Source organism: Procambarus clarkii, chromosome 94, assembly GCF_040958095.1.
Source record: "Procambarus clarkii isolate CNS0578487 chromosome 94, FALCON_Pclarkii_2.0, whole genome shotgun sequence".
NCBI classification, from domain to species: Eukaryota; Metazoa; Arthropoda; class Malacostraca; order Decapoda; family Cambaridae; genus Procambarus; species Procambarus clarkii.
This window is the reverse complement of record NC_091243.1, coordinates 1418-73506: the sequence shown is the minus strand read 5'-3', so window position 1 is coordinate 73506 and position 72089 is coordinate 1418. Positions and strand designations below refer to the sequence as shown.

The 72089-nt window shown below is 41.6% G+C and overlaps 1 protein-coding gene and 1 long non-coding RNA gene across 7 annotated transcripts in view; one reads left to right on the top strand and one right to left on the bottom strand.

The window, feature by feature from the left end:
- LOC138359925 (uncharacterized) overlaps positions 1 to 5142 on the top strand; it is a 386355-nt gene extending 381213 nt beyond the window's left edge. The window contains exon 3 of the long non-coding RNA XR_011226157.1: positions 5098 to 5142. This is a non-coding gene — a long non-coding RNA (uncharacterized lncRNA). The remainder of the gene's footprint in view (positions 1 to 5097) is intronic.
- An 11482-nt stretch (positions 5143 to 16624) lies between these two features.
- On the bottom strand, positions 16625 to 69256 carry LOC138360035 (uncharacterized). 6 transcript variants are annotated; one of them, XR_011226178.1, is made up of 7 exons: positions 69219 to 69256; positions 23697 to 23953; positions 23150 to 23234; positions 22029 to 22129; positions 18317 to 18431; positions 17419 to 17525; positions 16625 to 16774 (listed from the first exon to the last, which is right to left on the bottom strand). XR_011226178.1 is itself a non-coding variant. In XM_069319960.1 (5 exons), exons 2-5 carry the CDS (start codon positions 23798 to 23800, stop codon positions 17446 to 17448), a joined length of 384 nt encoding a protein of 127 aa, XP_069176061.1. In that variant the 5' UTR covers positions 23801 to 23953; positions 69219 to 69245; the 3' UTR covers positions 17426 to 17445. The 6 variants fall into 6 exon arrangements, 3 of the variants coding, with proteins under 3 accessions (XP_069176061.1, XP_069176062.1, XP_069176060.1); XM_069319960.1 differs by lacking the exons at positions 16625 to 16774; positions 22029 to 22129 and having other exon boundaries at positions 17426 to 17525; positions 69219 to 69245; XM_069319961.1 differs by lacking the exons at positions 16625 to 16774; positions 22029 to 22129 and having other exon boundaries at positions 17426 to 17525; positions 18291 to 18431; positions 69219 to 69243.
- Between the last annotated feature and the right edge of the window lie 2833 nt (positions 69257 to 72089).

Genomic DNA, 72089 nt, shown 5'->3' with positions numbered 1-72089 from the left:
CTGAACTTCGTTCTGCCCTGGCCCTCTGCGGTTCTACGGCGGCGGGCTCCGATGGTATTCATTATGAGATGCTTCGCCATCTCCCTCCGAGCACGTCTCAGTATTTACTGAGTCTGTATAATCGGATCTGGGAGTCGTCGTCAGTCCCTGAGGACTGGCTCGATGCCGTTGTCCTCCCTGTTCGCAAACCAGGGTCTCTGGGTACTTCCCCTAAGGACTTTCGCCCTATTGCTCTCACAAGTTGTGTCTGCAAACTCTTTGAACGTATGGTTAACGTTCGTCTGATGTGGTTCCTGGAACACCATCACCTCCTCTACCCTTCTCAATTTGGTTTCCGCAAGTGCCGCAGCATGACAGATGTCCTGGTGAACTTGGAGGTCTATATACGTACTGCTTTTGCTGCGAAGACCTCCGTTGTTGCCGTCCTTTTTGACCTAGAAAAGGCTTACGACACCACTTGGCGTTATCATATCCTATCTCAACTTCATTCTTTTGGCCTTCGTGGTCATCTCCCTCTCTTTCTCCGCAGCTTCCTCTCTCGTCGTTCCTTTCGGGTGCGCCTTGGTACCGCTCTCTCTCCCCCTTTTCAGCAATACGAAGGTGTGCCCCAGGGTAGTGTTCTGAGCACTACTCTTTTTCTGGTTGCCCTCAATGGTCTTCTTTCCTCTCTTCCTTCTGGTGTCTTCTCCGCTCTCTATGTCGATGATCTTACCCTTTGTTGTCAGGGTGATGATTCGCCTCTCCTTCAACGCCGGCTTCAACTTGCGATTGATGCCGTGTCGTCTTGGGCCACAGGTCATGGCTTCAAGTTCTCTACTTCTAAGACTTGTGCCATGACTTTTACGCGGAAACGGGTTGTTCTTCGTCCCTCTTTGTCACTTTATGGTCATCCCCTTGAATACAAAGATTCCGCGAAGCTTTTGGGGTTATTCCTTGACACTCGTTTGTCTTGGTCTCCCCATATCTCTTACCTCCGTGTTGAGTGCTCTAAGTCCCTTACCCTCCTTCGGGTCTTGTCCCATACTTCTTGGGGGGCAGATAGGCGCACTCTCCTTGCTTTACATTCCTCTCTCGTCCTGTCTAAGCTCGATTATGGTTGCCCTGCTTACTCGTCTGCTTCTCCTTCTACTCTTCGCCGTCTTGATGCTTTGCACCATACTGGATTGCGCCTCAGTTCTGGTGCCTTTCGTTCGACTCCCGTCCTTAGCTTGTATGTTGACACTGGCTTCCTGTCTCTCCAGGACCGCCGTGATCGCTACTGTCTTCGGTATCTTGCGCGGTCCTTGCAACATCCTTCCTCTCGTCTCTGTCGTGCTTTAACTTTTACCCCTCCTGCGGTTCCTGTTCCTCTTCACCACCTCCCTCTTTCTGTCCGGTTATCTCGCCTGCAGGATTCTCTTTCCGTTCGTATTTCTGATGTTTCTCCTCGTGTTGTTCCTTCTTTGCCCCCGTGGAGGGTCCCTCTTCCGCGGTTTTGTACATCCTTGACTCGCATCACTAAAGCTTTTACCCCTCCTACAGTTCTAAAACGCCTTTTCCTCGAGCACTTTTCTTCTCACTCCCGCTCCGTTTCTGTCTTCACCGATGGGTCTAAGTCAGCGGACGGTGTTGGCTACTCTGTTGTTTTTCCTGATCGCACTTATATGTGTCGCTTGCCTCCGGAGACTAGCATCTTTACAGCGGAACTTTATGCTATTCTCTATGCTCTTCGTCTCCTGCTTTCTCGTTGTCAGTCTTCCTTTGTGGTTGTTGTTGACTCTCGTAGTGCCCTCATGGCTCTCGGGTGCTTTAATCCAGTTCATCCGGTAGTTGTCGAGATCCAGCATTGGCTGTTTCTCGTTCACAGTAAATTTAAGTCGGTTGAGTTTTGTTGGGTTCCCAGCCATATTGGCGTGTCTTTAAATGAGCGTGCGGATGCTGCCGCTAAGGAAGCTGTCCGCTCTTGTCCCATCTCTCGTAAAGGCATTCCGTATTCCGACTTTTACCCGGTTATCCATTCCTCAGTCCTTACCCGTTGGCAGGCTTCTTGGTTGTCTGTTACTGGTAACAAGCTACGTACTCTTAAATGTTGTGTTTCCTCGTGGCCGTCCTCCTTCCACCGTAACCGGCGGTGGGAAACAGCTTTAGCGAGGTTGCGTATTGGCCATACTCGCTTAACCCATGGTCACTTGATGGAGCGCCGCCCTGCTCCTTATTGTCCTAGTTGCATTGTCCCTCTTACGGTCGTGCATGTCCTTCTTGAATGTCCTGACTTCCAGGACGAGCGTGTGTCTTGCTTTCCGACCGCCCCTCGCGGTCACCTGTCCCTCGATAGAATTCTTGGTGACTCGGATACTTTTGATATCGTTCGCCTTATGCGTTTTTGTTCTCGTATTGGCATCCTTGGTGATATTTAGCGCCCTCTGATTATTTTGCATATTTGATGGTGCTACATAGCCTTCCCGGTTTGGTGCCTTCTTTTGATAATTACTTACTTCCTTATGTTGTTATTCCTTATTATTTTGTATATTTTATGTATTTAGACAAAATATAGAGGAGATTGTCAGGTGGCAGCAGCCATAGGTGTACCCGCGAGTTAAGTCATTAGGGCGCTTGTGGTGGCCTTAATAGCAATGCCAGTAGCTAGCCATCAATCTTGAGGTTATCTTTAGATGATTTCGGGGCTTAGCGTCCCCGCTGCCCGGTCCTCGACCAGGCCTTCTTCTTGTAATACATCCCCAGGAAGCAGCCCGTAGCAGCTGCCTAACTCCCAGGTACTTATTTACTGATAGGTGAACAGGTTCATCAGGGTGAAAGAAAGTGGCCATTTATTTCAGCCTCCACCGGGGATCGAACCCGGAACCTCAGGATTACGAATCCGAAGCACTGTCCACTCGGCTGTCAGGCACCTTAAAACAACCCAAAGAGAGACCTTCGACATATTTTGATGAAAATCTGAATGAAACTAGACATTTTGGCCACAGATTGTGTGAAGGTGGTGGTGGTGGTGCTGGTGGGGGGGGGGGTGGATTAGGGGAGTGCAGGTTAGTACGATAAGCATGATTCAGAATGATGGAAGGAGAAGGGCTCGTATGATCAATTGACTTAAGGGCCACCATCTACAGTGGCCTCGACGGGGACAGGACGGCGGCGCCTTGTCAAAGGTCAGCCTTCCTACTCCCCCCCCCCCCTTATTTTTATTGAGGATTTGTCTTGTGTATATTGTGAACAAGAGGAATGACTCGGCATTTACGACTTGAGTGGTTGAGCGGGTTCATGGGTTAATCCCCAATATGAGAGGAACAGCACACCTATTTTCTGTGTTACATTGTGGCTTGTTGAGCTTGAAGCTGTTGTCCAGCCTGTCTATGTCAAATATTGCATTTTAGAGAAGTGGTCTGTATTAATAGCCTCCAATTTGGTCAGTATTATCATTTTTTTTTTTTTTTTAATTTGTAATACTGACCAAGTTGGAGGTTATAAATACAAAGCACTTCTCTAAAAGACTTTACAAAGTATAAAGCAATGCATTAAAATAGTATTACAAAGGCCTCGGCTGTTAATTATTTATTTATATATCTACAAGAAGTTACATTGGGTTTCTGAGAGTACATAGCATGAAGTGTTTACATTCTTGTAAAGCCACTAGTACGCATAGCGCTTCGGGCAAGGCCTTAATCTAACAGATAATATTAAGGAGGTAATTTCTAGGAAAATTTATAGGCTAATCTATCAAACTCTATAACAATTTAAACATTTATAGTGTTAGTCCTTCAAAGATTCGTGGTAGTGACAGTTGAACAAGTTCTGGCATGATTGTTGTTGCTGTCTTGAACTTTCTCCAAAGCGGAAAATCATTGATGTGTTTTTGAAGTGAAGTTTCCATATTAGGACACAGTAGGCCAGATGGGACCACAACAGAGACTCGTACAGTTGAATATTCAATGTTGTTCGTTTAAGTCAAAGATTCGTTTAACTATTCTTAAGGATTGTTTTCATATTAACTGAGTCCCAGATGTTCAATGGCTGGTACATCATAACTCCTAGGTAATATTGACTTAAATTTACCAGAGGGCCACCATTTCTCCATAGTGCCCTCTACGGCAACAGGAAGCCGGCGGCTTGTCAAAGGTTCCAATACGGTTCCTGAGGAAATTGTCTATCTGTATTTTGAGTGCGCAAACTGCTGCATTATGACATTAAAGGTAGTTTGATAATATGCACAACGTGTCTTGTAGCTAAGCTAAAGGTGACTTGTAATGTTTAGCAACAAGTCACCCTAGATTGTTTAGTGTGGTGACGACGACGTTTCGGTCCTGGACCACTCTCAAGTCCACTTGAGAATGGTCCAGGACGGACCGAAGCGTCGTCATCCCTTCACCTGCTAGTGTGTGGTCTGGTCAAACTACTTCAGCCACGATATTGTGACTCATCGCCTGCACTTAGTGTGTTAACGACTAGGGCGATGGAGTGGTCATATCAGGATGGCAATTGTGCAAATAAATGTGGAAGATAATTGTTTCCATCTTGTTTACTCTGCGATATAAAATAGTTTCACCTGTAAATGTTTATTTTTGACAATGTAACCACTAGACTTCTAACGTTGGTTTGATGCTCATAGACCATATACTGTACTTGAGAGGTTTTAAGCATGTTGTTTATATAATTTAGGCCAATACACAGCTAAATAAATTAATAATACACAGTACGTTTATCTAAGATTAGCTAAAGGTTTGTTTTTAGTGGAAGACCCTATTAAGATAATGTGACTTTAACTTTAAACTTGTAACTTTAATGTAACTTTAAAAGAACATTGATGCTTAACAATAGCCTCATGAGTCCAAGACAAAAATGTATTCCGTTAGGCTATTGCAGTCTTATCAGTCTTGCCTACTCGCTATTGTTGTTACAATCTGTAATTAATCTCCATTGCAGTTTCACCTTTTCCAGTGATTGGTTCCAGTGTTCTTGAAATTCATAATTATATTTTCCTACTCGATTGTATTTGAAATAAACTGTTTATACTTACCCTGGTGCTACATAGCCTTCCCTGTTTGGTGCATTCTTTTGATAATTACTTATACTTGCCCTAAATATATGTAAAAAATATTTTTTCAGAAGTGTGACACGTGTGGACAAGTGTTGGATCAGAGGAGTCAAGGTAAAGTGCTTATTTAACAACTAGTTCTGGGGAGGGGGAGTCTGGCCCTAGCTTCGGTGCGGGGCAGACGTGTTGAATCGGCGCTCCAGCAGTTTGGTGTTGTTTGCCCGTTTCGGCCGGTTGGGGGCGGGTGTGTGTCTGCTCGCCTGTGCTGACGTGGCGTTACGATGGGGGTCCCTCTACCCCCAGTCGTCCGGGCTCAGTCTGTGGGACTAGAGTTCTCTGTGGGGGCTGGTTACCCGGAGATTGCCCTGGCTTGTGAACTGCTCTCTGTCCCTGTGTTTGCGATTTATGGGGTAGAGTTGGTAACGGCCCGTAGGGCCATTGTGAAGTTTGCAGAGGAGGCGGCGTATCGCGATTTTCTCCGGCGATACGAGGGGCGGACACTGCCCCTGCCGGATGGTGCGGGCACTGTCACCCTCTCGGATAGAAGTGGTGCACTTACTTACATCAGTGTGCATGGGGCTCCCTTGGAGTTTCCAGAGGCTCTGCTACGGCGGTATTTCGGGCGGTTTGGCGCAGTTGTTAGTGTGAGAGTGAACGTGGTGTCTTCTAGTCCTCTTAAGGGTGTGAGGTCTAACATTCGCACCCTGGGCATGAGACTCCGGGCGGATATTCCGTCCTCTGTGCGCCTTATGGGGTACAACGTTCGGGTGTTTTACGCCCGTCAGCCGCGGACGTGTTATCGTTGTGGTCTTTTGGGCCATCAGGCTGCTGACTGTTCTGCGCCTTCTGTTGCACCAGTGAACCTCTTCAGTGAGGAGGATTTTCCGCCCCTTCCTGTGGGGGATGATTCGGTGGGTATGGACGTCTCTTCGGCTGAGGAGGTGCCCTCTGTAGCAGCTGTTGCTCCCCCTGTTGTTGCCGCATCTCCTCCGGAGGTTGTGTCCTCGCCTAGTGCTCCAGCTGGTGTCCCTGAGCCTCTTCCGCCTGCCGTTTGCTCGGTCCCCTCGTCTTCCAGTTCTTCCTCTGCTGTGTCTGTCCCGGTCCCTGCACCCTCGCCGTCTGTCCCGGCTGTGCTGGGAGCTGAGGTGGATCCGGAATTCCCTCCTGTGCCTGGCCTGGTGCCCCGTGTGGTTGAGGAGGCTGCCGTGCTGCGGCGTGCGTCGGTTCGCTCGGTTGGTGCTGCGCGGGTCGCTGAGTCTGCCTCCGGGTCTGATGATGCTTAGGCCCGAGCCTAAGCGTTCCCGGCGTTCTTCTGTGTGGGCTGATGTTGGCGAATTCGACGAGTGTCGTCCTTCCGTTGACGGTGGCGTGGCTCCGGATGTGGTGCACACTACGGTGGTGGCGGAGGTACACTTGCCTGAGGATGCCGGTGCCGGCGTTTCGGCCTCAACCTCTGGTCCGGTGTCTGAGGGTCCTGCGTCGGATGGCTCCGGTTCTTCGTGGGCGGTGGTTCCCCCTGCTGTAGTTGGTGGTGAGCGGGGTGGCCTGGTGGTGATGTTGAGAAAGGATGCTCGCTCTGGATGTTCTGTGGCCCCTTCCTCGTTACCCGTTTCCTCGGCAGCGGTCTTGCCGCCTCTTCCGTTTCCTGCAGTCCCTTCCGTGTCTCCTGCGGTATCCGTGGAAGTGCTATCGTCTCAGCGTCCGACACCTGCTCCGATGGCGAAGGCGTGGCAGGCTCGGCGTCCCTCGTCCGCTTCTCCGGTGTCATCTGCTTCCTCGAAGGGCGTGGTTGGCGCTCCCCAGCCTCGTTATGCGACTTGCGTCAGTGACCTTAGGCTTTGGCCGATGCCGCCAGATATAGATGTTCCCGAGTTTATGATACCCGCTCGAGCGCGGGGGATCAAAAACCCTACCGACCTTGAAGATCTCGTCTGGGAAGCTTACAAGTCGAAATATCCTCGTGAGCTGTTCCCGGAGAAGTACATTTCTCACGATGTTCCTCGCAAGTGATTTCTATGTATTTTGTGTTGCCTGGTTGTGGGGTGTGTATGTGAGTGGGTGGGGTGGGTATTGTTTCCCGGTTCCTGCGTGCTCCGGTTTGTTTTGTGGGTTTTTTTGTATGGCTCGTGGGGGGGTGTGCGGTTCCTATGCGTTTGTGTGTTCGGTTATGGATGTCGTGTGCACTTGTCATATTGTGTGCCCTTCAGGCTGTTGGCGTGTGCTCTTTGTTATGTTTTGCCTTCCGTTTGTTATGGCGGATCTGTTTTCTTTATTGTTATTGTCCTTATTCTTGTATGTTTCTCGCCTCTCTGTATGTATTTGAGGTGTTAGCAGGCTTGTTTTGTGTGCATTTTGTCCTGGGGTTTTCCCTTATGTTTGTATTACACTGTTACTAATTGTGTATTGTTTGTATGTGCATTTTTTTGTGGTCAGCCCTTCTGGCTGGTCTTCTATTGATTTGTTCCTTTGTCCTTGTACATATGTGTGCTTTGTACTTTTGTTCTGTGTTATATTTGTTCTGTTTTTCTTGTACGTTATACGCATGCTTGCATGTAAAAATAAAAATAAAAAAAAAATAAAATAAAATGTTCTGGGGAGGAGCGGGTGGAACTAGATGGACGTAGAAAACTTTACATTCTTGTTACACTAACACTGGTTTGTGCCTCGGAGAGGCTGCAGGATCCAGTAAGTTCAGTAGAACTTCGGTTTCAACTCCTTTTGACCATGTCGTAGCTCAGTCGATTACGGCAGCGTCTGGGATGCTCTCGGATGCAGGTTTGAATCCTCGTCCCCGCCCTTGTGGATTTGTACACTCTTGTTAGCAGGCTGAGAGCTTTTCTTTCCCATAGATTTATTTATAGAAGAGTTAGCAATAAGTCGGCTGGGTTTATTAACGTATTGTTTTTAGGTCCCATTTAGATTATGCAGTTCAGTTTTGATCGCCATACTAAAGAATGGACATAATTCACTATAACACGTCAGTTAGGATGACAAAGTTAATCCCGTAAATTAGAAAGCTTCCGTATAAAGAGATGTTGGAAAAACCTTAACTTGACATGATTGAAGTGTACAAGTGGATGAATGGGCATAACAAGGAAGTTATTGATAAAGCTTTAAATGAAGATAAGTTCAGATTTAGGAAATACCTGGGTAAATACTGGTTTGGTAACTGGGTTGTGGATTTGTGGAACAAATTACTGAATTATGTGCAGACGACGAGTCACAATAACGTGGCTGAAGTATGTTGACCAGACCACACACTAGAAGGTGAAGGGACGACGACGTTTCGGTCCGTCCTGGACCATTCTCAAATCGATTGTGGATCATACTACTGGATCACTGGATCCATATTACTGGATCATAATAGGCATAGGAATCTTCGATAGGTTGAAGCTTAGGTTAGACGTATATGAATGAGTGTAGGTGGATATAAATAGGAAGTGCCACGTGCTGGACAATAGGCCATCTGCAGTTTCTTGACTTACGTTCTACTAGTTTACACTCAGAACGCGACTCTCCAATCAGCTTACATCTGTATCCTCAATTGCTGCTAGGTGATCAAGGGCGAACATTTAACCTTGAATGTTTAATACAAACCAAATGATGGGTAGCAAAGATGTATGGTAAGGAAAAAGCTGGGTAGCGAGGCAAGTTTTGGGGTAGTGAAGAATTAGAATATTGTTCAATGTGGGTGATAAAGACTTGCTGTGAAGAGTAGGTAAAGAATAAATTGAGAGATAGGAGAATTATCTCAAGAACCTTAAGAAGAATTATCTTAAGACTTGGACTGGCTGGCATATGCATTATATCTCATTAATGCATATGCCAGGGGGGGGGGGATCTCCCCAAAGGCATAAACTGCTAGGTCAGGTCATCCACAAACCCATATCCAATGACTCCAAGGTCATGGGAAGCTTTACCTTCCCATGAAGTTGGAGGATTGTTGTTGGGTTTGTGGATTTGGAATGAGGGAAGAAGCGGGCTGGATGAGGCAGTTTATGTCTTGGGAAATATTTGAAATCATTTCATTTAGAGATGACTGTGAGCAGAAATGACACGCTATAGTAGTCATTTATAGTGAAGATGATAATGTATTTTCCAAATGAGAAAAAATTATGCGTGGCGAAAACTTAAGTTGAGATAAAAGTATGTTGTCAACAGCTCTACAATAAAAGATTTCATTGTGGAAGAGATTCCCGCCCGAAAGGTCGGCCATCTTGGCGCGCAGTTTGAACGCTCCTGGCTGGACTTACTTTCCACACCTCGCCTGGAGCTCATCTTTGAATTCAGCTGGCTTTTTTGGGCCAGTGTGTGCTCACTGCAGCTACCCAGGGGCTCACAGCATCGGGGGAGGCCGGAGCCTCCCTAATGGACGCCATATTTTGGAGCCAAATTCTGGCTCTGTGCACGTATTCGCAGTTTGATATAACGACTTTTTATTCCCAAAATATGCCAAGTGCTGAAAGCGGCGTTTGGTCACATTTGTCCCAATCCCCCATGCAGTTTTCAAAATATCCCAAACATCCCAGTTTCGAGTCCTAAGCCATATTTTGGAGCCAAATTCAGGCTCTCTGCACGTATTCGCAGTTCGAAATTCCGACTTTTTATACGCAACATATGCCAAGTACTGAAAGCGGCAGAGAGACATTTTGCACAAACTCCCCTGCAGTTTTCAAAATATCCCAAACATACCAATTTCGAGGCCTGAGCCATATTTTGGAGCCAAATTCAGGCTCTCTGTACGTATTTGCAGTTTGAAATTACGACTTTTTATACCCAACATATGCCAAGTACTGAAAGCGGCGTTTGGTCACATTTGTCCCAAACCTCCCTGCCGTTTTCAAAATATCCCAAATATCCCAATTTCGAGGCCTGAGCCATATTTTGGAAACAAATTCTGGCTCTCTGCACGTATTCGCAGTTTAAAATTACAACTTTTTATACCCAACATATGCCAAGTACTGAAAGCGGCGTTTGGTCACATTTTTTCCCAAACCTCCTCCCAGTTTTCAAAATATCCCAAACATCCCAATTTCGAGGCCTGAGCCATATTTTGGAGCCAAATTCTGGCTCTATGCACGTATTCGCAGTTTGATATTACTACCTTTTATACCCAACATATGCCAAGTACTGGACACGGCAGTGAGTCACATTTTGCACAAACTCCCCTGCAGTTTTCAAAATATCCCAAACATCCCAATTTCGAGGCCTGAGCAATATTTTGGAGGCAAATTCTGGCTCTATGCACGTATTCGCAGTTTGAAATTACGACTTTTCATACCCAACATATGCCAAGTAATGAAAGCGGCATTTGGTCACATTTGTCCTAAACTTCCCTGCAGTTTTCAAAATATCCCAAACATACCAATTTCGAGGCCTGAGCCATATTTTGGAGGCAAATTCTGGCTCTATGCACGTATTCACAGTTTGAAATTACGAATTTTTATACCCAACATGTGGTATATTATAATAATAAAAGGTAAACAATTGGTAGTTTAAGAAGGAGCCATAACAAAGTGGTTTAGGCTACCAATTGTCCCTCCCATTAGTGTGTAAGAAGATTTCAGGCAGTTTACAAATATATACAGTCCACTCAATTAATTCTTACTTAGAAAAATAAATAAGACATAACTTTATCTTATTAAAGTCAATTTAAATAAAGAGATTAGCTGCCTGGTGTTTGCCCACACAGCTCTGGTGCCTTTCGTTCGACTCCTGCCCTCAGTTTGTATGTTGACACTGGCTTTCTCTCTCTCCAGGACCGCCGTGATCGCTACTATCTTCGCTATCTTGCGTGGTCCTTACAACATCCTTCCTCTCACCTCTGTCGTGCTTTAACTTTGACTCCTCCTGTGGTTCCTGTTCATCTTCATCGCCTCCCTCTTTCTGTCTGGTTACCACGCTTTCTGTTCGTATTTCTAATGTTTCTCCTCGTATTGTTCCTTGCCTCCGTGGAGAGTACCCCTTCCAAAGTTTTGTACGTCCTTGACCCGCATCACTAAAACTTTTACCCCTCCTAGGGTTCTGAAACGCCTTTTCCTTGAGCACTTTTCTTCGCACTCCCACTCTGTTTCCATCTTCACCGAGGGGTCTAAATCTGCGGACAGTGTGGGCTACTGTTTTTTTCCTGACCGCACTTATATGTGTCGCCTCCTTTCGGAGGCTAGCGTCTTCACAGCAGAACTTTAAGCTGTTCTCTATGCTCTCCGTCTCTTGCTTTCTCATTGTCAATCCTCCTTTGTGATTGTAGTTGACTTTCGTAGTGCTCTCATGGCTGTAGGGTCCTTTAATCCTGTCCATCCGGTGGTCATTTATATTCAACATTGGCTGTTTCTTATTTCTAGTACATTTAAATCGGTAGAGTTTTGCTTGGTTCCCAGCCATATTGGTGTTTGTTTAAATGAGCGTGTGGATGCTGCCTCTAAGGAAGCTATCCGTTCTTGTCCCATCTCCCATAAAGGTATTCCTTACTCCGACTTTTATCCTGTTATTCATTCCTCCATCCTTGCCCATTGGCAGGGTTGTTGGTCGTCTGTAGTTGGTAACAAGTTGCGTACTCTCAAACGTAGTGTGTCCCTGTGTCCTTCCTCCTGCCTCCGTAACCGTCGGTGGGAAACTGCTCTAGCAAGTTGCTGATTGGCCATACTCGCTGAACTCATGGTCACTTAATGGAGCGCCACCCTGCTCCTTATTGTCCAAATTGCGTTGTCTCTCGTACAGTTGTGCATATCCTTGTTGAATGTCCTGACTTCCAGGATGTGCGTGTGTCTTGCTTTCCGACTGCCCCTCGCGGTCACTTGTCCCTCGATAGAATTGTTGGTGAATCGGATACTTTTGATATCGTTCGCCTTATGCGTTCTGTTCTCGTATTGGCATTCTTGGTGATATTTAGCGCCCTGTGATTATTTCGCAGTTTGAGGGTGCTATGTAGCCGTGTAGGCTACATAGGTTTGGTGCCTTCTTTGGATAATTACCTTACCTTTCACTGCATCAACTTTTGGTGAATGATGGATTCATACTCGAAGGTCCTTATTTCATCGTTCTATTTCGTTGTAATGTTAATGTGGTAGTTGTGATATGGATTGTAAAACCTTGCATGTGAGCCAGAACAATGTTATTTGTATATTAAGAAGAATTTGTCAGTCTTGTTACCATTGTTAGAGTTCATGTAGATCTTTGTAAGGCCTCGATATCATTGGTTTTTTTTTACTCTATAAATCTTGGTGTTTGATGTCATCGATTTATAAGGTTTAGACCCTTGTGGTATGAATCTCGCAAAATTTTCCAGTCATTTCTGTTTAGGACGCTTTAATTTGACTGTTACCATTGAGTTTCTACCATTGATTCTGTGCCTGTTTTTCCCCTCCTATTCTTTCATATGGTACCTTATCAACAGCTTTAGCAAGCAAGTGACATGTGTACCAGAAGTCTTGTTTGAATAGCTGGTTACCATTTCCACAAAAAAGTGACCAGGTTTGTTTTTAACAAACCAATGTGTTATTACAAGATGATTGTCACCTCGCAGATGCGAGGTGAAACTAATCTGACAGTTTTGTGCTTGGTTATTTCGAAGATTTGAGTGACATTTGAAATCTAGATAAACTTGTTATGAACATCTTTTAACTTTAGTAATTTTGGCTGAGAGTTCATTTAAGTTTGGATTAAATTCTAGGCATGTGGTAATTATAAATTTTAGTTTGTAAGGCTCTTCCAGTTTATGGTACTTTTTACAGGTAGTGTATAATACACTACTATCCTTAATTACTTCTATTCATCAGCTTGAAACATTTGTGGTTATGGGATGTCTGGTGTGAATAATGAAATTTTCATTCAAAATATTTGGTAGGACAAATCAAAGTCCAGGAAATAAGGCAGACTGGTGTTGGGGTATCACAGTTCTCTCTCTACTCGGTGAGCAACCTTAACTGTACTTAATCCTGGCAAGGTTGCCAATGTTGGGGTTAACACTTACTCTTGCTCTTACTCTGATTGAGCAACGGTTATCTCCAGGTCCCTCACCGTAGCCCTGCGGGTCTTCACTCTAATCCTCTCGGCGCCACTGCATGCCAGGAGAGTATCCCAGTCAATCTCAACCGGCCTTCTAATTGAGAAGGAGTGGGAACACACTTCTTGTTTACTTAACTGTTGTGTGGCCCGCCCCAACCATAGGGCTTTACTATTAACCACAAGGTCGCCAACTGGTGTTTTCGGTGTCCAGTAACACCTCAGTGGACTGGTGGAATTAGTGGTAGCCTTGGCAAGGTCACACTCAAAAGATCAGGAATCCGGCAGGTACTTACTCTTATCACTCTTTGCTTTCCAGTATAATATAGCCACAAGATCAATGGAGGGGATGATATAAACACAAAAGTAATTTTGTATTTTACTTAAAATGCATGAAAGATGTCACAAGGTCAATCAATAAATAGATCAGCTGATCCTGGCTGTGGCCGGTAGTTCCCACGAATATTATGCACTCACTAAGTGGCAACACCTCCCCTCCTCGTCAATGTCAAGAACAGCTGATCGCCTGGCTCCGCGCGAAAGTTTATTGCTTGTTTTCTAGATTCGCGCGCGCTGTTTCTTTAAGTTCTCCAATATTACTAGAAACTCGCACACTCGAGATTGGCAACAAATAGCATGTATTACTTAGTTACACTATACTTGGGCTCAAACAGTCGTTTCTACAATCAATGCGACAATGACTCACTGTAATGGTTTTACCTGCCCCTCATTCAATGATATATTATGAAGTATTTAACACTGGAGTTTTCAGTACTTTCTCTCGTGGGCGATAACACAATAATTCACTGTACTCACAAATGATTAATCACTGCATGAACATAGACATATATAATGTATATAAATTAGACATCAATAAATGGTAAATACATAGTTTCTGGGCACATAGCCTAACCTCCAAATACTGGCATAATATTATATATAATTTATCACTATATGTTCTCATCAAAGTCTCTAGAAAGATATACAAAACACAGTAAATTTATCACTTGTTCCGGGTGCCTGTACACACCAATAATAAACATGAAAATTATAAGTACTCTTGATAGTACTATCCTGCACACTGGTGCTTTATTGTGACATTGGTGAGACTTGCTCACGACATATAAAATCCTCAGGCTAGATAATATAGCCGAATAATATAGCTAACTAAAGGGGAATGGGGAGGGAAACTGGAAACACCTACTTCAACCTATCCTCCGATGAGAGTTGAGTTGTAGCTCCTGGTCCTTGTGTCGGGAACGCCCCCACACACACGTTGTCGTGTCCTACCGGAACCACTCGTCGTCCCACCGTTTAGCGCGTCGTCTCTGTGCCTTCTTCCCTGCAGGTCCGTACTCTTCCTCGACTTCTTGTAGGGTCGGAGTCGGTCTCCTGGCCGTCGACTTCTCCCAACAACGGCTGCCGCCTACGTCTCAGCTGCAGTCGTCCGGAATCCCAAATAGTCCTCTCTTCCTCTGCTACCCAGTGGCTCTGTCAGCCACTACGCCGTCACGACTGGGTGAACTGCTTCAGACGTCGCCTACGTCACTGCACAGACTTCACTTCTTCTTGCACAGTACCTGACTGGAGCACTTGTTGCTCAATAACCGTCGATTCCCTCTCTGGTTCAACACATGAACTAGGGAAGACCTCACAGAGTACTGGCAGACTTCAGGTGACGCGTAAATCCACGGGAGCGGGAAACAACTGTCAAACTGACAGGACCAATCGTCGCACGTCCAACCTCCTTGACGTGTCGTGTCTGACTGCTGGCGCCAGCGCGGCGCGCTGCCCGGACCCCCTTCCTTTCGTGACGTCACTTTCGCCACGGGAAGTTCTCATTGGCTCTCGGTGCCACATTGCTGTCGGTGACCAATCCGGTGCCACTGACGTCACACAGTTTTGGCGGGGAAACAGGAGAGCCAGCGCCATCTTGGCTTCCTAAAGGGCCTAAACCACAGGCCAAAATATTACTGTTTCACAAATTTCTCGGCTCTCCGAGATCACTCCACTCTCTCCCATATATCAAATCGATGCCTGCGACGTAGAGAACGCTTGGGAAAAGTGGACATGACTCTTACTGCAGGCGTGGGAGAAATATAAGGGGGGGAACACCGTCACACTGGTCATGTCTAATATTAGTTTTTCTTATACTAGAACTTTCAGAGTTGGATTTTATTTTTGACAATAGGTAGTTTCATACTTTCCTATCAAGTTTTAATATCTAGCCCATTATAATTAACTTCTGATTACTGGAACCACAGTGTTCCAGGTCTGGCATTTAGTAAGGTATTGGTGAAAAACCATATTGTATAGATGTTTTAGTTTGACATTTAAGTCAACGTATTTTTTTTTACAACACTTCCACTAATCTTTCAATGTTGCTTAGCCTTAAATGTAGTCCATACAATTGATAAGTTTAATTTTAGTCAAGTGTAAAATTAAGATACTTTGCAATTTAGTAATGTTAGTTTAGATTTATCAGCTTAATCCAGTTTGGCATATTACATGCAGAAAACTCTGAAGTTAGTGATGTCAATTCATTTTTCACTCTAGTAAGTTATTTATAAATTTCACAAGTTCTTTGCATCAGTAATTTCCAGCATGATAGAATCTTTGCTAATTTCAGGATAAAGTACAGTATAAAGTTTCATTGGAATATTTATTTAATAGTTTACAGTGTAACATCAGTATTGTCTATTTCAGGTTGTGGGAAGCTGCTCCTCCTAGATTCAATCCACTGAAGACTCAAAGATCATCAAAAGGCCAGAGAAAACCAGAGTACCAAGGACAACATCCACCTGTAAAGGAAAAATAAAGTATATCAAACAGGAACACTCATTTTATTAACACTAACACCTATCTATAAGCACCAAAACGCCTAAGTGCCAATCTTTTAACATTGGCTCAGCAAGGCCTACCCCTTACTTCCATTTGAGGCAAGACTTGTTGGCTGAAAGAGTGCATCACATCTTTTGGTTTAGTGCCCAACATGGTGTAAAGCCTATGTACATCATGTTTCAGGCACTAAACCTCTGGATGTATCCACTCTTTCAGTGAACAAGCCCTGTGGTGATTAACAATGTTTGCACATTGTTAAAGGTCCCTACACCTATGCAATTCTAGTCCATCTATTGGATGGGTAGTAGAGCAGGGCTCTGAAAAAGCCAAGCCAGGGAAATCTGCAGGACTGCCTGGTCCCCTTTATGAGATGGGGTAGGATCAGTACAAACTGCATCAATCCCTGCAGGTTGTAACAGTAGGACTTTGGTACACATCTATAAATGGACTAGATGAATGAAAGTAAATTAATTAGTTGACATAGCTAAAACACTTAATTCCACATACCAACTTTCGTAGATTTGCAGAGTAGAACAACCACACTGAAGCCAGTCAATGCTTTGATGACATTGTAATCTTCCATACCACCTGAAACATTTACCCAAATTAGCTTGTTAAACAAGATTTTACATATGCAGGTTCCTTTAATCTTACAATTAAGATTGTTAGAATTCTCCTTTAATGCTAATCAAGCAAAAACATTAAACTTAGTTTGACTAACCATAAGTACATTAAAGACAGCAATTTATTTTATCTACATGTAAGCATCATTTCAGATTATCTTCAGCCATAATGAGTGATTGTTTAAGTTATAATGTTTACTACCACACTCGCCTAATTCAGAATGTCAAGCAATTAACACCTTCAAACTCAGGGCTGAAGTTCGACTTTCCCATCAATATTCTGGAAGACAATATCTATTTAAGCTTCAAATAAATAAACTAAGTTGAAGTACAGTTACCATTCAATATTTAATTTGTGTACTATACCATCATTAAATGATTCTTTAATTTATGAACATAACCTTTTAAGCTACAAACGTAGATTAAATCCATGATGTCAGTAGACCTCCCAGTTGGGATTCTTTTACCATGTTGTGGCACAGTCTTAAAGCACATCTGGGATCCTCCGACATAAGTTTGAACCCCTCATCACAGCCCTTGTGCATTAGAAATATCACATTGTGATTTGTGTTATTTATAAATGAATAATTTCTAGCCAAATAAGTAAGAACCATGCAACCAACTTAACACCAGAAGTTAAGTAAACAAATTAAGATTTAAATAAAACATTTCATAAAATCTTTAACTTGCAAATTTATGCCGTTTAACAGTTAGTGCCCAACTTTACATTCACAAATTTAAAGTCCCATTTATTCTATTCAAAGCACAATTCTTGCAAGAATTAACTTTAGGATATAGTACCCACTAGTCAAGGCCTTAAACTAGTTTCAATTTACCCAATTTCAAGGTCCCTTCACAATTTCATTAAATATTTAGGTAAAAATTATGTAAACACATTTTACCTATTAAACTAAATAAACTTACTTTGGCCCTCTAATTCTGACAACTATGCTACTTTCTGTAGCATTTAACACTTCCAGTGATTGTTCTGCAACTGTTCCTGAAGTTATGTTGGAAGGACCTTCTACAACCTGTCAATGGAACATTAAATATGGTTAATAAGGTTTTGCATAGCAATTTCATTTTGTTTAACTTTAAAATATTTGTCATTTTAAAGTTACACTAACAAATTATCTACTTCCCCCCCCCCCCACCATATCTAATTTATAAATTAGAAGATAAAGCACTTTGAAGCCCACATTTAAGGTTTATATGCTACAAAATTTGTATTTCAAATTTATAGTTTACGATTCCCCTCCCCCATATATCTTTGGTAACATGTATTTGAAACATGCCAAGCAAACTCAAGAGTTGTTGCTATTTATGTCAAAAAAAACAATACGACAGATCTTTCATTCTTGTACAGCCACAAGCATGCGTACCATTTAGGCCAATAACTTTATTCCATGTTACCCCAGAACACTAAAAATTTAACTAGGTACCAATTTTACACCATTAAACAGATGATACAGTTACTCGCCCAGGATTCATGCCAAATCACTCTTGCTTCCTTGCGGATCAAATGGGATTTAATTTTAAATAGATAAGCAAACTGTACACAGATCTAAATGTATTTGCCACTTGTAAAGAACTTAAACCTCATTTAGTACAAATTTATAAAACCCACCAAACCGGGAAGGCTATGTAGTACCACCGAGTGTGGAAGTTTAAGGCACGAGATTCAAGAACGTCTTTAAGGAAAAATTGAAGATTAGAACCACAGCTAACAAGTGAGAACCCAGTTCGGTTGTGACCTGCACTGGCTCCACCACCAGAGTACCACAGAGGTGAAGAACCTGCTAGTCATAGGGAATGAGCTTACCCACAATATTGCAAATCTTCCAAATCTGCGGCAGAGGAGTATCTGACGTAATGGTGGAAACACTTCCAACTCTCGCGCCTCGCTGTCCAGGTGGTCCAGCAGGCCACTGCACTTTCTGAAACAAAATATAAGAATCAGCCATCTGCCAGCGTCAGTCTTTTCCAGCCTGCACACTTACAGCCGACAACCCTAGCAACCCGCAGTCCCGGGAACGCACTTCCGTGTGCCCTGGGAGGAAGAGCAAGGAATAGAGGGTAACATCGAAGACTAATGAAAACGAGGAGGGTGCAAGGAAGAGGTAGTAAGGAGAGGTCACAGTAGCACGGAGGGTGAATAGGTTCTAATCAGCTTTGGCAAACTGCCACCTAGGGAAGGAGAGGGGAGGGTGAAAAGACAAGGGAAAACAAGGATGGTGAAATGGTCACTTATAGAGGTTATGAACCCTCCACGAGATATCCAAGTACAGAGACGATCAGAGAAAGATCAAGACAGGAAAGTGAGACTCACAGTCCACATGGGGTGGGCTCACCAGAATTCAGGGAAGAGAACGAATGGTTCGAGAAGGCCGCCTCGGGTGTGTCAACATCACCCCAAAGGGTATGTCGACAGTTTAAATAACCCAACAGGAACACCAGCTCTGTTAAGGAGTCCAGGAGGTTCCTGACATCAGGAAGGGAAAGAGGGACATTTGGGGGAAAAATTTAACAGACTACATTTTACTCAAAAACATGGCCAGCAAAATAATGGATAGCACATGGAAACAGTAGGAAAAAGAGATTATCAGTACGAATCAAGAGACCAATATAGTTAAGGGCCCCAGCAAGATCAAGGGGGGGGGGGGGAAGGGGAATAAAGGAATAACCACGACAGTTATCACGACGAGCACCAAGCATCGGCTCCCAGAGACAAAGTGGTGAAACCTAAACAGAAATTGGAGTTCATGAGAGTTAGCATAAAACCCATGAATATTCCATTGAAGAATTGACATCAAAAAAATAAAAGGACAGCAACAGAACAAAGAAACAAAGGTAAATAACACAGCATGTTAAAAAAGCTAAAGATCAGAATAAGGTTTAGCGGGCCATGGGTTAACTTAGTAAGAATGGAGGGAAAAAAGAGCAGGACACCAGAGGCAGATTGACAGGGTTCAGGGAGGGGGGGGAGGGGCTGTCAAGGCCAGGAGGATAGGGGGTAGAAACTCTAGGTCAGCAACCAAGAGGGAATTGGGCCAAAAGAAACTTCCACATTAGGGACAGGGGGCCCCAACCAATAAAATGGGGAGTAAGCAATAGTTAGAGGGCGAGGAAGAAAGGAATGCCGTCTCTTTTCTTACCCGCAGGAGGAGGAGGATGGAGAGGAGCCAGGCTTACGTTTCTGACGGACAGGTGTTCCAGTAACATCGTACTGGCCGACTGACTAGGGTCTTAAGTGAAGAATGGGAGTGAACAACATCAAGATTGCTGGGAGGATGATGGACATCAGCCTGGACAGACAGGCGACGTGGAGGGCCAAGAGGTAGTGGGGAGGGACAGGAAGGATCGGGGAAAACGAAATGACTTGGCAGACAGGGTAGGAAAAGGAAAGGGGGGGGGAGGGAATCCAGAAGGAGATTCACGAGAGATACCTTCCGACCCAGGACGTAAAGGAACAGGGAAGGTGGTGGGCATGTTCGGGTCCAAGCCCTAGAAATGGTTGTGGGACAAAGGTGGGAAGGACGAGAGGTAGAACAACGTGCGAGCATAAGATACGCCAGTGAAGAAGTGGACACTGCAAACCGTGTCTTGCCTCGGGAAAAGTCAAATGATCCTGGTGTTTCAAGTTAAGGACTACTTCAAGCTTTGAGTCGATACACCTGCGAGAGAATGTAGGGTGGGCCTCGCCGCAATTCAGGTAGCGAGCCCGGGGGATATGAGCAATCGTCTTAGAGTGGCTATCGTCCCCACACATGGGGCAGAGAGAAACGAAGACTTGTGCATTTGAGGGCACCGTGCTCGAACTTGCCTCACTTATTACAATGAGTGAGAGGGGGGATGTACTCTTGAACAGGGCATCTGGCACCAGCAAGAATGATAGGTGGCTGAAGGGTCTTACTATCAAAAGGTGATACTATCAAAAGTGAGGTTTGTTTTTAAAAACCAATGTGTCGATATTACAAGATCATTGAATGTGAAATTATGAAAGATTGTCACCTTGCAGATGTGAAGTCAAACTAATCTGACAGTTGTGCGTTTAACCCCCCCTCCCCCACCCCCCACCCTCTACTTTACGTCACGACAACGACAGCCAGAAAGGGAGATGGAACTCATTTAGTAGAAACCTTATCACTAATATCTACAGTATGGGCAATGATAATCTATACAATTGTGTTCTATTAACGTTATTTTTTCAACTTTTAGCTTATGTACACCTACATTAAGTATCCTAATATACATGAACTTTGGTAAAGACTTACTATAATGCCTTGTATACTTTAAGTTTGATGTTGGCGACTATATTACCAACAGGTAATATATAAATTAGATTTTAACTACCTTCAAATACAAACATTTGCTATAATAAAGTAATTATAAAATTGAAAACCAATATAATAACCACCCTTTCACCAAGTTATGATCATTATTCTAATTAACACAATGTTGTACAATATTATAACTACAATATTTTCCAAAACATTTATTCAACTTGCCGACTTCAATGCAACAGGAATCTATCTTATCAATGTGGAGCGGTGATTATTCCTTCAATCCCATGCACCACACTACAAACTTGCAACCAACGTTTCTAAGTTACGTTTGGCTTTAACAACTACAGCCAAGTTGGGAAAAAAACTGCCTTGCATCACCTTGTTGCTCAAACAAGGTAAACTGGCCAGAACACCAATATATTTATAATCTAGTAACAAGTAAATTTGTAGTCAAGACACAGATGGTGCCAAGAACCTTATTAAACATTCCAAAACACTGAAAAAGCTCGTTTCAATAAAATTAGAGAAACTACTCTAAAACACCACAATATCACTATTTACAATAAGTGACTTCAACTAACCCAGAGTTTTTAATAAAATTTAATTTCAATACATTGCAACAGCCATTTCAGATAATGCGTCTCCACCTGTCAAGAGAAAATAAATACATTTTAGTATACTTTGTTACTATTAAGCTTACAAATTATGAACTTCGGTACTTTAATATTCATAAAGTGCTCTCAGTATAACAAGTCACATTAGAAAGTTTATGAAACTTACAATAACATTTGCACACCAAACCAATAGATACAAATTAAAATAATTACATAATAAATTTGACCATGCATGGGAAAGTTTCAAGAATCTAGTAACATTGCACTGATCAATGTCACATTTACCATTAATCTCACCCCTTGGTCTGACATTTAACATCTGACGGCCATTATGGTGTGTGCAACGAACATTTTAACAACCATATAATTTTTATTATGCAACATACTAGCTAACAAAATTACTGAGCTACCAGTAAGGACAAGTTATGAACTGCCTTAGCTACCTCATCCCTTGTTGGATTTTACCTCAATAAATTTATTTAAATGAATTGATTTTCCTCAGCCAATGGATCACCTAAGACTTGTGTACTTCATTGACAATAGAGTATGATTACTACAGAGACTATTGAGCCTGTATATCGAGTAGAGATTAATCATTACAGTGGCCAGTTTTCCATAAGTAAAATAAGATTACCTCTTAAAATAACAGCAGCCTACAGCTTGGGGGTTACATCAAGAAGAGCAATTTGAACGTTTGTCTTTACTACTCCAACAGGTATGGCCACAATCAACTTTCTGGAAATATTCACTCAAATTTTTAACAAAATTGTGGACCATAATTATTAAACTGCAGTACCACGTTCATTGTGCATCAATGTTAATTGATAATTATACAATTTAGTAGAATCAATTTTGTTGTCTAAGCCAAGATACTAGATTATAAACCTAATCATTGTCATGCCCTTTAAGACTGACAATACGTTAATGCTAAATTACAATAGGCACAACTTACAACCTTTAAAGTATTTTGACAAGGAAATATCTATGGGTTTGACAACTCTCCCAAGGGAGATACAAGCCTATGCTACACTTTAATTTCATTTTCTTTTAAATAAAAGTTATATTACCTAATTATTTACAACTTCCCAAGACCGAAGCTGGAAGATTCACCTCATGCTGTCAATCTTAGGAAACAGGTGCAAAGACTCGCAATATAAAAAGTAGCATTGGCATAATTAATAAAACTACATTTCACAATAGTAAAGACTGACTGACTACACAAATCTCCCTGGAACTACCAAACTGATTAATTTTATCTAAATTTAATGGAACAATTGCCTACTTTTGTAAGTACACTTTGCTCTGGTTATTTTTTGGTATCTAAAGTAGGATTCGGTCACCATTTCCATTAAATATTTAAAGTGTTGGTTCCCCCAAAATTATATAAACAAGGCTATCATGCAAATTTACTTTGCAAATTAAGCTCCTAATATAGGAGCTCCAGCAACTCTGGATACATGGATTTTTTTAAAGCTTTCCAAACCTACCACACTACTGCTAAGTTAAAGCACATTTAATAACTTACAATGGATAAAAATCAATAGTTTAAAAATAGTGAAAAGGTCTTACAAATTACTAAACGTCGCAGAAACATATATTCTATTTTTTGGGCTGACTTAAGGATGTTAATTCATGTTAAAGTGAAGGGTATGAAGCCCATACAAAAATGGTCATCAACACATGTAATTTGAAGACAAGCTAATTTAAAACTAAAGCTTAACATGTGCAGCATAATATAAATGCTAAAAATATTACCTTGCCGTAGATCACGAGGAGGACTAAGTCACAATCACCAATCAAAATTGCACGAGTAGTAGCTTCAGTGAGAAAAACCAACACCCTGAAAATAAAAGTTTACACTTTAGAAAGCAGTTATACAACACTCATTCGCCCAACTAATCATGCCAAGGCATGGACACTACCGATTTTATCTGCTTTAGAGGATATTTAATACCAGTCAATAAGTCATTCTTTATGAAACTGCTATTAATAAAAACGGTACATTGCAAGTCAGACAGGATGGTACCAATTTCTTCACACTGAAAATCTATAAGTTTGCAAAACTGTCAAGAACAATAAGTTAAGTGCAACATTAAAATGGTTTAAAGAGAGACTACAATGCAGAACAAAACTAGAGATGCTTATCCCCCACCCACAGTTACAATCCAATGGAACAGTCCTACTAAAGCCACGAGTGCCAAGCTTTGCTGCCGTTTAAGATAAAGCTTTACAAAATAAGGAAATGGAAAAGAGGGGGTACCCGAGAAACTGCCAAAGGGGGGGGGGGTCAGATTATCTGTACCTTTTACAGTTTAGTGTAGACTTTTCCTCCCCACAGGATCTGGGTCTTGTCCACTCCAACGTCGGCCAGAGTTGGTGCCGGCTGCTGTTTAGAATGGGTGCCATCTCATGCTATACATTACTTCAGGAAACTAGTGCCTCACTCTTCGCCATAGGGTACATCAGCTCAGGACCTCACTAACATGTTGGGAGGCAGTCAAAGACTAGCCAGTCAACAACTTGGGCTGGAGAGCTGTAGCAGCCGAAACAATTTACCACCTGCAAATACAATTTAAAGTGTTAATTAAAACACTTTCGCGCTATCCGGACGCATCGGCGCGTCCCGTTCCGTCTAACGTTAAAATCAGCTTTTCGAAAATCTGGCACTTTAACAGAATTTTCTCTTACAGGTCTATTCCATTCTATGCTAAATCTGACTTCTCTGATCACTGTTCCCTAGCTCACTCCCTATTTCGATGTCATTAATTTGTGTTTCCCTGTTAGTTAACACTAAATCTAAAATATTTTCCAGCGTTGGTTCCTTAATGTGTTGCGTAAGAAAACAATCTTCAATTAATTCTAGAAAATCTTCTGCTTCACTATTCCGTTTTGTTCAACCAGTTTATTCCACTAAAGTTAAAGTCACCTATGACAAATACTGTTAGATCTAGATGCTCTAGATATTTCATTCCATAGATCCTTTGCTTCCATTCTGTCTAAATTTGGTGGCCTATATATAACTCCTATTATAATATTTGCTTTCTTTTAATTCTATCCAAATAGTTTCTGTGTGTGGCTCAGTTTTTATTCCCTCTTTGAGACTACATTTCAAGTTGTCCCCAACATACATGGCTACTCCCCCTCGTCTAATATATCTGATATAGTTTAAATCTATTTTATGTTCAGCTAATAGTCCTCCATTTTCTACATTCATCCATGTTTCGGCATGTGCAATATTCTTTTTTTCTGTGCTGACAAGAGCATTTAATTCGTTAATTTTATTTCTTAGACTTCTCAGTGTCACTCAAGCACTTAGATCTGGGTCATTGGCCTCCCAGGCAGCTGTTGTTGGCTGCATGTGGCACCGGCCTGGGGGGGGGGTGGAGGGAACGTATGTTTATTTATTTATTTTATTTATTTAAATACAAGAAGGTGCATTGGGTTGTGAGAGTACATAACATTGTTCTTACATTCTTGTAAAGCCACTAAGACGCATAGTGTTTCGGGCAGGTCCTTAAGCTAACATAAGGTAAGATTTTAATAGGTATATTGTAGCAAAATTTGAGTTCAACATAATAACTGATGGTACTGATTACTCTGGTGAAGTTGAATGTCGTAAGTACTAATACTGGGCGAGTGGGTAGCACAAGATACAGTGTGAGTGAAGCACAATGAGGTGAAACTATCAAACTGTGTGTGTGTGTGTGTGTGTGTGTGTGTGTGTGTGTGTGTGTGTGTGTGTGTGTGTGTGTGTGTGTGTGTGTGTGTGTGTGTGTGTGTGTGTGTGTGTACTAACCTAGTTGTACTTGCGGGGGTTGTGGTCCCGCCTCTCAACCGTCAATCTACTAGTGTACAGATTGCTGAGCTTCTCGAGCTCTATCATATCTACATTTGAAACTGTGTATGGAGTCAGCCTCCACCACATCACTTCCTAGTGCATTCCATTTACTAACTACTCTTTCACTGAAAAAGTTCTTTCTGATGTGTCTGTGGCTCATTTGGGTACTGAGCTTCCACCTGTGTCCCCTTGTGCGTGTGCCACCCGTGTTAAATAACCCATCCTTGTCTACCCTGTCAATTTCCTTGAGGACTTTGGTGTACTCACCTAATTGTGCTTGCGGGGGTTGAGCTTTGGCTGTTTGGTGTGTAAGCTGTGTGGTGACGGCGGTCACTTGGCCTGGCAGTGTAAGTTGTTTCTCCCACCTAATTACCAAGTGTGTACGGTACATGGCACAATACATACCACCTTGGTGGACGCAGGTGCTTCCGTGTCCATCCTGAGCCACAGTGTGTTAGGGTCAGATGTCAGGCTTATACCTAACAACAGGAGATTTACAGCGGTTGCATCCGCGCCCAGGATGCAACCCCACAACAAGCTGACCATCTCCTGAGTACCTATATTTACTGCTAGGTGAACAGGCGCATTCGGTGATAGGCACCCACCCATTTCGGTCCGGCAAAGGATTCGAACCCAGAATTCTCGAATGTGAGTCGAGAACGAACTCGACTGTACTACCGGGATCAGCCCGTCCTCCAAACAAAGACCCAAAAGTGATTCCATGCACCCGCCAAACCCCCTGTTTATGAATGAAAAACGGTTTACACACAACCCGTTCTCGACTCAAGTCCATTACATCCAGAGGTCGACCCCACAGACGCATTCATAAATTTTAACATGCTGTTCATTCAGAACAAGAATTTTCTCAAATATAAATTAATATTAAAATATATTAGCATATTGTGCATATATAGGCATAGGTTAGGTTAGGTTAGGTGTTAAGGTTCGGTTGGTGATTATTTGCATATGTAGTACGTGGGTGAAGCATTTATAGCGATGTGGTTCGAACAAAACTCGTCAGTAAAGCACTTGTTCCGGAAGTGTTCGAACGAAATCAGTTGTGAGTCGTGTGTAAACCGTTTTTCATTCATAAACAGGGGGTTTGGCGGGTGCATGGAATCACTTTTGGATCTTTGTTTGGAGGACGGGCTGTAACACACGACTCACAACTGATTTCGTTCGAACACTTCCGGAACAAGTGCCTCACTGACGAATTTTGTTCGAACCACAACGCTGTAAATGCTTCACCCACGTACTACAAATACAAATAATCGCCAACAGAACCTAAACACCTAATCTAACCTATGCCTATATATACACAATCTGCTAATATATTATAATATTAATTTATATTTGATTAGATTCCCCATTTGAGTGAACAGCATGTACAAATTTATGAATGCGTCTGTGGGGTCGACCGCTGGATGTAATGGACTTGAGTAGAGGACGGGTTGGGATACTAGGTAATAGTGTATTCTCTTCCCCGGTGATGGGGGTACATTACCTGCAGCTTGTGTACCCCATTCCCCGGGCATACCATCTACCGGTACCCTGGTTCTGGTGGTACTCTGTTGTGCCCCTTGCAGGCGAGTACCGTGGTGGAGCAGGAGATAAACTGTGTCCACGTGTTCCTTGACTGTTGTAGCCTGCCCGCTGCCCACGGCTACTCTTGCGGGCAAGACTGCTTCCAGCTCTAGTTTTCAGCCACCACTGGTGCCCTAGAAGTACCCCCTGCCTGTGTCCCAGGTGGTGCCGGCTGGCTCCCATGACTGGCGACACTAGAGTTCACTGACATCTAGCGTCTCAGATGCCGTTGCCCAGTTTGCTTCCACACAGAGACCCATACATACTCATCCATGCTTATATAAACACTTCCGTTGCCGTACTCTGACGTCGTCCATTTGGTCCGGGAGACATCTCCCGTCACGCAGGGTGCAGTCGCACCTCCACAGTATCATCTATTGATACTGGTAATGGCTCAAAAGGGCCACCACTTACGAGCTATTTATGCCCGTGCCACCTTTTGGGTGGCTTCATCTTCATCTTAACACATTCACAAGGGAGACATCTCCCGTCACGCAGGGTGCACTCGCACCTCCACAGATCTCCAGTATCAGCTCTTGATACTGGTAATGGCTCAAAAGGGCCACCACTTACGGGCTATTTATGCCCGTGCCTCATCTTCATCTTCATCTTAACACATTCATAAGGGAGACATCTCCCGTCATGCAGGGTGCATTCGCACCTCCACAGATCTCCAGTATCAGCTCTTGATACTGATAATGGCTTAAAAGGGCCACCACTTACGGGCTATTCATGCCCGTGCCACCTTTTGGGTGGCTTAATCTTCATCAATCATCAATCAATCGTACTCTGAGAAATTATTCACATCTAAAATTTGGGTCACAACAAGGGTCACGTTGTGCGACATCATTACACGCAACGAGTACAGCAACTCAACAATGCTAGTAGACGGGGATATAAAGAACTAGACCACACTTCTCTATCCTCCACAGATCTCCAGTATCAAGAGTTGATACTGGTAATGGCTCAAAAGGGCCACCACTTACGGGTTATTCATGCTCGTGCCACCTTTTGGGTGGCTTAATCTTCATCAATCAATCACTTTTCCATAGTTACGGGCTATTAATGCCCGTGCCACCTCTTGGGTGGCTTAATCTTCATCAGTCTTTATCCCATTATGTGCCTCTGTAACCCTTTTTACTACCGCCCACAAGATGGGTATGGGGTGCATAATAAATGAACTAAACTTAAGAAAAACTATAGGTATAAGTCGAGACCCCTAATTCAACCTACGCTTGGGGGTCAAATCACCATACTTGAGGGTCAAATTAGCATACTCGAGGGGTACTGTGTTTAGATTAACATTTTAGTCTATAAACCCATTTAGTGGGTTACTAGGGCCAAGAATTGGCCATGAGGGTAAAGACGTCACGATCCCACTGGCGTCGAGTGCCCAATTGTATTTGGACAAACTCATTTAAGCTTTAATCCCCTTGATAAGTATATTATTGTTATTATTATTAATTATGGTTAGAATACCACTGTTTAGGTCTTAAGTTTTGCGGAGGATGAGATGAAGATTAAACATTAAAAGAAGATTAGTAATGGTTTAGTGAGAGTATATGGCAAGTGTATTGGCCGTAGGGTTGCCAGATTGGGCTACAAGTAGCGAATTGGGCTACTTTTGAGAGCCCCGCGCTTCCAAAATTTTCATTTCGCTACTTGCGAGTTTTTGGGTTAGTTTAAAAGCAAGTTGGGCTACTTTGGACTATTAATATTAAGACTCTCAATGATGATTATTTATGCTTTAATAATATAATGTGTACAAATCACAGCCGCGTCCAACAGCCTGATTGACTTACCCGACTGGTCCCAGACCGGCCCCCTGGGGACATTGATCCTAGGAACCTTCGAAAGAAAAAGTAACCGCAAGGCAAGGTAATCCTCCCCAAGGGCAATAGATTTCCCAACCTTAATTGTTATTAATACTTCATCCCAAAAGCTACACCTGGTTCCACAGATCTTCATTAAGGGGAGAAGGTTATCTAGAAATTTACAGTTTGATAAATGATGGGAAAGATCCCTTACAGTTAATACCAGTCCGTCTAATTACCACAGGCTACACAAGCTTCACAAAGCTTCAGAAAGCTTATGTTAGTAATGAATAAATATGATATATTTACTCATGTTGGTGCTGAATGTACAACACGAGAAAACATAATTTTAATCTGAAAAAGTATATTTTTATTAAGAAATTAGACGAAAATAAAGAGCTGGTGACGCCAAATAAAGTCGACGATCCAAGCGTCGGTTAGGTTAGGTTTGGTTTGTTTAAGTTAGGTTAGGTTAGTTTAGGTTAGGTCAGCGTAACCTAACATCATATTTATTCATTACTAACGTATTGCCAGGAAGCTTTCTGAAGCTTTGTGAAGCTTGTGTAGCTTGTGGTAATTAGACGGACCCGTTAATACCTTTGTCAGGAAGACGATGGTTGGCAAGGAGCGGTAGTGTAAAGCGGCTGTTAGATTAGAGGGATTCTTTAACAACTTATTTCCAAATAGCTTTTTCCTCTTGTGATAAATATGTTGCAAGGCAACTATTTTCAATGTACGCTGATCCCTCCAATAAGCTATATTTCACATGTCTCAAACCAATCCTAAATGATTGGATGAACTGAATGATTGGATTTGAAAGGATAAACTGACTTTCTAAAAAAGATGAAGCAGATCAGTGTAGCCTTTACACTGTCTTAGAAAACTTCACTCTTGGAATACTCAGTTGTGTGTCTATGTAAAAATAAAAATAAAATAAAATAAAATAAAATAAAATAAAATGTTTATTTAGGTAAGGTACATACATACAATAAATTTTTACAAAGATTGGTTGACTTATAGGTAGAGCTAGTACATACAATGCCTAAAGCTACTATTACGCAAAGCGTTTCGGGCATGATAAACTTAAATGACAAGCTTAATACTAATTGAGCATAATGAGTAGAATGAAAACAAGAAATGAAAATATAGCTGAAAAAGCAGCACAAATACAATTATGTCGACAAACAGCGCTCTTTAAAAAAAAAACAGACATTGGTTGACAATAGAGGGGTAAGGAAGGTTACAGGGAATTTATTTGGTATAGCTTCGTTTTTATCTTAAACTGGTTGAGAGAGGAACAGTCTTTAACATGGTTGGGAAGGTCATTCCACATTCTGGGCCCCTTGATTTGTAGAGCATTTCTAGTTTGATTAAGTCGTACTCTAGGAATATCAAAACTGTATTTATTTCTGGTGTGGTGCTCATGGGTTCTGTTACAACCTTCTATGAAGCTTTTGAGATCAGGATTGGCATTACAGTTTAGTGTTTTATATATGTATAATATACATGAGAGAATGTGCAGTGGCTTAATGTCTAACATATTCAGAGATTTGAGTAGGGGTACCGTATTACCGTACCGTACCATATGTATTAACACTCCCTTTCTTCCAAGAAAGGGAGTGGGAAATGAATGGATATCGAGGGCACTTGGTGTCAATTGCCGGCTGGAAAGATATTGCAAATCAAATGCAATATCTTTCATAGACAACTGGGAACACTTCTATGGAAGAAATGAAATGTATGCTCGTGATGGGGTGCATCTATCGAGAGCTGGGGTTGTTGCTGTTGCGAACTCGTTGGAAGAAGTGGTTATAGGTGTTTGTTTGGGTTTAAACTGTTAGTAGATAGAGGTATGGGAATTGATTTGGTGGAAGGAGGTAATAAAAGTATGTGTTTGTGGGAGAAAGGAATTGGCAAAACGATCAGGGAAAGAGAAGGGCCTCAAAATAACAATTCACTTAGGGTATATTACACTAACAGTAGAAGTCTAAGAAATAAAACTAACGAATTAAATGCTCTTGTCTGCACAGAAAAAATAGATATTATTGCACTTACCGAAACGTGGATGAATGTAGAAAATAGAGAACTATTAGCTGAATATCAAATATATGGATTTAAACTATTTCACACAGATAGATATATTAGACGAGGAGGGGGAGTAGCCATATATGTTAGGGACAATTTGAAATGTAGTCTCAAAGAGGAAATCAAAACAGAGCCACACACAGAAACTATTTGGATAGAATTAAACGAAAAAGCTAATAATATTATAATAGGAGTAATATATAGGCCACCAAATTTAGACAGAATGGAAGCAAAGCACCTATGGGATGAAATATCTAGAGCATCTAGATCTAACAGATCTCTCAGCAATATTGTTATATTATCATAGCAATATGGAAGTTGTAGTGAAGGACCTGGTGACTCTAGTGGGAGCCCTGAGGACAGAGTTGGACTCTCTGCGGGAGGAGGTGCGTCAGCTTAAAAAACAACGAGAAGTAACGAAGGAGGAGACCAGCAGTAAAGGGACCTCGTCTTGGAGAGTTGCGAAAGACAGGGGCCTTAAGAAGACTTTGATAAAGCCGCCTTCAAACGCCATAGCAACTTCAAATTCATTTGACGTTTTGGAGGACGAGTGCTGTGGAGAGACTGTGGATCGCGCAAAAGGGAAAGCAACTAAGAGAAAGGAAGCGCAGGCCCCTCAGAAAGTAAAGGAAGTACCTAAGCAAACATTAGTTGTGGGAGATTCCCAGATAAGGTATTTGGATAGAACGTTTTGTGCTAGAGATAGGGGGAACAGGTTAAGGGTTTGCTATCCCGGAGCTGGCATTGGAGATATTATAAACAACATGAATGATATTATGGCTGGTAATGGGAACAATCCCATTATTTGCATTAGCGTGGGAGGAAATGATGTTGGTCGAGTCAGGAGTGAGGAACTGATTCAGAGGTATAAAACAGCCATAGAGTTAGTTAGGAGCAAGGGAGGAATCCCGATCATATGTGGCATTCTTCCAAGAAAGGGAGTGGGAAATGAATGGATATCGAGGGCACTTGGTGTCAATTGCCGGCTGGAAAGATATTGCAAATCAAATGCAATATCTTTCATAGACAACTGGGAACACTTCTATGGAAGAAATGAAATGTATGCTCGTGATGGGGTGCATCTATCGAGAGCTGGGGTTGTTGCTGTTGCGAACTCGCTAGAAGAAGTGGTTAGAGGTGTTTGTTTGGGTTTAAACTGTTAGTAGATAGAGGTATGGGAATTGATTTGGAGGAAGGAGGTAATAAAAGTATGTGTTTGTGGGAGAAAGGAATTGGCAAAACGATCAGGGAAAGAGAAGGTCCGCAAAATAACAATTCACTTAGGGTATATTACACTAACAGTAGAAGTCTAAGAAATAAAATTAACGAATTAAATGCTCTTGTCTGCACAGAAAAAATAGATATTATTGCACTTACCGAAACGTGGATGAATGTAGAAAATAGAGAACTATTAGCTGAATATCAAATATATGGATTTAAACTATTTCACACAGATAGATATATTAGACGAGGAGGTGGAGTAGCCATATATGTTAGGGACAATTTGAAATGTAGTCTCAAAGAGGGAATCAAAACAGAGCCACACACAGAAACTATTTGGATTGAATTAAACGAAAAAGCTAATAATATTATAATAGGAGTAATATATAGGCCACCAAATTTAGACAGAATGGAAGCAAAGCATCTATGGGATGAAATATCTAGAGCATCTAGATCTAACAGTATTTATGTCATGGGTGACTTTAATTTTAGCGGAATAAACTGGTTGAACAAAACAGGGAATAGTGAAGCAGAAGATTTTATAGAATTAATTGACGATTGCTTTCTTACGCAACACATTAAGGAACCAACACGGGAAAATAATATTTTAGATTTAGTGTTAACTAACAGGGAAACGCAAATTAATGACATCGAAATAGGGAGTGAGCTAGGGAGCAGTGATCACAAAGAAATCAGATTTAGCATAGAATGGAATAGACCAGTAGGAGAAAATTCTGTTAAAGTGCCAGATTTTCGAAAAGCTGATTTTAATAGCCTAAGAAATTTTTTGGGTCAAATTGATTGGAAAGGCTTGGGTATGGGGTGTGGGCCGGTCTTGGAGCGAGACATGAACCCAGCGATAGGTGACTTAAATGGGGATTTCGATGTGGATTCAATATATAACTTATTTAAGAATATTCTAAACAAAGCACAGGAACGTAGTATACCATACAAATTGAATAGATCGTATACTAATGACCCAAAGTGGATAACAAAGAATTTGAAGAACCTTATAGGTAAAAAGAGAGCTTGGTACAAAAGGATTAAAAATGGGGAGGTCACTTTAGAACAGGAATTCGTACAACTGGTTAGAAATGTTAAAAAAGAGATAAGGAAAGCAAAAAGAAACTATGAAGTTCGCATAGCAGGGCAAGCAAAGACAAATCCTAAAGGGTTTTTTCAGTTATATCGTACTAAGACTAGGGAAAGGATAGGTCCATTAAAAACTGAGACAGGTCAAATAACAGATAGTGATGAAGAGATGAGTAGTATTTTTAATAAATATTTTGTATCTGTATTTACTAAAGAGGAACTTAACAATATGCCTTCAGCCGAACAAGTCTATGTGGGTGGGGACGAGGACAGGTTGACGAGTTTAGCAGTTACCAGGGAGGATGTTCTTAAACAAATAGTAAAACTCAAACCAAACAAATCCCCAGGGCCGGATGAAGTGTTTGCTAGGGTGCTTAAAGAATGCAAAGAGGAGCTTTGTGACCCACTGTCAACCATATTTAATAAATCAATAGAGTCAGGCAGAGTGCCAGAGTTTTGGAAAGTTGCTAATGTGATACCAGTTTTTAAGAAAGGAGATAGATCACTTGCGTCTAACTATCGACCAATTAGCCTAACGTCTATTGTGGGAAAGTTACTCGAATCTATAATAGCAAATAAAATTCGTCTTCATCTTGAAAAACATAAATTAATAATTGAGTCGCAACATGGTTTTATAAATAACCGTTCATGTTTAACAAATTTGTTATCTTTTTATTCTAGCATTGTTGAGGCAGTTGATAGTGGTAAGGATTGCGATGTTGTATACCTTGACTTTAGCAAAGCTTTTGATACAGTGCCACATGAAAGACTGATTAAAAAAATAGAGTCTCATGGTATTGGGGGTGCTATATTAAGCTGGATTAGGGCATGGCTATACCAAAGGAAACAGAGAGTTAGTATAAATGGAATCAAGTCAGAGTGGGAAAATGTTGTAAGTGGAGTGCCTCAAGGCTCTGTCCTGGGACCTCTGTTGTTTATAATATATATAAATGATTTAGATTCAGGTTTGAGTAGCAACATTTGCAAATTTGCCGATGATACGAAAATCGGTAGGGAAATTAATTCGGAGGAGGACTCACTATCACTTCAAGTTGATCTAGATAGGGTTTTGAAATGGTCAAAGGATTGGCAGATGCAGTTTAATGCTGATAAATGTAAAGTTCTGAGGTTAGGTAATGATGATAGAGTTACAAGATACGAGCTAGTTAAGAACATAAGAACATAAGAACAAAGGTAACTGCAGAAGGCCTATTGGCCCATACGAGGCAGCTCCTATTCTATAACCACCCAATCCCACTCATATACTTGTCCAACCCGTGCTTGAAACAATCGAGGGACCCCACCTCCACAATGTTACGCGGCAATTGGTTCCACAAATCAACAACCCTGTTACTGAACCAGTATTTACCCAAGTCTTTCCTAAATCTAAACTTATCCAATTTATATCCATTGTTTCGTGTTCTGTCCTGTGTTGATACTTTTAATACCCTATTAATATCCCCCCGGTTATGTCCATTCATCCACTTGTAAACCTCTATCATGTCACCCCTAACTCTTCGCCTTTCCAGTGAATGCAACTTAAGCTTTGTTAATCTTTCTTCATATGAAAGATTTCTAATTTGGGGAATTAACTTAGTCATCCTACGCTGGACACGTTCAAGTGAATTTATATCCATTCTATAATATGGCGACCAAAACTGAACTGCATAATCTAAATGGGGCCTAACTAGAGCAAGATATAGCTTGAGAACCACACCAGGTGTCTTGTTACTAACGCTGCGATTAATAAATCCAAGTGTCCGATTTGCCTTATTACGAACATTTATGCATTGATCCTTTTGTTTTAAATTCTTACTAATCATAACTCCCAGATCCCTTTCGCAATCCGACTTCGCAATCACAACACCATCTAGCTCGTATCTTGTAACTCTATCATCATTACCTAACCTCAGAACTTTACATTTATCAGCATTAAACTGCATCTGCCAATCCTTTGACCATTTCAAAACCCTATCTAGATCAACTTGAAGTGATAGTGAGTCCTCCTCCGAATTAATTTCCCTACCGATTTTCGTATCATCGGCAAATTTGCAAATGTTGCTACTCAAACCTGAATCTAAATCATTTATATATATTATAAACAACAGAGGTCCCAGGACAGAGCCTTGAGGCACTCCACTTACAACATTTTCCCACTCTGACTTGATTCCATTTATACTAACTCTCTGTTTCCTTTGGTATAGCCATGCCCTAATCCAGCTTAATATAGCACCCCCAATACCATGAGACTCTATTTTTTTAATCAGTCTTTCATGTGGCACTGTATCAAAAGCTTTGCTAAAGTCAAGGTATACAACATCGCAATCCTTACCACTATCAACTGCCTCAACAATGCTAGAATAAAAAGATAACAAATTTGTTAAACATGAACGGCCATTTATAAAACCATGTTGCGACTCAATTATTAATTTATGTTTTTCAAGATGAAGACGAATTTTATTTGCTATTATAGATTCGAGTAACTTTCCCACAATAGACGTTAGGCTAATTGGTCGATAGTTAGACGCAAGTGATCTATCTCCTTTCTTAAAAACTGGTATCACATTAGCAACTTTCCAAAACTCTGGCACTCTGCCTGACTCTATTGATTTATTAAATATGGTTGACATATTATGACATAGTTGGTGTTGTGATTGCGAAGTCGGATTGCGAAAGGGATCTGGGAGTTATGATTAGTAAGAATTTAAAACAAAAGGATCAATGCATAAATGTTCGTAATAAGGCAAATCGGACACTTGGATTTATTAATCGCAGCGTTAGTAACAAGACACCTGGTGTGGTTCTCAAGCTATATCTTGCTCTAGTTAGGCCCCATTTAGATTATGCAGTTCAGTTTTGGTCGCCATATTATAGAATGGATATAAATTCACTTGAACGTGTCCAGCGTAGGATGACTAAGTTAGTTCCCCAAATTAGAAATCTTTCATATGAAGAAAGATTAACAAAGCTTAAGTTGCATTCACTGGAAAGGCGAAGAGTTAGGGGTGACATGATAGAGGTTTACAAGTGGATGAATGGACATAACCGGGGGGATATTAATAGGGTATTAAAAGTATCAACACAGGACAGAACACGAAACAATGGATATAAATTGGATAAGTTTAGATTTAGGAAAGACTTGGGTAAATACTGGTTCAGTAACAGGGTTGTTGATTTGTGGAACCAATTGCCGCGTAACATTGTGGAGGTGGGGTCCCTCGATTGTTTCAAGCACATAAGAACATAAGAACATAAGAACAAAGGTAACTGCAGAAGGCCTATTGGCCCATACGAGGCAGCTCCTATTCTATAACCACCCAATCCCACTCATATACTTGTCCAACCCGTGCTTGAAACAATCGAGGGACCCCACCTCCACAATGTTACGCGGCAATTGGTTCCACAAATCAACAACCCTGTTACTGAACCAGTATTTACCCAAGTCTTTCCTAAATCTAAACTTATCCAATTTATATCCATTGTTTCGTGTTCTGTCCTGTGTTGATACTTTTAATACCCTATTAATATCCCCCCGGTTATGTCCATTCATCCACTTGTAAACCTCTATCATGTCACCCCTAACTCTTCGCCTTTCCAGTGAATGCAACTTAAGCTTTGTTAATCTTTCTTCATATGAAAGATTTCTAATTTGGGGAACTAACTTAGTCATCCTACGCTGGACACGTTCAAGTGAATTTATATCCATTCTATAATATGGCGACCAAAACTGAACTGCATAATCTAAATGGGGCCTAACTAGAGCAAGATATAGCTTGAGAACCACACCAGGTGTCTTGTTACTAACGCTGCGATTAATAAATCCAAGTGTCCGATTTGCCTTATTACGAACATTTATGCATTGTGTTCGGGTTGCATTGTGCACGGGTTGGACAAGTATATGAGTGGGATTGGGTGGTTATAGAATAGGAGCTGCCTCGTATGGGCCAATAGGCCTTCTGCAGTTACCTTTGTTCTTATGTTCTTATGTTCTTATGTAACAGTATTTATGTCATGGGTGACTTTAATTTTAGCGGAATAAACTGGTTGAACAAAACAGGGAATAGTGAAGCAGAAGATTTTCTAGAATTAATTGACGATTGCTTTCTTACGCAACACATTAAGGAACCAACGCGGGAAAATAATATTTTAGATTTAGTGTTAACTAACAGGGAAACGCAAATTAATGACATCGAAATAGGGAGTGAGCTAGGGAACAGTGATCACAAAGAAATCAGATTTAGCATAGAATGGAATAGACCAGTAGGAGAAAATTCTGTTAAAGTGCCAGATTTTCGAAAAGCTGATTTTAATAGCCTAAGAAATTTTTTGGGTCAAATTGATTGGAAAGTCTTGGGTATGGGGTGTGGGCCGGTCTTGGAGCGAGACATGAACCCAGCGATAGGTGACTTAAATGGGGATTTCGATGTGGATTCAATATATAACTTATTTAAGAATATTCTAAACAAAGCACAGGAACGTAGTATACCATACAAATTGAATAGATCGAATACTAATGACCCAAAGTGGATAACAAAGAATTTGAAGAACCTTATAGGTAAAAAGAGAGCTTGGTACAAAAGGATTAAAAATGGGGAGGTCACTTTAGAACAGGAATTCGTACAACTGGTTAGAAATGTTAAAAAAGAGATAAGGAAAGCAAAAAGAAACTATGAAGTTCGCATAGCAGGGCAAGCAAAGACAAATCCTAAAGGGTTTTTTCAGTTATATCGTACTAAGACTAGGGAAAGGATAGGTCCATTAAAAACTGAGACAGGTCAAATAACAGATAGTGATGAAGAGATGAGTAGTATTTTTAATAAATATTTTGTATCTGTATTTACTAAAGAGGAACTTAACAATATGCCTTCAGCCGAACAAGTCTATGTGGGTGGGGACGAGGACAGGTTGACGAGTTTAACAGTTACCAGGGAGGATGTTCTTAAACAAATAGTAAAACTCAAACCAAACAAATCCCCAGGGCCGGATGAAGTGTTTGCTAGGGTGCTTAAAGAATGCAAAGAGGAGCTTTGTGACCCACTGTCAACCATATTTAATAAATCAATAGTCAGGCAGAGTGCCAGAGTTTTGGAAAGTTGCTAATGTGATACCAGTTTTTAAGAAAGGAGATAGATCACTTGCGTCTAACTATCGACCAATTAGCCTAACGTCTATTGTGGGAAAGTTACTCGAATCTATAATAGCAAATAAAATTCGTCTTCATCTTGAAAAACATAAATTAATAATTGAGTCGCAACATGGTTTTATAAATGGCCGTTCATGTTTAACAAATTTGTTATCTTTTTATTCTAGCATTGTTGAGGCAGTTGATAGTGGTAAGGATTGCGATGTTGTATACCTTGACTTTAGCAAAGCTTTTGATACAGTGCCACATGAAAGACTGATTAAAAAGATAGAGTCTCATGGTATTGGGGGTGCTATATTAAGCCGGATTAGGGCATAGCTATACCAAAGAAAACAGAGAGTTAGTATAAATGGAATCAAGTCAGAGTGGGAAAATGTTGTAAGTGGAGTGCCTCAAGGCTCTGTCCTGGGACCTCTGTTGTTTATAATATATATAAATGATTTAGATTCAGGTTTGAGTAGCAACATTTGCAAATTTGCCGATGAACATAAGAACATAAGAACATAAGAACAAAGGTAACTGCAGAAGGCCTATTGGCCCATACGAGGCAGCTCCTATTCTATAACCACCCAATCCCACTCATATACTTGTCCAACCTGTGCTTGAAACAATCGAGGGGCCCCACCTCCACAATGTTACGCGGCAATTGGTTCCACAAATCAACAACCCTGTTACTGAACCAGTATTTACCCAAGTCTTTCCTAAATCTAAACTTATCCAACTTATATCCATTGTTTCGTGCTTATATCCATTGTTTCGATGATACGAAAATCGGTAGGGAAATTAATTCGGAGGAGGACTCACTATCACTTCAAGTTGATCTAGATAGGGTTTTGAAATGGTCAAAGGATTGGCAGATGCAGTTTAATGCTGATAAATGTAAAGTTCTGAGGTTAGGTAATGATGATAGAGTTACAAGATACGAGCTAGATGGTGTTGAGATTGCGAAGTCGGATTGCGAAAGGGATCTGGGAGTTATGATTAGTAAGAATTTAAAACAAAAGGATCAATGCATAAATGTTCGTAATAAGGCAAATCGGACACTTGGATTTATTAATCGCAGCGTTAGTAACAAGACACCTGGTGTGGTTCTCAAGCTATATCTTGCTCTAGTTAGGCCCCATTTAGATTATGCAGTTCAGTTTTGGTCGCCATATTATAGAATGGATATAAATTCACTTGAACGTGTCCAGCGTAGGATGACTAAGTTAATTCCCCAAATTAGAAATCTTTCATATGAAGAAAGATTAATAAAGCTTAAGTTGCATTCACTGGAAAGGCGAAGAGTTAGGGGCGACATGATAGAGGTTTACAAGTGGGTGAATGGACATAACAAAGGGGATATTAATGGGGTATTGAAAGTATCAACACAAGACAGAACACGAAACAATGGGTATAAATTGGATAAGTTTAGATTTAGGAAAGACTTGGGTAAATACTGGTTCAGTAACAGGGTTGTTGATTTGTGGAACCAATTGCCGCGTAACATTGTGGAGGTGGGGTCCCTCGATTGTTTCAAGCGCGGGTTGGACAACTATATGAGTGGGATTGGGTGGTTATAAATAGGAGCTGCCTCGTGTGGGCCAACAGGCCTTCTGCAGTTGCCTTTGTTCTTATGTTCTTATGTTCTTATGTACTGAACGGGGTGAGAATAGCTTGAGCTACCTCATCCCTTTGTGTGTATTTTACCTCAATAAACTTATTTCAATTTCAATTTCAGAAGAATTGTTCATCCTCATCATGCAAAGCTTCATGCTAATTTGGACTACAATTCTATGTATCTGCCCCTGGAAAAAGTTGACTTTGGTTACGAATTTTCAACTCTTCGGGTCACTAACAGACAAAACAATTTTATAACCCAGGAAAAGTTTCAAAATATTAAAGAAAGATGCGATAATTTTTTAATGAAAGCTTGCAAATAGCTTCTTTCTCGTATTCTAAGTAATGTTGAAACTTTAAAAAGGGTGAAAAATCTGTTACCTATCATATGCCTTAGCCACACACGGCCACCATTTTCAGAACTTCCATAAGTATTAGCTGACCAATCTAAGCTTAGTGAAATTGAAAGTCAGTGGCGCCTACTGTTAACCATTGACTGGTCCAACATTTGTGAGGGACAAATTCCAACATCTGGAGCGCCATTTTAGACCAAGACAAAAACTGTCAAGAACGCTGCTGGCGATCCCATACTGATTGACCTCGCTGAGTTTGCATTGAAAATATACAGCTTGCAAATCAGTAATGCCCTGGTTGAACGGATATTTTCAAGAGTAACGTCTGTGAAAACTAAACTGAGAAATCGAATGGGACTTGAGCTTTTGACATCAATCTTGACATCAATCTTTGACATCAATCTTGAGAATCAAAACATATCTTGAAGAAAATGTAACTTGTTGCTCGTCATTTGAATCACTCATGTCAATTCTTAAATATGTCTGCAATATACAAGAACGAGGTTGTGGATGCAGATCAAGATCTGCATCCACAACCTCGTTCTTGTATATTGCAGACATATTTAAGAATTGACATGAGTGATTCAAATGGGGTGCATCTATCGAGAGCTGGGGTTATCGTGATGGGGTGCATCTATCGAGAGCTGGGGTTGTTGCTGTTGCGAACTCGCTAGAAGAAGTGGTTAGAGGTGTTTGTTTGGGTTTAAACTGTTAGTAGATAGAGGTATGGGAATTGATTTGGAGGAAGGAGGTAATAAAAGTATGTGTTTGTGGGAGAAAGGAATTGGCAAAACGATCAGGGAAAGAGAAGGTCCGCAAAATAACAATTCACTTAGGGTATATTACACTAACAGTAGAAGTCTAAGAAATAAAATTAACGAATTAAATGCTCTTGTCTGCACAGAAAAAATAGATATTATTGCACTTACCGAAACGTGGATGAATGTAGAAAATAGAGAACTATTAGCTGAATATCAAATATATGGATTTAAACTATTTCACACAGATAGATATATTAGACGAGGAGGTGGAGTAGCCATATATGTTAGGGACAATTTGAAATGTAGTCTCAAAGAGGGAATCAAAACAGAGCCACACACAGAAACTATTTGGATTGAATTAAACGAAAAAGCTAATAATATTATAATAGGAGTAATATATAGGCCACCAAATTTAGACAGAATGGAAGCAAAGCATCTATGGGATGAAATATCTAGAGCATCTAGATCTAACAGTATTTATGTCATGGGTGACTTTAATTTTAGCGGAATAAACTGGTTGTACAAAACAGGGAATAGTGAAGCAGAAGATTTTCTAGAATTAATTGACGATTGCTTTCTTACGCAACACATTAAGGAACCAACACGGGAAAATAATATTTTAGATTTAGTGTTAACTAACAGGGAAACGCAAATTAATGACATCGAAATAGGGAGTGAGCTAGGGAGCAGTGATCACAAAGAAATCAGATTTAGCATAGAATGGAATAGACCAGTAGGAGAAAATTCTGTTAAAGTGCCAGATTTTCGAAAAGCTGATTTTAATAGCCTAAGAAATTTTTTGGGTCAAATTGATTGGAAAGGCTTGGGTATGGGGTGTGGGCCGGTCTTGGAGCGAGACATGAACCCAGCGATAGGTGACTTAAATGGGGATTTCGATGTGGATTCAATATATAACTTATTTAAGAATATTCTAAACAAAGCACAGGAACGTAGTATACCATACAAATTGAATAGATCGTATACTAATGACCCAAAGTGGATAACAAAGAATTTGAAGAACCTTATAGGTAAAAAGAGAGCTTGGTACAAAAGGATTAAAAATGGGGAGGTCACTTTAGAACAGGAATTCGTACAACTGGTTAGAAATGTTAAAAAAGAGATAAGGAAAGCAAAAAGGAACTATGAAGTTCGCATAGCAGGGCAAGCAAAGACAAATCCTAAAGGGTTTTTTCAGTTATATCGTACTAAGACTAGGGAAAGGATAGGTCCATTAAAAACTGAGACAGGTCAAATAACAGATAGTGATGAAGAGATGAGTAGTATTTTTAATAAATATTTTGTATCTGTATTTACTAAAGAGGAACTTAACAATATGCCTTCAGCCGAACAAGTCTATGTGGGTGGGGACGAGGACAGGTTGACGAGTTTAGCAGTTACCAGGGAGGATGTTCTTAAACAAATAGTAAAACTCAAACCAAACAAATCCCCAGGGCCGGATGAAGTGTTTGCTAGGGTGCTTAAAGAATGCAAAGAGGAGCTTTGTGACCCACTGTCAACCATATTTAATAAGAAGAACATAAGAACATAAGAACAAAGGTAACTGCAGAAGGCCTATTGGCCCATACGAGGCAGCTCCTATTCTATAACCACCCAATCCCACTCATATACTTGTCCAACCCGTGCTTGAAACAATCGAGGGACCCCACCTCCACAATGTTACGCGGCAATTGGTTCCACAAATCAACAACCCTGTTACTGAACCAGTATTTACCCAAGTCTTTCCTAAATCTAAACTTATCCAATTTATATCCATTGTTTCGTGTTCTGTCCTGTGTTGATACTTTTAATACCCTATTAATATCCCCCCGGTTATGTCCATTCATCCACTTGTAAACCTCTATCATGTCACCCCTAACTCTTCGCCTTTCCAGTGAATGCAACTTAAGCTTTGTTAATCTTTCTTCATATGAAAGATTTCTAATTTGGGGAACTAACTTAGTCATCCTACGCTGGACACGTTCAAGTGAATTTATATCCATTCTATAATATGGCGACCAAAACTGAACTGCATAATCTAAATGGGGCCTAACTAGAGCAAGATATAGCTTGAGAACCACACCAGGTGTCTTGTTACTAACGCTGCGATTAATAAATCCAAGTGTCCGATTTGCCTTATTACGAACATTTATGCATTGATCCTTTTGTTTTAAATTCTTACTAATCATAACTCCCAGATCCCTTTCGCAATCCGACTTCGCAATCACAACACCATCTAGCTCGTATCTTGTAACTCTATCATCATTACCTAACCTCAGAACTTTACATTTATCAGCATTAAACTGCATCTGCCAATCCTTTGACCATTTCAAAACCCTATCTAGATCAACTTGAAGTGATAGTGAGTCCTCCTCCGAATTAATTTCCCTACCGATTTTCGTATCATCGGCAAATTTGCAAATGTTGCTACTCAAACCTGAATCTAAATCATTTATATATATTATAAACAACAGAGGTCCCAGGACAGAGCCTTGAGGCACTCCACTTACAACATTTTCCCACTCTGACTTGATTCCATTTATACTAACTCTCTGTTTCCTTTGGTATAGCCATGCCCTAATCCAGCTTAATATAGCACCCCCAATACCATGAGACTCTATTTTTTTAATCAGTCTTTCATGTGGCACTGTATCAAAAGCTTTGCTAAAGTCAAGGTATACAACATCGCAATCCTTACCACTATCAACTGCCTCAACAATGCTAGAATAAAAAGATAACAAATTTGTTAAACATGAACGGCCATTTATAAAACCATGTTGCGACTCAATTATTAATTTATGTTTTTCAAGATGAAGACGAATTTTATTTGCTATTATAGATTCGAGTAACTTTCCCACAATAGACGTTAGGCTAATTGGTCGATAGTTAGACGCAAGTGATCTATCTCCTTTCTTAAAAACTGGTATCACATTAGCAACTTTCCAAAACTCTGGCACTCTGCCTGACTCTATTGATTTATTAAATATGGTTGACAGTGGGTCACAAAGCTCCTCTTTGCATTCTTTAAGCACCCTAGCAAACACTTCATCCGGCCCTGGGGATTTGTTTGGTTTGAGTTTTACTATTTGTTTAAGAACATCCTCCCTGGTAACTGCTAAACTCGTCAACCTGTCCTCGTCCCCACCCACATAGACTTGTTCGGCTGAAGGCATATTGTTAAGTTCCTCTTTAGTAAATACAGATACAAAATATTTATTAAAAATACTACTCATCTCTTCATCACTATCTGTTATTTGACCTGTCTCAGTTTTTAATGGACCTATCCTTTCCCTAGTCTTAGTACGATATAACTGAAAAAACCCTTTAGGATTTGTCTTTGCTTGCCCTGCTATGCGAACTTCATAGTTTCTTTTTGCTTTCCTTATCTCTTTTTTAACATTTCTAACCAGTTGTACGAATTCCTGTTCTAAAGTGACCTCCCCATTTTTAATCCTTTTGTACCAAGCTCTCTTTTTACCTATAAGGTTCTTCAAATTCTTTGTTATCCACTTTGGGTCATTAGTATACGATCTATTCAATTTGTATGGTATACTACGTTCCTGTGCTTTGTTTAGAATATTCTTAAATAAGTTATATATTGAATCCACATCGAAATCCCCATTTAAGTCACCTATCGCTGGGTTTATGTCTCGCTCCAAGACCGGCCCACACCCCATACCCAAGCCTTTCCAATCAATTTGACCCAAAAAATTTCTTAGGCTATTAAAATCAGCTTTTCGAAAATCTGGCACTTTAACAGAATTTTCTCCTACTGGTCTATTCCATTCTATGCTAAATCTGATTTCTTTGTGATCACTGCTCCCTAGCTCACTCCCTATTTCGATGTCATTAATTTGCGTTTCCCTGTTAGTTAACACTAAATCTAAAATATTATTTTCCCGTGTTGGTTCCTTAATGTGTTGCGTAAGAAAGCAATCGTCAATTAATTCTAGAAAATCTTCTGCTTCACTATTCCCTGTTTTGTTCAACCAGTTTATTCCGCTAAAATTAAAGTCACCCATGACATAAATACTGTTAGATCTAGATGCTCTAGATATTTCATCCCATAGATGCTTTGCTTCCATTCTGTCTAAATTTGGTGGCCTATATATTACTCCTATTATAATATTATTAGCTTTTTCGTTTAATTCAATCCAAATAGTTTCTGTGTGTGGCTCTGTTTTGATTCCCTCTTTGAGACTACATTTCAAGTTGTCCCTAACATATATGGCTACTCCACCTCCTCGTCTAATATATCTATCTGTGTGAAATAGTTTAAATCCATATATTTGATATTCAGCTAATAGTTCTCTATTTTCTACATTCATCCACGTTTCGGTAAGTGCAATAATATCTATTTTTTCTGTGCAGACAAGAGCATTTAATTCGTTAATTTTATTTCTTAGACTTCTACTGTTAGTGTAATATACCCTAAGTGAATTGTTATTTTGCGGACCTTCTCTTTCCCTGATCGTTTTGCCAATTCCTTTCTCCCACAAACACATACTTTTATTACCTCCTTCCTCCAAATCAATTCCCATACCTCTATCTACTAACAGTTTAAACCCAAACAAACACCTCTAACCACTTCTTCTAGCGAGTTCGCAACAGCAACAACCCCAGCTCTCGATAGATGCACCCCATCACGAGCATACATTTCATTTCTTCCATAGAAGTGTTCCCAGTTGTCTATGAAAGATATTGCATTTGATTTGCAATATCTTTCCAGCCGGCAATTGACACCAAGTGCCCTCGATATCCATTCATTTCCCACTCCCTTTCTTGGAAGAATGCCACATATGATCGGGATTCCTCCCTTGCTCCTAACTAACCCTATGGCTGTTTTATACCTCTGAATCAGTTCCTCACTCCTGACTCGACCAACATCATTTCCTCCCACGCTAATGCAAATAATGGGATTGTTCCCATTACCAGCCATAATATCATTCATGTTGTTTATAATATCACCAATGCCAGCTCCGGGATAGCAAACCCTTAACCTGTTCCCCTATCTCTAGCACAAAACGTTCTATCCAAATACCTTATCTGGGAATCTCCCACAACTAATGTTTGCTTAGGTACTTCCTTTACTTTCTGAGGGGCCTGCGCTTCCTTTCTCTTCGTTGCTTTCCCTTTTGCGCGATCCACAGTCTCTCCACAGCACTCGTCCTCCAAAACGTCAAATGAATTTGAAGTAGCTATGGCGTTTGAAGGCGGCTTTATCAAAGTCTTCTTAAGGCCCCTGTCTTTCGCAACTCTCCAAGACGAGGTCCCTTTACTGCTGGTCTCCTCCTTCGTTACTTCTCGTTGTTTTTTAAGCTGACGCACCTCCTCCCGCAGAGAGTCCAACTCTGTCCTCAGGGCTCCCACTAGAGTCACCAGGTTCCTTCACTACAACTTCCATATTGCTATGATGAGTTATATATAATCAATAGAGTCAGGCAGAGTGCCAGAGTTTTGGAAAGTTGCTAATGTGATACCAGTTTTTAAGAAAGGAGATAGATCACCTTGCGTCTAACTATCGACCAATTAGCCTAACGTCTATTGTGGGAAAGTTACTCGAATCTATAATAGCAAATAATATTCGTCTTCATCTTGAAAAACATAAATTAATAATTGAGTCGCAACATGGTTTTATAAATGGCCGTTCATGTTTAACAAATTTGTTATCTTTTTATTCTAGCATTGTTGAGGCAGTTGATAGTGGTAAGGATTGCGATGTTGTATACCTTGACTTTAGCAAAGCTTTTGATACAGTGCCACATGAAAGACTGATTAAAAAAAATAGTCTCTCATGGTATTGGGGGTGCTATATTAAGCTGGATTAGGGCATGGCTATACCAAAGGAAACAGAGAGTTAGTATAAATGGAATCAAGTCAGAGTGGGAAAATGTTGTAAGTGGAGTGCCTCAAGGCTCTGTCCTGGGACCTCTGTTGTTTATAATATATATAAATGATTTAGATTCAGGTTTGAGTAGCAACATTTGCAAAATTTGCCGATGATACGAAAATCGGTAGGGAAATTAATTCGGAGGAGGACTCACTATCACTTCAAGTTGATCTAGATAGGGTTTTGAAATGGTCAAAGGATTGGCAGATGCAGTTTAATGCTGATAAATGTAAAGTTCTGAGGTTAGGTAATGATGATAGAGTTACAAGATACGAGCTAGATGGTGTTGTGATTGCGAAGTCGGATTGCGAAAGGGATCTGGGAGTTATGATTAGTAAGAATTTAAAACAAAAGGATCAATGCATAAATGTTCGTAATAAGGCAAATCGGACACTTGGATTTATTAATCGCAGCGCTAGTAACAAGACACCTGGTGTGGTTCTCAAGCTATATCTTGCTCTAGTTAGGCCCCATTTAGATTATGCAGTTCAGTTTTGGTCGCCATATTATAGAATGGATATAAATTCACTTGAACGTGTCCAGCGTAGGATGACTAAGTTAATTCCCCAAATTAGAAATCTTTCATATGAAGAAAGATTAACAAAGCTTAAGTTGCATTCACTGGAAAGGCGAAGAGTTAGGGGTGACATGATAGAGGTTTACAAGTGGATGAATGGACATAACCGGGGGATATTAATAGGGTATTAAAAGTATCAACACAGGACAGAACACGAAACAATGGATATAAATTGGATAAGTTTAGATTTAGGAAAGACTTGGGTAAATACTGGTTCGGTAACAGGGTTGTTGATTTGTGGAACCAATTGCCGCGTAACATTGTGGAGGTGGGGTCCCTCGATTGTTTCAAGCACGGGTTGGACAAGTATATGAGTGGGATTGGGTGGTTATAGAATAGGAGCTGCCTCGTATGGGCCAATAGGCCTTCTGCAGTTACCTTTGTTCTTCTTCTTATGTTCTTAAGATCTTGATAATCTTCAACTGTAAAGACGTGGAAGGACTCCACACCCATTAGGCTTCAAACAGTAAATATTGGTAAGTTATCCTATTATCATATTGGTTAAATACATTAACTATATATTTCAGTTTATTTCTCAGTTTAGTGAAGCATAATGGGTGTATATATATATGTGCAGAGAAAATATTAATAAAACAATTAAAATCTTTAATGTACTCTATATATCAAAATAGATTACTTTAAAACCCGTATCAATCACTAAACAAAAAATTGGGCTACTCTTATGATACAAATTCACTACTTTTAGAGCGTCAGCTCTCTACTTTCAGCAACTTGACTCTGGCAACCTGGCGTGTTTAAAAGGCGGGCCACCAGACACTTGTCAACCACAACACACTGAGCCGCCCCGAGGGAAGGTTTACGCTGCACCAGTAATACTCTACTAGCCAACAGTACAAGTCCTCTCTTTCTACAGTAACGTTGAGTTGTGAGTGTTAGAAGATGTCAGTGATGGTGGTAGGTGTGAGGGCCGGGCGCGTGGTGTCAGCAGGAGCCAGACACAAGCACACACTCTCTGCAGGTAAGAACCTCTTATATCACCGTGTTGTTATCTGTTATAACTTACCTGTTCGTCCTTCTGTAAGTTGTGTATGTATAGGTGTGTCATTTTGCGTTATATCGTGCAAGGGGGACACAATGAGGTCATCCAAGGGTCGGTTAACACCAGCCTGACAACAAGAGAAGGTGACCCTGACCAACCTTGGGGACCGGATGGTCACGAGTTATTTCACATTACTCTGTATGATAAACATTGTGTGGTAGAAGAGTGGATTGTTTAGGTGCAGATTGTTCTAATGAGTCTAAATAGTTTAGTCTGAATTATGGTTGTACACTATATTAATGTTCTTGAGAGGAAGATAGCAAGGTGAAGGTAATGGTCAGATCGTACACACGTTTCAACAAACTAAACTTATTTTGGTTGACTTCCCGGCCCTTCCTCTTGGTGTCCCGGAGTCAGGGCCGGGAAGATTGATAGTTGAATCCATCATTTAACTTTCAGTGAATCATGGGTCCTGACTCAAAGGTGCTTTTTATCGATCTGCTGCAAGGTAATGTTAATTTGGTTGTCAAGATGAGCATTATTATTCCCACATGTAAGGTCCTGCATTTGTCTATATTAAGAGCATTTGCCAGTCTTCTGATCATTTGTAGAGATCGTGTGGGTCTCTTTGTGAGGCTTCAATATAATTTGTTGATATTGAATTATATAAATTAATTTAGGAATTAATTTTTCTGCAAGCACATAAAAAGTAGAATGTAAAAGGAACATGCACGACTTTGTAAAAATTAGAAAGCATGTACTTGATTTTTTTTAAATGTTAATAAAAATACAAATTACTGTATATGAATTATATATGTTGCTGAAAATTGCTGTAGTAAATGTTCCAAGTTGTGATCTTAAAATTATTCAGTAGCATTATAATCTCAATGTGTGCAAAAGAAGTGTTTACCTGTTTGCCGGAGAGCCACTAACACTAATGGACTCGACAAGGACAGGAAGCCGGCGGCTTGTTCAAGGTCCTCTCCCCATTTGTCTATCTTTTCCATTTGTACTTTAAAAGTTAACATTTTTTGGAGTTTTGGCATTTATGGCTTTGGTGGGTAGGAGGTTCCATGCCTTAATAACCCTGCTGGTGAAAAAGCATCTCCCGTTCTCGGTCTTACATTGTGGCTTGTTGAGCTTGTAACCCTTGTTCCTTACATCTGACCTTTCGGAAAAAAACAAATTTGCAGATCAACATCCTTCAAATTGTTTAGTATTTTAATCATCATGTCTCCAAGGGATGTTCATCCCTGGAAGACTTCAAGGTCTACCCTTGCTGTAAAACAGTTAACATTCACATTCTGTAATCCTTCTGAACCTGATAACAGCTTCTAAACTTCTTGCTGGCATTTTTCTCCCAACTGCTAGCAGTAAAATGAATTGTTCATTAAACTTGTTCATTAAAGATTGATTGATTGATGATGATTATGCCACCCAAAAGGTGGCACGGGCATGAATAGCCCGTAAGTGGTGGCCCTTTTGAGCCATTACCAGTATCAATAGATGATACTGGAGATCTGTGGAGGTACGACTGCACCCTGCGTGACGGGAGATGTCTCCCTCATTAAAAGAGGTGGCCCGTCAATATACTGCATGAAATGGACAAACAAATAACATAATAAAATAAATAAAACTTGAACCAGCACTTGATCACAGATAACATAAATTGTAATAAATTAATAGTATAGGTCTGTATACCAGACCTAAAATTGTCAGATTTATAACGCCCAGCAAAACAATCTACTTAACTTCAGCAGCTGAAACATCCTATCTCTCACAACTAACCACTCCACTGGTGGAGTCACTCCCCCTTACTAACTTGGAGAGGCACTCCTATGCAATTTCGCCAACCTATTGTATTCTAACAAAACGGTAATCCTTACTAACTCGGTGACACTGCCATACACTATTTGACAAAGTATTAAATACATTAATATGTTTATGATAATACTTCCTAAAAGAGTCAGGATTCTCGGCCTCTGTATGCACACAATGTGTAATTTATTTACTAGGCTTCTGGTATTTGTGTAGAAGCAGTTTAAACACCTGACATTGTTCCTAGGGGCATGTAAGATTGCTCCTGCATACTATTATTCCATACATACTATAGTTATTGTGCCTGCTTGTCGACAAATCTATAGGGTTAGGTCTGCCTGACTGGGTGAATCCTCTCCTCCATCCACTGTCATGATCACCTGCCCAATCCTTGTTTTTAACTTTGTCTGTACAGTACTTTGTCTGTACTGGCCCTGTGTGTAACTCCTTTAGTTTGTCTCGGTTCTTTGTTCTTTTGCTGTTCAACTGTGAAGTCTGGGGATGGGTTTGGAACTGCTATTTGAACTGTAGGATAAAAATATAGGATGACATACTAGGCGAGGTAGCAAGATTCAAATTTTTTGGGCCAATTTGGAAAGTAGTAGTATGGTGGGTACTGTAAGAGTATAATGAATAGAAGAGTGGTATGAAAGGTGAAGAATATAATGAAAGTAGGAATGTTGTGGAGTAATATTCTACTCCCAGTTGTGACAAATGGAATTTAAACTTTCTTAAATTGGATAGGGGTAGTGCTAAAGACTACAAGCTATGGTAATTATGATTTTGAGAGTTGGCTGGTATAAGCATGTGGCATGGTTATGGTAGTGAAGTAGAGTATAACATAGTGTGGGGGGGGGGGATGAATTGTGGAGCAAGTGAAGTGCAATACACCGTGGTGGTAAGAACATGGTAAAATACCTTAGGATCATTTACCAATGGTAAATAAGGGTGAAATATGGTAAAAGATCATACAGTAGGCAGACGACAGTTGTTTAGAAGGGAACAGTGGAAAGGTTTTATGGAAAGAAAAGGGCAGAGACCTTTAATAGAGTGAAAGGTTTGAGGAACTTCTGCTAGCATGCTCTAGCAGAAGTTCCTGGATAGGGTTTCGGGAATTCTTCTACTCCCCGAGCCAGGCCTGGGGCCAGGCTCTAGATGTGTGCAGCATTTATTAGTCAGGTTAAGCTTTAAATGGGTCTGGCAAAAAATTGAACGAGTATGGCTTTAAGGGGACACGACAATCCATTATATTTTCTAACATATACCCATCATATAATAAATGTTTTGTGCAAAGAATGAGTGTCTATACATCTAGTGGGATGTAACATTGAAGATTTCCTTTACCAGAACAACAGCAGCAACCACCACAGCAAAAGATGCATCAGGCAGCGAGTGGAATGACCAGTTTTCAACCATCACACATACCCATGCCAGCAAACGTAGAGGAGCTTCAGGCGTCGGGAAAAGGTACAGTATGTTGAAGACATGGGAGAATTTAAGGGTGTCATTCAATTAACTCGACAGATGTGAGAAGTACTGTATTATAAAGACTACCCTATAAAAAGGATTACAATAGTTAATAGTATAAAATATTGGCTAGTTTCTTTCAGCCATGTATGATTTTATAATATTGTTGAGAACTTTATAAAATAATCCACCTACTGAATTTCTTCTCCAAAATGCACATTTCTAAATGAAAGAAATTTGAATTGAAGTTTATTGAATCGAGAATATATAAAAAATATGCCCGGTAACCACCCAATTTATCACATTGAACATTTGAAGGTACAGATTGACTTGGTATTGGGGTTGTTCTGTATGTAATTTAAAATGCATCTTTGCACAGGAACACACCCCTATTGGCCTTTTTATAACCCGTGTTATCACTTCACAACATAAAGTACATTTGTGCTTGCCTATCAGTGTTTGGCTCTCTGCTACAAAGGGGATGCCCTACCTACTAGCCATTGTTGTGCTGTACTTGTTGCATTATAGTTGAACAATGCTGACAACTCGCATTCTTGTCGAATCTGCTGTTAAAGTTGTGGATGGAGGTGGCTTCCACTTCATCTTCTCTCTGTGCATTTCACTTGTTGACAACCTGTATGAGTATTTTCATGCACTTTTTATTTTTGTTTACCAGCTTAAACTTGTCCTCTAATGTATAGTTAGAAAGGCTTGGTACTTTCTCCTGGTAATTACATAATTACTCGGAATTTAAAGTGGCTATCAGCTTAACTTGTCCTCTAATGTATAGTTAGAAAAGGCTTGGGTACTTTCGTCTCTGGTTAATTACATTGATTACCTTGTCCTATTTTTTCTCAATTTAAAAGTGGCTATCATTGTTCACCTTGTTTATTCCCTTCAGTATCTTGTATGTTGTGATCATATCTTCCTCTGTTTCTTTTGTCCCTCCTGGGTTATGAGGTAAAGCTCCTTAACATATTCTAGCTTAAGCATCTTGGCTCTGGAACTAATCTTTTGCAAACCTTGGCACTTTTAAATTTTAGTTTTATTTGACAAGGTGTGTATTTCAGGGCAATGCTGCATATTCCAGCAGCAAAAGCTGTGTAGATTGCTTTGAATAGTCCTGATTTAGGTTTCTAAGCTACTTACTAGTGTTTCACACAGCATCCCATATGCTACCAAAGCCACCCTACCTTTGTGCAACCCGTTTACTCGCAAATTCGTAAAGTCATATTGACTTATTAACTACGTGCATAGGTGATATACTAAACATAATAGAAAACCCTTAAAAAGATTCATAGAAAAACACCGACCTTACCTAACCTTGTTAGTATCTTAAGATAAGCATCTTATTGCTTCGAAAGTTACAATTATTACTTAACCTATACCTATTATAGGTTAGGTAAATAATTGTAATTACGAAGCAATAAGATGCTTATCTTAGATACTAACAAGGTTAGGTAAGGTCGGTGTTTTTCTATGAATCTTTTTAAGGGTATCTATTATGTTAAGTATGTCACCTATGCACATATTTAATAAGTCAATACTGACTTATTAAATTTGCGAGAACGGGTTGCTTTGTGTGCCTCTGGTGATATTGTTGGACTCAAAATGATATCCTCTCCTCAAATCTTACTCGAATTCCTGTAGTTGCTTCCCATTTATGGTTATAAACATCTTCTGGTCTTTTCTCCTTTTCCCCATCCTCATTACCTTACACTTAGTGGATTGAACTCCATCAACTACCAGTATGTTTTCCCACTCCTGGAGTTTGTAAAGGTCCTGCAACATTTTGCAGTTCTCTATTATTACATTCCTCATTAGCTTTACAGAATCTGCAAATAGCAGCATATATGAGCACACACACTCTTGGGTAGCTCATTAATACAAGTTAAGGACAGTAGTGGTCCCAGGACCAAGCCTTAGGGGATCCTACTTATTATATTCCTCCTGCTGGAGACCTTGCCTCTTGATGTTTTGCCTTCTGTACTTCAGGTACTCCCTTACTTTGTTTAGTGCCTTCCTAATTACCCCAGCTGACATTTCCATCTTTTACGCCAGTCTTTGTGTGGAACAACATCGAATGCTTTTGACAGTTTAGGAAAATGCATTCTACCTAGATTACATCTTTCCTGGGTAGATTTCAAATTCAATCAGGTTTGCTAGGCATGACTTCCTCCTCCTCAGTCCATGCTGACATTTTGTTACTAAAAGTTTAGTCTTTCCAGGTGCTCACTATTCTCTTCTCGATTAGTCTCCAGCACTTTATATTTACTTGTTATTGACACTGGTCTGTAATTTTAGTACCTCCTGTCTGTCCCCCATTCTTGTTGTGCATTTCCTAATGCCTGAAAATTTGATTTGTAATATATAACATTTAATTACTGTACAACAGTCATTGTTTATTTGTATACCAATCATGTCACTTGAGGCCTAGTCCCACTTAACTAGAGTAAATGTCAAAGTAATAATAATTATTGTAACGTTTTGGTATAATGCAAGCCTAGCATTCCAAGTATCATAAAGTCTTTGTTTTTCACTTGAGCAAACCTAATGACCAATCACTAAAATTTCATTCACATACCTACAAAGCCCATGAAGCTTGTATTAGTTTGACAACTACAGTATTAGTTTGCCCATTTAATTCCTTCAGGTTACTTTTTCATTAGAAAGCCAACTCTCTCCTTACTCCTCTAATTCCTCTTACTCCTGCTTTAATACTTCCACTTTTTATTCTCATATGAACCTTGCACATTGAACATTTTTCCTCGCTTAACTTTAACCTTCCATTCTCATGGTTTTTAAACTTATTATCTTTGCATTTAACGAGGACTGAAAATGCCTACTACAATTTTTTGTGCCCAGGCAGGTCAAAGCCCTAGGTTCAAGGGGTAATTTTCCCATATGGAAAAGGTATATGCTTTCTGATAATTTTATTATTCAGCAATAAATTTGTAGGAGAGGGGGGAAAAATAGGTTTATGAATAACATAGGAACTGTGCTGTGCTGTAATTGAATAAAGTACAGGTATTTGGTAATTTTTTTTCTCTTTTGCAGGCACGTTTCTCTCCTCGGACGCAACAGAGATTGTTTCTTCACAGTTGAACCAAGTGGGCAGCTTGTTTAGCTCAGGGTCCTTGGGCAACCAAGGGTCACAGAGGTGCCTACAACCGTGGAACACTGCCTGTTTGACTCATCACGTTTGATGTTTATGATGCACGCATCACAGTTTCTTTGTCTTCGTGAGTTTGTTTATACCTAAAGTAAGATCCTTATTGTATATAATAATCATTCCTTAGACACCACATAGAACTGAACCATGTAGTAAGTATTTATATTTGAAGATTCCTTGGTTTGAAAGTTATTTTTGGGAAAGTTAAGAAAGTTATACACAAACATAATGATGCAGTAAGGCATCTCTGTGAAGCTTTTTTTGTTTTTTAATAAGTTATTTAAAATTCAAAAATATTTAAAGGATGAAATACTACATGGTAAATTGGGCACCACTCCTCATTTCCTTAAAATGTGAATATCCTTGTATTACTTTGGTACACCACAACCAGGCATATGCAAATGCCTTTGGGAAAAGACCTATTTGGATGCAGACGAGTCAAAAGATTTGGGTGGTACTGGTTTAACATTTTTTTTAATTTAATATTCATAAATGTTCATGTACATTTATTGTACTTTAGTTTAGCTAATGAGCCATGCTAATTTAGGTTATAAAAACTACATAGTGGGTATCCATTATCTATATGATGTAATGGAATGATGAGCAGGTGAACTGCATATCGCTTGCTACACAATTCTTGTGACCTTTGAGAGCATAGTGTAACAGATATTCTGAGTGGCAAAATGTAAGCTCAGGAAAATAAAAAATACAATTAAACTAAGGTTTTCATACTGGTGATATGAAATGCCCAAGGGTAATTATTTATACTTGAGTGAAACATTAAGTATAAATGGTTAAGTATAGTGATACTTAACCTAAAAATGTGCATATGATGAATCCAGAAATGTGTCACAAAAAAATAAAATGCAGTTAGCCTGCAAAATTGGTCCTGGGTTCGATTCCTTGGCAGTGTGGTGTTTGGGCTCATTTTGGGAATTAGTGTTGGAGGTTGCATTCTGGGATATGTTAGTAGGGTTATATGGACTTTTACACAAGTCAAACGGGTTTCTGTTCCCAATAATGTTAAATGGTGATTTTCCCTTACATTATTTAATATTTTACCTAATTATTATTTGTCTTTTACCATCTCTTAACTTAAATATAGACACTTGTTTCACACTGGTTCTGGTTGGAATACTCCCACTTGCACAAATTTTGCACATTGCATATTGATCTTGACCCACAAAAATTTCTCTAGCTTCTCGTGCATATTTCACTTCATACACTTCTTTCTTCACATAATCAAATCACTCCAGTTTATCACCTTCCCTTCACCTCTATGTATGACTCGATGCCCACAAGGCATTTGAGAGGAACAAACTTGTCTCTGAACACACCCACCAAGACATCCACATTGCCTTTTAAGCCTTGCACACCCCCACTTTCCAACCACTACTTTGCATCCATTCACCACTTGAATGAAGCATGAAATACTTGTTGACCAAACAATAGAAAGTGAAGGGATGACGACGTTTTGGTCCGTCCCGCACCATTCTCAAAGCGATTGTGATGAGGCAAAGGCAATAAATAGGCGAGAGAGAGGTGAGAAGAAAATCTTAGAGGAAGAAAAAGAAAGGTAAAAGTTATGAAAGGTAATGTGTAATAAAGGGGATAGGAATAGGAATGAGAAAGGGATCGTAAGAGAAAACATGGGACAGAAAAAGGAAAGAGAAAGATAAATGGAAGGGTAAGCTTACGTTAGGTCATGTTTGTTAAAACGTTTCCTTCACCACCTTCCCTCATCACAATAGACTTGAGAATGGTCCAGGACGGACCGAAACGTCGTCGTCCCTTCACCTTCTATTGTGTGGTCTGGTCAACATACTTTAGCCACGTTATTGTGACTCATCGCCTGCATAGAGAAAACTGTATTTTCATTCTGGTTTAATTAATTTTTTTTATCTTTTCAGGTGATGCAAGCAAATGTCCCCAAGCCTTATGGAATTTCAGGGAAGGCCCCAGTTCATCTAAACATGCTTGGTGGTCAGTGGGCCCAGGATGACAAGTATGTCTCTGGTGACCTCCTCGACCACCACCACTCTACCATCATCTTGAAGAAAAACCCAGGTACTGCCCTCATAACCTTTGGCAGTTTGGGACTCGGATCCCTCGTGAAGCGTGTTGCTCTGTTAAAACTGAGTGGACTTGATTATAGAGGTCTGGAGACTGTGTGTGGCAACAGTAGAATAGACTATTTAAACAGTCGACGGTTTTCTTCGTGTACTAACAATGTGTGTACCCCTGTTCTGTGTACCCATATGTTGAGGTGAGAGATTGCCTTTGCACCCAGGCCTCATCTTCTTCGGTGAAGGGCACGAGATTTATCTTGCAGACAGTTTTTCATTTCGGTGCTTGACAAAAAGGGTGAAGCACATTACAAACCTCCAAAACTGTGCTGCAGGTAGTATGTCCTGTTGCTTTGCAATGTGTAGCAGCACCTTGGAACTGTGTAGTGCTCTTCCTGGGCAGTAGGCTTTCATGGCATTTTACTGTGTTCTGGTGCTTTATAGTGCATCTTGGAAACTCTCGTTACTTTTTTTTTTTCTCCTGCATTTCTGCAAGTTTTGTGTTTTCTTTCACTGGCTGGCTCTCTGCTGGTGCCTTCCTTCCCATCTCGCCTTCTTTTTTTCCTATGTCCCTAGTATTGTGGTGTTGGGCACTGGACATAGGTTCTCTTCTGGCCTCTTATAATTTGGTCCTCCCCTCTGTTCCCATTTGTTGCGTGTCGTGTGCATTACTGGATGACCTCTTTTGAATCTTGGCTTGTGTTGGTGGTAGAAACCTTATTTTAGTAACCATTTGACTTTAGTATTCAGTGTGGATCTGTTGGAATTTGAACGAGACTGCAAATTTGTGCATGCAAGTGTGTGCGCGCCCCAGTCTGTGTATCCCCATTCCATGAGGACGGTGCTGTGCATCATCTTGGATTGACTATGTACCAATGGGTGTCACGTTAAGTTTTCTTGTTCCAGATTCTTCTCTTGGCCCTCCTTGGTGTCCCAACTTGGTTCCCTTCCTTGTCTTTCTCCTCGCTTAGGATTTTGGGTGTCTGTATCTTATGGCTTCCTGGGCAGTTTTCTGATCCTAGTGTTGTTTCTTGGCCAAATTGATTCACAGTACTATAGGGGAGTATGTTTTCATAGGTCTCTCTCTCTCTCTCTCTCTCTCTAAGTACATTATTTGTTCCTTTGCTTATTTTTTCTTATGGCCTTGTCTGGTCAAGTGGCTTATTCTGACTGTTACTACATCCTATAATGGCACCTTGGTGGTGCCACTATGGCTTAGCTTTACCCCTCAATTTTTATTTCTCCATTAATAAAATTTGTTAGCCACCTTCAGCTTTGGTTTCATCCAGGGACAACCTTACTTTCTTATGGCCAGTTCAGCCCTGGCTCCTGATTTCGGTGTGTGCCAGCTCCCATGTTCCTTATTTTTATTTCTTTACATGGCTCAGCAATTTATGCTCAACACCATTGCATCATATATAATTGCTTTGGTAGAGCTACATCTTGATTTTTGGCTAGATTTTTCTAGTTGTCTTTGAAGCTTGGCAGCCTTTTTAAAAAAGCAAATCATTGCTGTGTGCTGTTGATGCCCACTTGGGCATTTGATAACGTGCCTGTCCTTCGTCGTGGACAATTCAGATTCGTGCCTCTTTAGATGGTTAGTTTTTTCATTAGTACATTGTTCAAACTTTCAGGCAAGTACGTTTACTAGCTTTCTGGTCTTGGCTTGTTTTATCAGGAGATGCTTTTGTGCATTTCCTTTTGTTTTATGCTTGGAATGAGAAGACTTTGTTCAGGCTCGATGCATTCAGTTACAACCATGAACAGTTATCTTCAGGCTTCTCAGAGTACAGTACTGTACTACTTTTGAGCTCTTCCTGATACATTTTGATGACATGTGGCATTGTGTAAAAGGAATCCTTATGGGTGACACACACATTGGTTGAATTTTAGTGTAATGTTATGAAGTGAAGCTAAAGAATTTGATTTTATTTCAGTTTGTAAAGATATTGGTAAAAAAAAAAAGATTCTATGTATAGCATCAGTAAAACCACTTGTTCACCATCTACTTTAAAATAGTCTGTTAGCCGAGTTGTTGGTTCAGTGTGGTTCCACTGGCACACTGCTGCTTAGTGCTATATAAAATACATTGTGTACAAGATTGTGTGTAATATTTCTGACAGGCTACAACAGCAGAATTTAGAATGAATTAAAATTCTTAATATACTTGATGTACAGTATTTTCTCCATTTTTTTCCTTGTACTCCATACTTCAAAGCATAGACTTAGTCTGCCTTTCGTGCAAAATCTATTGTGTTAGAACATGTTAACGGTGGAGCTAGGCTGGGTGGCAGCTGTTTGTACTAGTCTTGACCTTAATATTGGACCTGTTTATTTAATTTATTTTCTTTATTTTCAGTGGAGTAGATATGACGGGGTTGATAAAGAGTTTAGGCATCAACATAGGAAGGGTGACCGAGGGAGCTGCTGCTGCTGTGGGTTGTGAAACTTCGGCTCCATGCAGCTGCACCAGAGGAACCTCTTGGCGAGGTTGCAGCCACAGAAAGTCTTCAACGGGGAGACGTGGCAGAGGCTGTTGCCGCTGAAGTAGCTGGTAGTGCTAACAGTGTAGAAGTGCCGTAGATTTGAACACTGTGAGAGCAGCAGGGGCTGCCACATTTGTAGTGGCATATGCTGTGCATAAGGTGTTTGCTCCAGCACGTATAGCTATAACACTTACCGCCACTCCTTTTATTGTTAGACATCTACGAAAAATTGGATTTTTGAAACCACCCAAACCTAAAGCAAGTTAAGGCTTTAAAATTATAAATGCTGTTAAAAGCATTGGAATAATTCTTAATATTAATTTTTAGATTAAATGGTCATTATTCTGATGAATTAGTGGGATATACAAAAATATTGGCAAATTCTGTAGTCCTAAAATTGTAACAGTTGTAAACCTAATTTGCTCCAAAAGATTTGCACATTAAATCTAAGGCTTATTGTCTCTTATTCATTAAAATAGCCTTCTTACTTGATACACATGATGTCTTGCAGTACTATATAGGGTTTGTAATTTATAATTTTATATCAAACGTTCTCTTGAAGACATTTAGTGCTTTGTGATGGCTTGTAGCCTCTTGTTGCCACAGACGTCCGTTGAATGAACTTTAGTGTGTACTAAATTGGGACCGATGTTCAGAAGTTTCTGATGGATTTGAAATGTTTATTGATTGATCTCTGCTTCTGTGGGTGAGCACAGTTTGTGTAATTTTTCGCAAAGATTTATATTTAGGCAATTTAAATTAAAATACTGTAATTATGAATTGTTTTATTTTGGTTACGAATGATTTCAGGGTTGTGCTGCAGTGTGGTTTGTTTCTTTGATGCTATAGTAAATACATGTAATACTGTACTATAATGAATGAATGAAAAGAGATATTTACAGCTTGTATATAGTTTTTTATGTTAAAATGTTAAACCTTTTCACTATTACACAGCTTTTTTGTTTCTTACTCAAGAGCCAATGCTTTTCAACCTGATGAAATTGAGAAAGGGGTAAATTTGTGATTGACTTTGAGCAAATCTGTGATGTATATAGCTCTAAATGTGGTACTTTTTGCTCTTTACACTTCTGCTGCTGCTGTACAGAGTAGACAGTGGGAGGCTGTATCGACTTGATTGACAGTCACATAAGATTAGTGTATGAATAGCATGTGGGAGGCACACAAAAACTCAAGTGATGTCTCTGACTAAGATCTTATGGTGGGGCATTCACTACTGTCAAATTTTACTTTACCATAATATTTATCACATGAATCCATTGTACTTGACAAAACTCCATGAATCTGTATGGTACTGTGCTGGAACAAAGGTGGACTACTTTAAGAACAAATTAGAAAAGTTCTTGCAAGAAGTACTGGACCAACTGGGCTGTTGTGGATATATGGACCTATGGGCAGCTGCAAGCAACAGCCTGTTGGACCAAGTTATCACAAGTAGAGCCTAGTTTCATGCCGGGCTTGGGTAAGTAAGTAATTATCAAAAGAAGGCACCAAACTGGGAAGGCTATGTAGCACCATCAAATACGCAAAATAATCAGAGGGCGCTAAATATCACCAAGGATGCCAATACGAGAACAAAAACGCATAAGGCGAACGATATCAAAAGTATCCGAGTCACCAAGAATTCTATCGAGGGACAGGTGACCGCGAGGGGCGGTCGGAAAGCAAAACACACGCTCGTCCTGGAAGTCAGGACATTCAAGAAGGACATGCACGACCGTAAGAGGAACAATGCAACTAGGACAATAAGGAGCAGGGCGGCGCTCCATCAAGTGACCATGGGTTAAGCGAGTATGGCCAATACGCAACCTCGCCAGAGCTGTTTCCCACCGCCGGTTACGGTGGAAGGAGGACGGCCACGAAGAAACACAACATTTAAGAGTACGTAGCTTGTTACCAGTAACAGACAACCAAGAAGCCTGCCAACGGGTAAGGACTGAGGAATGGATAACCGGGTAAAAGTCGGAATACGGAATGCCTTTACGAGAGATGGGACAAGAGCGGACAGCTTCCTTAGCGGCAGCATCCGCACGCTCATTTAAAGACACACCAATATGGCTGGGAACCCAACAAAACTCAACCGACTTAAATTTACTGTGAACGAGAAACAGCCAATGCTGGATCTCGACAACCACTGGATGAACCGGATTAAAGGACCCGAGAGCCATGAGGGCACTACGAGAGTCACAACAACCACAAAGGAAGACTGACAACGAGAAAGCAGGAGACGAAGAGCAAAGAGAATAGCATAAAGTTCCGCTGTAAAGATGCTAGTCTCCGGAGGCAAGCGACACATATAAGTGCGATCAGGAAAAACAACAGAGTAGCCAACACCGTCCGCTGACTTAGACCCATCGGTGAAGACAGAAACGGAGCGGGAGTGAGAAGAAAAGTGCTCGAGGAAAAGGCGTTTTAGAACCGTAGGAGGGGTAAAAGCTTTAGTGATACGGGTCAAGGAAGTACAAAACCGCGGAAGAGGGACCCTCCACGGGGGCAAAGAAGGAACAACACGAGGAGAAACATCAGAAATACGAACGGAGAGAGAATCCTGTAGGCGAGATAACCGGACAGAAAGAGGGAGGTGGTGAAGAGGAACAGGAACCGCAGGAGGGGTAAAAGTTAAAGCACGACAGAGGCGAGAGGAAGGATGTTGCAAGGACCGCGCAAGATAGCGAAGACAGTAGCGATCACGGCGGTCCAGGAGAGACAGGAAGCCAGTGTCAACATATAAGCTAAGGATGGGAGTCGAACGAAAGGCACCAGAACTGAGGCGCAACCCAGTATGGTGCAAAGCATCAAGACGGCGAAGAGTAGAAGGAGAAGCAGACGAGTAAGCAGGGCAACCATAATCGAGCTTAGACAGGACGAGAGAGGAATGTAAAGCAAGGAGAGTGCGCCTATCTGCCCCCAAGAAGTATGGGACAAGACCCGAAGGAGGGTAAGGGCCTTAGAGCACTCAACACGGAGGTAAGAGATATGGGGAGACCAAGACAAACGAGTGTCAAGGAATAACCCCAAAAGCTTCGCGGAATCTTTGTATTCAAGGGGATGACCATAAAGTGACAAAGAGGGACGAAGAACAACCCGTTTCCGCGTAAAAGTCATGGCACAAGTCTTAGAAGTAGAGAACTTGAAGCCATGACCTGTGGCCCAAGACGACACGGCATCAATTGCAAGTTGAAGCCGGCGTTGAAGGAGAGGCGAATCATCACCCTGACAACAAAGGGTAAGATCATCGACATAGAGAGCGGAGAAGACACCAGAAGGAAGAGAGGAAAGAAGACCATTGAGGGCAACAAGAAAAAGAGTAGTGCTCAGAACACTACCCTGGGGCACACCTTCGTATTGCTGAAAAGAGGGAGAGAGAGCGGTACCAAGGCGCACCCGAAAGGAACGACGAGAGAGGAAGCTGCGGAGAAAGAGAGGGAGATGTCCACGAAGGCCAAAAGAATGAAGTTGAGATAGGATATGATAACGCCAAGTGGTGTCGTAAGCCTTTTCTAGGTCAAAAAGGACGGCAACAACGGAGGTCTTCGCAGCAAAAGCAGTACGAATATAGACCTCCAAGTTCACCAGGACATCTGTCGTGCTGCGGCACTTGCGGAAACCAAATTGAGAAGGGGAGAGGAGGTGATGGTGTTCCAGGAACCACATCAGACGAACGTTAACCATACGTTCAAAGAGTTTGCAGACACAACTTGTGAGAGCAATAGGGCGAAAGTCCTTAGGGGAAGTACCCAGAGACCCCGGTTTGCGAACAGGGAGGACAACGGCATCGAGCCAGTCCTCAGGGACTGACGACGACTCCCAGATCCGATTATACAGACTCAGTAAATACTGAGACGTGCTCGGAGGGAGATGGCGAAGCATCTCATAATGAATACCATCGGAGCCCGCCGCCGTAGAACCGCAGAGGGCCAGGGCAGAACGAAGTTCAGAGAGAGAGAAGGGATCATTATAGGGAAGCTGAAGATGAGTGCAGAAATCTAAAGGACGAGACTCAAGGACAGATTTACGAAGAAGGAAAGATTGGGGAAGATGAAGACCAGAGCTAACAGAAGAAAAGTGGGAACCCAGTTCGGAAGCGACCTGCAACGGGTCCGCCACAAGAGTATCATGGAGGTGAAGGACCGGTGAAACATCGGGAACGAACTTACCCGCTATCTTGCGGATACGCTTCCAGATCTGGGCCAGAGGGGTCTCGGACGTAATTGTTGAGACATAAGATGCCCAACATTCACGTTTAGCCGTACGGATGGCCCTACGGGCCACCGCACTCGCCTTCCGAAAGAAAAGAAAAGAATCGGTCGTCTGCCTACGGCGGTGCCTCTTCCAGGCTGCACGCTTACAGCGGACAGCCCGAGCACAGGCCGCCTTCCACCAGGGAACGCACTTCCGTGGACCCTGAGAGGAAGAGCGAGGAATAGAGCGGAGGGCAGCGTTGAAGACAGCGTCATGAAAAAGGAGGAGAGCGCGAGAGAGAGGCAGAAGGGAGAGGTCAGGGAGAGCAGCACTGAGGGTAAATAGGGTCCAGTCTGCCTTAGCAAACTGCCACCTAGGGAAAGAGAGGGAAGGGCGAAAAGAGAAAAAGGAAACAAGGATGGGGAAATGATCACTTCCATGGAGGTCATCAAGAACCTGCCACGTGAAATCTAAGTAAAGAGAAGAAGAGCAGAGAGAAAGATCAAGACAAGAAAGGGTGCGAGTCCGAGAGTCCAAATGAGTGGGCTCACCAGAATTCAGAAGAGACAGGGAAGAAGAGAGGAGAAACGGCTCAAGGAGGCGACCCCGGGTATTCGTCAGAACGTCACCCCAAAGAGAATGACGACAATTGAAGTCACCCAGCAGGAGCACAGGCTCCGGCAAGGAGTCCAGGAGGTGTTTCAAATCAGGAAGAGAGAGCGGGACACTCGGGGGGAGATAAATGGAACAAACTGTGTACCATTTCCCCACAAAGATACGAGCAGCAGAACAATGGAGAGGCGAAGGAAGAAGTAAAGGAACAAAGGGAACATCAGCCCGAATCAAGAGAGCAGAAGAATTAGAAGGGGGGGGGGGGAGAGAAAGGAATAGCCACGAAAACGACCAGGACGAGCACCAAGCATTGGCTCCTGGAGACAGACACAAAGGGGCGAAAACCGCGAAATCAGAAGTTGGAGTTCGAGGAAATTGGCGTAATAACCTCGAACGTTCCATTGAAGAATGGACAACGACGAGAAGAGAAAGGACAAAAACAGAGAACAAGGAAGGAACAAAGGCGAAAGAGCAACAGAGCACGTTAAAGAATATCAGGGTCGGGATCAGGGTCAGCAAAGTCAGGGTTAGGGGGCATGGGTAAACTGAGCAAAGACGGAGGGAAGGAAACGGGAGAACAGATCAGAGGTGGGGGCAGGGCGAGGAGGAGGAGGAGGAGGAAGAGGAGGAGACAACGGAGAGGAGGAGACAACGGAGAGGAGCCGTCAAGGACAGCAGCAGGAGGAGGGGGAGTAGAAAGAGGGGAGCGCACCCCAGCAAGAGCAGCAACCGAAAGGGAAGCAGGGGCCAAAGAAACCTCCATAGCAGGAACAGGGGGCGCAAGCACTGAAACGGGAGGGGAAGGAGCAACAGAGCCAGAAGGAGGAGCTGAGGAAGAAAGCGAAGCCTTCTTACCCGCCGGGGAAGAGGAAGGAGAGGAGCCAGGCTTACGCTTCTGACTTAAAGAGACCGGTGTCCCAGCAACTACGTACCGGGCAACGGATTCCAGTGTCTCAACAGGAGAAGCCGAACAAAAGCACACACGACGGCCGTTAGGAGAGCGATGGACATCCGCCCGCACCGACAGGCGGTGGGGAGAGCCGATAGATGGAGGAAGAGGATGGGAAGGAGGATCGGAGGGGGACGAGGAAGAAGACACAGAAGACACGACAGACCGGGTAGAAGGAAGGGGAACCCCAGACAGAGGACCAGGAGGAGGATCCTTCGGGAGAGAACCCAAAGGAACAGAGGAGGGGGCAGTGGGCGCATCAGGGTCCAAGGCCCGGAAACGGTTGTGAGTCTGAGGAAGGCGGGAAGGACGAGGAGAGGAAGAGCGCAACACGCGAGCGTAAGAGATATTAGCATAAGGCGGGAGCCGGCGAACCTGGCGCCTCGCCTCAGGAAAAGATAAACGCTCCCGGTGCTTCAGGTTGAGGACGGCTGCCTCAAGCTTGTAATGGACACACGCACGGGAGAAGGTAGGATGGGCCTCACCGCAGTTGAGGCAACGAGCCTAGGGAGAAGTGCACTCCGACTTAGAGTGACCTTCGCCACCACACAAAGGACAGAGAGAGACAGTCCCGGAGCAGCGGAGGGCACCATGCCCAAACCTCCAGCACTTGTTGCAGAGCCGAGGAGAAGGAATGTACTCCTGGACAGAGCACCTGGCACCAGCAAGAATGACAGAGGGTGGAAGGGTCCTACCATCAAAGGTAATCTTCACAACCCGGAGGGATTGACGGCGACTACCACGAGGGGGAGGAGTAAACGTGTCCACCTGGAGAATAGAATGGCCCTGGGCAGCGAGGATATGTCGAATATCGTCGTGGCAGTCGCGCAGGTCCCGAACACCGGTTGCAACATGGGGCGGGAGCAAAATAGTGCCAACACTGGCATTCAACTGAGCGTTCTTCGAGACCCGAACGGGGGTCTCGCCAAGGCAGGATAAGGCAGCCAAGCGGGAAGCAGCATCCAGAGAAGGAGCAGCAACGACACGCGTACCGAGACGAGTGGGGTTGAAAGTAATGGAGGCATCCACGGAATCAATGAGATGTCGATGAAGGGAGAAATCGTCAGGAGGCGCAGAATCAAGAGGGAGGAGATCAAAATATTTGGCCCACGAAGCGGGACCAAACAAGGCTTGATAGGTAGCAGAACTGGAAGGAATCGAGCGAGGGCGGCCGTGACGAGGACGGCGGTGAGAACCCCCAGAGAGAGAGGGGTTAAAAGGCGCAGTAGTTACAACTAGAGAAGGAGCCGCGCCAGGGGACGAGGTAGTCACCACTGGGGGCTTGGGGCTCGACCCAACCACAGAGGAGGGAGGGGAGCCAGGGGAAGGAGTCAGAGAGGCCAAAGGAGGAGCAAGGTCGGGGCCCAATGCAGCGGAGGCTACAGAGCCCGGTCTTCCAATACGGACCGACTCGGGGGCTTGGTCGCCCACCCCACGAGCCTGAGAAGGTAAGCCAGAAACAGCCGAAACAGGGGTTATCATCTTGACGAAAAGAAGAATTCACTCACGAATGTGCCCCCACACCCACATGGAGCCACAATTAGAGGCAGGACACCCAACAAGAAGCTATCGCCGATCTTGTCGGGGCCTCCTAGGGGTGCGTCGTGAGTATACGCCCCACAAACGCCACCTTAAGAAACCGACAGTCCGTCGGTTCGGGTTCACTGACGAAGTGGGGATTGACAATAAAAGGTTCCCCTCGCTTTCTACGTCGGGTACTGCAGTCTACGGGTGCATGAGTATGCCTCCTCAAGCACCCGGGCGTCAAAAATAGAAGAAGTCCATGGAAGAACCAGAACGAGCAAAAGGTGGCAGGAAACGGCAAGCAGATAGGAAAAGAGGGGGGAGAAAAACGAAACAGAAGGAAAAGGAAAAGGTGCCCAGCAGAATTGGAGAGGACGGCAGCAGGAGCACAAGGCTAGAAAAGGACAGAGGACTGTCCCAAGGAGCATCACACTCCGGCAGCCGCCCACTAAGCCCCCACACGGCGACAACGAGCTGAGCGGGGAGGGGGCCGGGCTTGGGTAGTAGAACTCCTTCCGAGACCCCTCTCCATATCTTGCTGTCATAGTACTATACTCAAGAGCACGTCACTCTTCTTTATTGAGAGGTAGTTTGTACCCCATACTCGTCCTGTGATTGATAACACAAAGGTACAGTGTTAAACAGCCTGAATGGTTCCTGATCAGGTTTTTGGAGGCTACACAAACATTAGCCAGCCATGCACATGTTGACAATGTTACCCTCTTGATGTTTATGTATTGCCATACACTGCAGGGTCCAGCAAGTTCAGCAGAACTTCGGTTTCAACTCTTGACCATGTCGTAGCTCAGTCGATTAAGGCAGCGTCTGGGATGCTCCCAGACACAGGTTCGAATCCTCGTCACGGCCCTTGTTGATTTGTTCAGAAAGGGATATGTTTGTAATATACCGTATATACAGTATCTACCCGACTTAGGTACCTTCCATTTAGCACTCCCTGCTGGACTTGACAGCTGGTTTTGATAACTATTTGGAGCTAACATCTCATTTACTGAAGCTTCCAATAGAGGTGGAATAAGATTGCTCTTTGAATTTACTAAGCTTGCCCACTAAGTAAACAAGTGGCTGTTATTGGGTTGTTGTGGTACAACTTCATTTAAGTCGATGCTTTCCACCATGTTTTTGTGGAGTGTACTTGTCTAGTTGTGCTTGCAGGGGTTATACTTGCTTCGGCTCTTTGGTCCTGCCTCTTAACTGTAACACGTTGTGTCCAGATTCCTGAGCCTACTGGGATCTATCATAACTACATTTGAAACTGTGTATGGAGTCAGCCTCCAGCGCATCACTGCCTAATGCATTCGATCTGTTAACTACCTTGACACTGAAATTCTTTCTAAAGCCTTTGTGGCTCATTTGGGTAAGTTTCGGTACTAAGTTTCCACCTGTGTACCCCCCCCCCCCCCTGTTAGTGTTCCACCCATGCTAAATAGTTTTTGTTCACCCTGTCAATTCCTCTGAAAACTGTGGGAAATGTGTGTGGGAATGTATTTCTCTGGAGTGACTGGGAATGTACCAGTCTCTGCAATTTTATGTGGGAGGGATGAATGAATGTGTGTGTGTGTGTAAGCGAGAGGGAAAACGTGTGCCTGTGATATGGACGAGCGGTGTGTGGGAATGAGTGAATTTATAATTTTCCTTAATGTTTTGAGAGCCCAAGAGTTACTTGGTTATATTTAACAAAGCATTTGCAACTTTCCTGCTTTAGGAAGTAGGGTATAGCTCCATACAGATACCTAAATTAGGTGAATACCTAATTTAATGATTGACATTAATGGGGTGCGTGTGTGTGGGGTGTGTGTGTGCGTGCACTTGTGTGCTTGTTGACCATTTATATACAGTATATAATAGACCAAAGTGTCCAAATTTTCAGTGAAGGTGCTGTTGAGGTTATACTTATAAGCTGTATATATGTGTGTGAAATTTTACAATAAAACTACTGTATATTATTTTCCTTGATCATTTTCCTCCACTGTACTTACATGGCACTCAACCCTCTCATGAGCAGTCTTGATGTGTGGTGAAGGGAGGAGGCTAGCATACTACACACATGTGATCCACATGGCAATAGTGGCTTTTGAAAATTTTCTGCTCTTGTCAGGCTGATCGTATTTCGTGCACGGACACACACACAATCTCTTCCCCATCGTCTGCCAAGGTGCTATAGCTCCTGTGGGCATAAATCTTATCTGATGCAGGAAAGGGGTATACATTAGAGACTTGCTCAAATGAACCTGGCTGATAGTAGTGTCAAGGTTAAACGGGTATTGAGAAGTTGGCAACCCTGTTGGTCCTTGGCATATTATCAAAATGTAAATGGGGACCTGCATGTATTCTCCCTGGGGTTTAGTCTGCCATATTTGTGCTCCATACTTGGTGGAGATCTATAGTGGAATCATTGGTTGATTCGTGCTTACACCTCCTTCGCCCTTCGGTTTGTGTGGTGGGATACTAGTTCCTCTAGTCTACTCCTTTAAACCCAATCCAGGTACAAGAGCTTGTACTGTACCTTGTAAACAAGCCAAACAGACAGAACAAAACGTTCTGTCTAAATACCTCACCTGGGAATCTCCCACAACCAAAATTCGCGTTGGTACCTTCTTTACTTTCTGAGCAGCCTGAGGGGCTGCGCTTCGCCGCTCCTCGCCGATTTCCGTTTCAAGTGAACTGCAGGCTCACCACAGCACTTGTCGTCCAACACGGCAAATGAATTTGCTGTCCTTAGGGCGTCTGTAGGCAGCTTTGTCAAGGTCTTCAAGACCCCTGTCCTTAACGACTATCCACTACGAGGTTTTGTTAATATTGGTCTCCTCCGTTTCTTCCCGATGTTTCAGCCGTTTCAGCTGTCGTTCTATAAGTAAGGAGTGCTGTAAACTAGATTACCAAGATTAAAGCTTTGGTATGGTGATGCAACACCTATTTAACTTCAGTCAACAGTATACATTGTTATCAACTTTGGCTTTCACTATTGAAATATTTTAATTAACTTTCTAGTTAATAGCCATATTAGCTTCCGATTAAAACTAGGCCTAAGCAGGTTAGAACATAAGAATGAAGGTAACTTCAGAAGGGCTGTTGGCCCATACAATGCAGCTCCTTATATCCACCCACTTATACTGAACAATTTACCTACGCTTGAAACTATCTAGGGATCACAAATCACAACGTGATGCATTAGATGAACAAGTCCACAAGGGCCGTGACGAGGATTCTAACTTGCGTCCGAGAGCATCCCAAACGCTGCCTTAATCGATTGAGCTATGACATGGTAAAAGATTTTACCATGTGCTCAGTCTAGCAGAGTAATGCTCTTTGACGCAGGTTACAATCCTCATCACGGCCCTTGTGGATTTATCTAGGGATCCCACTTCCACATTGTTACGCGTTAATTTGTTCAACCAAAACCCTTTTGTCGAATTAGTATTTACCCAGGTCTTTCCTAAAGCTAAACTATCCAATTCATACCCTCAGGTCATTCATACCCAATTCATTCAGTCAGTCAGGTGCAGTCACAGTGAGAGGTTGTGTTAGCTGGAGCTCCAATTCTAATAACATTATTATTGCAATAATGGAAGGATTAGTAAAAGATTTGGCAAGTCTGGTTGGAGCTCTGAGAGCAGAGATGGATTCCCTGCGGGAGGAGGTACGACGGCTACGACTTCGGGAGGAAACGAAGGAGGCCAGTGTTGACGGGACCTCATTAAGAAGGACTGACGAGACCAGTATTAAGAAGTCCTCGTCTTGGCAAGTTGTGAAAGACAGGGGTCTTAAGAAGACCTTGGCAAAACCGACAACTAATAGCCTACACCTAAGGACTTTTAACGCATTTGACGTATTAGAGGAGTGCTGTGTTGAACCTGTTGTTCAACGAGGTGGCAAAGACAAAGTAACGAGGAGCATTGAATCACAGGTCCCTCAAACTGCTCGAAAGGAAAAGGGAGAATCGAAGCTAATTTTGGTTGTGGGAGATTCCCAGGTGAGGTATTTAGACAGAACGTTTTGTGCCAGAGATAGGGGGAACAGATTAAGGGTTTGCTATCCGGGAGCTGGAATTGGTGATATTGTTGGAAACATGAATGATATTATGACAGGAAATGGAAACAAACCCATTATTTGTATTAGTGCAGGGGGTAATGATGTTGGGCGAGTTAGGAGCAACTAATACAGAGATTCAGGACAGCCATTGAATTAGTGAGGAGCAAGGGAGGAATCCCGATCGTATGTGGCATTCTTCCAAGAAAGGGAGTGGGAAATGAATGGATGTCGAGGGCAATTGGTGTCAATTGCCGGCTGGAAAGATATTGCAAATCAAATGCAATATCTTTCATAGACAACTGGGAACACTTCTATGGAAGAAATGAAATGTATGCTCGTGATGGGGTGCATCTATCGAGGGCTGGGGTTGTTGCTGTTGCGAACTCGTTGGAAGAAGTGGTTAGTGCTGTTTGTTTGGATTTAAATTGTTAGTAGATAGAGGTATGGGAATTGATTTGGAGGAAGGAGGTAATATAAGTATGTGTTTGTGGGAGAAAGGAATTGGCAAAATGATCAGGGAAAGAGAAGGGCCTCAAAATAACAATTCACTTAGGGTATATTACACTAACAGTAGAAGTCTAAGAAATAAAATTAACGAATTAAATGCTCTTGTCTGCAAAGAAAAAATAGATATTATTGCACTTAACGAAACGTGGATGAATGTAGAAAATAGAGAACCATTAGCTGAATATCAAATAAATGGATTTAAACTATTTCACACAGATAGATATATTAGACGAGGAGGTGGAGTAGCCATATATATTAGGGACAATTTGAAATGTAGTCTCAAAGAGGGAATCAAAACTGAGCCACACACAGCAACTATTTGGATAGAATTAAACGAAAAAGCTAATATTATAATAGGAGTTATATATAGGCCACCAAATTTAGACAGAATGGAAGCAAAGCATCTATGGGATGAAATATCTAGAGCATCTAGATCTAACAGTATTTATGTCATGGGTGACTTTAATTTTAGTGGAACAAATTGGTTGAACAAAACAGGGAATTGTGAAGCAGAAGATTTTCTAGAATTAATTGACGATTGCTTTCTTACGCAACACATTAAGGAACCAACACGGGAAAATAATATTTTAGATTTAGTGTTAACTAACAAGGAAACACAAATTAATGACATCGAAATAGGGAGTGAGCTAGGGAACAGTGATCACAAAGAAATCAGATTTAGCATAGAATGGAATAGACCTGTAGGAGAAAATTCTGTTAAAGTGCCAGATTTTCTAAAAGCTGATTTTAATAGCCTAAGAAATTTTTTGAGTCAAATTGATTGGAAAGTCTTTGGTATGGGGTGTGGGCCGGTCTTGGAGCGAGACATAAACCCAGCGATAGGCGACTTAAATGGGGATTTCGATGTGGATTCAATATATAACTTATTT

Bases quoted from the DNA above. Each gene is read 5' to 3' on its own strand.
- LOC138360035 (XM_069319960.1), bottom strand. From the start codon at position 23,800: ATGGCACCCATTCTAAACAGCAGCCGGCACCAACTCTGGCCGACGTTG. The intron at 23,235-23,696 runs GTACAGATAATC...TTTTATTTTCAG, and splicing joins TCTACACTAAACTGTAAAAG to GGTGTTGGTTTTTCTCACTG. The intron at 18,432-23,149 runs GTAATATTTTTA...ATTTTGTTTCAG, and splicing joins TCCTCGTGATCTACGGCAAG to AAAGTGCAGTGGCCTGCTGG.